Source organism: Trichosurus vulpecula, chromosome 6 (genome assembly GCF_011100635.1).
Source record: "Trichosurus vulpecula isolate mTriVul1 chromosome 6, mTriVul1.pri, whole genome shotgun sequence".
In the NCBI taxonomy this organism is placed as follows: Eukaryota; Metazoa; Chordata; class Mammalia; order Diprotodontia; family Phalangeridae; genus Trichosurus; species Trichosurus vulpecula.
The window spans coordinates 127,259,397-127,331,485 of NC_050578.1; the positions used below are offsets into that span (position 1 = coordinate 127,259,397).

The 72,089-nt window shown below is 36.7% G+C and overlaps 1 pseudogene; it reads right to left on the bottom strand.

Moving 5' to 3' along the window:
- Positions 1–23,091: 23,091 nt before the first annotated feature.
- On the bottom strand, positions 23,092–23,710 carry LOC118854747 (annotated as a pseudogene).
- Positions 23,711–72,089: the final 48,379 nt, after the last annotated feature.

Sequence of the window (72,089 nt, forward strand, 5' to 3'; positions counted from 1 at the left end):
AATGCAGAGAATCCTCTATTTCATCGAATATCCATTTCCCCCGAAGGACTATGCTTAGTTTTTTATGTGTAGGTGATTCTGGGTTGTAATCCTAGCTTCTTAACCCTCTGAAATATCATATTCCAAGCCCTCTGATGCTTTAATTTAGAAGCTGCTAAATCTTGTGTTATCCTGATTTTGGTGCCATAATACTTGTCTTGTTTCTGGCTACTTGCAACATTTTCTCCTTGAAATGGAAAATCTAGAATTTGTTTATAATATTCCTGGCAGTTTTCATGTCTGGATCTCTTTCAGGAGGTGATCAGTGGATTATGTCTATTTCCACTTTACCCTCTGTTTCTAGAATGTCAGGTGAGATTTCCTTGATAATTTCTTGAAAGATGATATCCAGGCTCTTTTTTTTTCTTGATCATGGCCTTCAGGTAGTCCAACATTTTTTAAAAATTATCTCTCCTGGATCAATTTTCCCAGTCAGTGGTTTTTTCCAATGAGATATTTCACATTGTCTTCTATTTTTTCAGTCTTTTTACTTTGTTTCATTTCTTGATTTCTCATAAACTCATTAGATTTTGTTTGTTCAATTCTAATATTTTTATAATTAAGATTTTTTACTTTTAGTTTACAACACTCAGTTCCTCATGATCCTGAGTTCCAGATTTTCTTCCCCCCCTCCCTCCCCAAGATGGCATGGAATCCAATATATCTTCTACATATAACTTCGCATTGAACTTATTTACACAATAGTCAAGTTGTGAAGAAGAATTATGACCAACAGAATGAATCAGGAGAAAGAAGAAACAAAACCAAAAAAAAAAACCCAAAAACAAACAAAAGAGAAAAAAAGGGAAAAAACAGGAGAGCAAACAGTGTGCCTCAATCTCCATTCATACGTCATAGTTCTTTCTCTGGATGTAGATACCTCTCTCCGTCATGAGTCCTTTGGAGTTGTCTTTGCACCTTGTATTGCTGAGAAGAACAAAGTCTAACAGGGTTAGTCATCACGGGATCTATATATCTCTGGTTGTGTATAATGTTCTGGTTCTTCTCCACTCATTCAGCATTATATGGTGTAGGTTTTTCCATGGTATTATAAAGTCCGTATCACCCCATTTCTTATTGCACAATAGTATTTTATTACCTTCATATGCCACAACTTTTTCAGCCATTCCCCAATTGATGGGTGTCCCCTTGATTTCCAATTCTTTGCTACTACCAAAAAAAGCTGCTATAAATATTTTTGTACATATGGGTCCTTTTCCCACTTGTGTGATCTCTTTGGGATACAACCCTATAAGTGGTATTGCTGGGTCAAAGGGTATGAACATTTTTATAGCCCTTTGGGTATAGTTCCAAATTGTTCTCCAAAATGGCTAGATCAGTTCACAACTCCACCTCCATGTAACAGTGTTCCAATTTTTCCACATCCTCTCCAGCATTTATCAATTTCCTGTTTTGTCATTTTAGCCAATCTGACAGGATAGATGTGGTACCTAAGAGTTGCTTTGATTTGCATTTCTCTAATCAGTAGTGATTTCGAGCATTTTTTATATGCCTACAGATATCTTTAATTTCTTCCTCTGAAAATTGCCTGTTCATATCCTTTGATCATTTCTCAATTGGGGAATGACTTGTATTCCTATAAATTTGACTGGGTTCCCTGTATATTTTAGTGATAAGGCCTTTATCAGACACTAGTTTTAAGGATTTTCTCCCAATTTTCTGCTTCCCTCCTAATCTATGTTGCATTGGCTTTTTTATACAAAAACATTTCAACTTAACATAATCCAAATGATCCATCTTGCATTTTTTAATGCTCTCTAATAAGTAAGGGAGAGTGAAAGCAATTTACTGCTTACTTTGTGATCTTGTTTCCCAAAAGTCAGATTTACTTCTTTATAGAGGTGGAAAGTCCGTAGACATGAAACATTGCCTATATTTTCATACTTTTCAGACTGATTTATTGGTTTTGCTATTTTTTTCTCTTTTTCATTTCCCTTCCAAAGTACTTTATATGTGATGATTCTATGGGGGGATACTGGAAAACTATTTTCTTTTTAAAATTATTTTTTTTAATTTAAAACTATTTTTTAAAAACTATACAAATGAGTTTTGGTGATGATGATGATGATGATGATGATGATAATGATGATGATATGATGATGTGCTATTTGGCTATATATCATCTTATAATTGTTCATTTCATTATCATGTATTTCTTAATAGTGGCTTGAAGAAAATAGTGTCCTAAATGGTTAGATTTTCCAAGAGTCAAGCAAAGTGACATGATCATAGGACTTATTGCATGATGATGAAGATGATGATGATGATAGCAGGAGAAGAAAGAGGGCTAGGTAAAAAAAAAAAGTATGTGTTACCATATGTGCATATGTGTGTGATATACACATATATGTGTATAATATATACACATCACACATATATGAATGAGATTTGGGGAGATTAGAATGAGAGGGTGGAGTTTGGGCAGTACGTATAAAGAAAAGAGTAGGATACTTTGAACGAGGAAGAACTGGTTTCAAATCCCACCCTTGACACTTAGAAACTGTGACCTTAGGCAAGTTATTCTTTCTCTCATCCTCTGTTCTGTGTTTCCCCTAAAATGTGAAAAATAACAACCGTACTTACCTTAGTCAATTGCGATGATCTCACATAATAATGTATGCAAAAACACTATAAACCATAGTGCTATATAAATACCAATTATTGTTTTTTTAAGGAGTGACAAATCATTACTATAATCAAAGGCCCACTTTGTGAGTAGTAGTATTTATTTGAAATTGTGTTAGTAAGGGTATTCTGGCGGGCGGAGCCAAGATGGCAGCTGGAAAGCAGGGACTTGCATGAGCTCCCTGCCAGGTCCCTTTAAAAGCCTATAAAAATGGCTATGAACAAATTCTAGAACTGCAGAACCCACAAAATAGCAGACGGAAGCAGGGATCCAGCCCAGGACAGCCTGGATGGTCGCTGGATGAGGTCTGTCGCCTACGGAGCATGGGGGAGCAGAGCTCAGCATGGGCAGTGGCAGGACCATCCAGACCAGGAGCTGGGCGGAACAGGCCCTAACACCCTGAATCAGTGAGCTGTGCCAGTTACCAGAGTTCTTAGCCCGCAAACACCAAAGACAACAGAGAAGGTTAGTGGGAAAAGCTGTGGGGGACAGTGAAAAGAGTTAGCGGTTCAGCCACCACCCCGGGGACAGTGGGGGTGGTGCAGCTACAGGACTACAGCTGCAGTTACTTCCAGCCCCAGGCCCACCTGGTGGGAGGAATTAAGTGCCAGATCAGAGCAGGAGTGCAGAGCCTGCTTAAGATTTGCGTCAGGTCCGGGTTGGCGGTTCTTGGGGAAGAAGGAGTGCTGGTGTGGCAGAGCTGGCTATATAGAAAGAGCTCTGAAATCAACAGCACATCCCCTCAAGCTTGGAACAAAGTACCTTTACTCTACAAGCAGTCATACCCCAACAAAAAACTCAGGGGTCAAGTAAGTTGGCTGGGAACATGGCCAGGCAGTGAAAACAGACTCAGATTCAGTCTCAGACTTTGGAAACTTTCTTTGGTGACAAAGAAGACCAAAGCATACAGCCAGAAGAAGTTAACAAAGTCAAAGAGCCTACATCAAAAGCCTCCAAGAAAAACATGAACTGGTCTCAGGCCATGGAAGTGCTCAAAAATGATTTGCAAAAGAAAGTTAGAGAAGTAGAGGAAAAATTGGGAAGAGAAATGAGAAGGATGTGAGAAAACCATGAAAAACAAGTCAATGACTTGCTAAAGAAGACCCCCAAAAATACTGAAAAAATTATTGAAGAAAACAACACTTTAAAAAATGGACTAACTCAAATGGCAAAAGAGCTCTAAAAAGCCAATGAGGAGAAGAATGCTTTGAAAGGCAGAATTAGCCAAATGGAAAAGGAGGTCCAAAAGACCACTGGAGAAAATACTACCTTAAAAATTAGATTGGAGCAAGTTGAAGCTAGTGACTTTATGAGAAATCAAGATATTATAAAAGAGAACCAAAGGAATGAAAAACTGGAAGACAATGTGAAATATCTCATGGGAAAAACCACTGACCTGGAAAATAGATCCAGGAGAGATAATTTAAAAATTATTAGACTACCTGGAAGCCATGATCATAAAAAGAGCCTAGATAACATCTTTCAAGAAATTATCAAGGAGAACTGCCCTGATATTCTAGACCCAGGTGGTAAAATAGAAATTGAAAGAATCCACAGGTCGCCTCCTCAAAAAGATCCCAAAAAGAAAACTCCTAGGAATATTGTCGCCAAATTCCAGAGCTCCCAGGTCAAGGAGAAAATACTGCAAGCAGCCAGAAAGAAACAATTTGAGTATTGTGGAAAAACAATCAGGATAACACAGGACCTAACAGTTTCCACATTAAGGGACCAAAGGGCTTGGAATATGATATTCCAGAGGTCAGTGGAGCTAGGATTAAAATCAAGAATCACCTACCCAGCAAAACTGAGTATCATGCTCCAAGGCAAATGATTGATTTTCAACAAAATAGAGGACTTTCAAGCTTTTTCAGTGAAAAGACCAGAGCTGAATAGAAAATTTGACTTTCAAACACAAGAATCAAGAGAAGCATGAAAAAGTAAACAAGAAAGAGAAATTTTAAGGGACTTACTAAAGTTGAACTGTTTTGTTTACATTCCTACATGGAAAGATGATCTGTATGATTCATGAGACCTCAATATCATAGTACCTGAAAGGAATAACGCATGTATATATATATATATATATGTGTGTGTGTGTGTGTGTGTGTGTGTGTGTGTGTGTATGTATATATATATACGTGTGTGTCTATGTATGTATATATGTAGGGGTGTGTGTGTATGTGTATATATATGCATATGTATATATATAGATAGATAGATAGAGGGCACAGGGTGAGTTGAATATGAAGGGATGATATCTAAAAAAAAAATCAAATTAAGAGATAAGAGAGGAATATATTGAGAGAGGGAGAAAGGGAGAGACAGAATGGGGTAAATTATCTCACATAAAAGTGGCAAGAAAAAGAAAAAGTGGTTCTGTAGGAAGGGAAGAGGGGGCAGGTGAGGAGGAATGAGTAAATCTTGCTCTCATTGGATTTGACCTGAGGAGGGAATACCATACACACTCAATTTGGTATCTTACCCCACAGGAAAGAAGGAGGACGAAGATTAAAAAGGGGGGATGATAGAATGGTGGGCAGACAGGGAGAGGAGGTAATCAAAAACAAACATGTTTGAAAAGGGACAGGGTCAAGGGAGAAAATTCAAAAAAGCAGGATAGGTTAGGAAGGAGCAAAACAGAGTTAATCTTTCACAACATGAGTATTGTGGAAGGGTTTTACATAATGATATGCATGTGGCCTATGTTGAATTGCTTGCCTTCTTAGGGAGGGTGGGTGGGGAGGGAAGAGGGGAGAGAATTTGGAACTCAAAGTTTTAAAAACAGAAAGATAAATATTATAGATAAATTATAATAATATAATATATATTATAACAGTATGAGAGGATGCATAACATATTTTATAGAATATCAACACTGGAATCAGAAAGACCCGGTTCAAGACCATCTGCCTTATACTATCTATGTGTTCATGGATGACTAACTCTATCTCTCAATGTCCCAGGCCACTCTCTCAAATGCATCAATGGAGGGTTACATTGTAAACTCCTCCTAGGCTGAATAGTTTCATTTACATCTCTGTATGCCCACTGCCTATTATAATCCCTGGTGCATAAAGGAAATGAAAAAAAAAAAAACCAAAGCTGGTTGATTTATTGAATAGTTAATGGAATTTCCAAACTGAGATTTCCTATAAAATATGGACCAAAAACAATTTTTGATCAAAAAGAAAAGAAAAAAGGAGAGAGAGTGAAATACCTATAGAAAAAGAAAATATCTAAAGAAAACAAATATAAATAACAGCCCCACACCACATATATCTGCATGTATTTCTCTCTCTCTCTCTCTCTCTCTCTCTCTCTCTCTCTCTCTCTCTCTCTTTCTCTCTCTCTGTCTCAATGCTATTTAAATCTAATTACCAAGCTTGAACTTGGAGAAGATTTAGGCAAATTCTCCTCCATTCCTTTAATGTTAAGAGACTTGATTATGCATAAGAATTGTGGTACAGACAGTCAAATGAAGTTGGTTTATTTGGCTGGACTTTGTTTTTCTTTCCATATCTTAATTACAAGGGAGAGTTCGCTACATTGAGGAGAAGGAATAGAAACATTTAGAAGTGAATGTGATCTGAAAACCGAATGGATCAATCAGATGCACAGACCTGGCTCCAGCAAACTCGGAGCAGGGCTCACGGTGATTGAATCAATGGCAGCAGTGGTGGTTCTGGACCTCTTAGTCCACAGATGTGAAAGCCAACTTGGAAGATAAACAGAAAGGGTCCATTGCACCTAAGGGAGAGGGGAACACAGTCCAGCCCAGGCTGCACCGGCACAGCCACAACCCCAGGAAACCAGCAGCAGGCTTTGGGAGTGACTGAATCAGCAGCAACAGCAGCAGCTGCTTCTGAAGCTCAGCCCACAGACCACAGACAGTAATGGAGTTGAACAACTGGTCAGAAGATTACAAGGATCTTTTTGCTAGCACGGAGACAGGACTGTGTTGCTTTGCCCACAGTCTGATCTGGGTACAGGTCCTGAGTAGGAGTTCCCTGGCAAGAAGGATCACTAGCATAGCACAGCATGGGGCCACAGTTGAGGAGGAACCCTCCTCACAGTTCCAGGGCAGAAAACAGTGCTTGTGGTCACTCACAGACCACGGCACAGGTCTGAATAGCAAACATCTCTCCTTATATCATACCACCTTGGAAGAATTGAAAACTTACAGGTCCTTAGAACTGTCTCTAAAAATAGCTGCACAAAACCCATGAAGCTTGGACAGTGCACCCTCCACCCTCAAAGCAGAGCTGTACTTTAACAAAAAGTTAAAAGTCAAGTAATAGCCTGGGAAAATGAATAAACAATGGGAAAAGAAAAAAAAAACAACTCTGACTATGGAAATTTATTATGGTGACAAGGAAGATCAAAACACATACTCAGAAGAAGACAACAAAGTCAAAGCTCCTACATTCAAAGTCTCCAAGAAAAATATGAATTGGTCTCAGGTCATGGGAGAGTTCAAACCAGATTTTGAAATTTAAGTGAGAGAAGTAAAGGAAAACTAGGCCAAATGGCAAAGAGATCTAAAAAGCCAATGAAGAAAAAAAATGCCTTAAAAAGCAGAATAGGCCAAATGGAAAAGGAGGTCCAAAAGCTCACTAAAGAAAATAATTCCTTAAAAATTAGAATGGAGCAAAGGAAAGCTAGCAACTTTTTTTTTGGAGGGAGAAGGCAAGGCAATCGGGATTAAGTAGCTTGCCCAAGGTCACACAGGTAATAAGTGTGTCAAGTGCCTGAGGCTGGATTTGAACTCAGGTCCTCCTGACTCCAGGGCACGTGCTCTACTCACTGCACCACTTAGTTGCCCTCAGAAGCTAATAACTTTATGAGAAATCAAGAAACAATGAAACAAAACCAAAATATTGGGAAAAATAGAAGACTGTGTAAAATATCTCATTGGGAAAAGAAATGACCTAGAAAATAGATCCATGAGAGAGAATTTAAAAATTACTGGACTACCTAAAAGCCATGATCAGAAAAAGAGCCTAGCCATTATCTTTCAAGAAGTTATCAAGGTAAACTATCCTTATATTCTAGAAACTAAGGGTAAAATAGAAATTGAAAGATTCTACTGCCCACCTCCTGAAAGAGATCCCAACATGAAAATTGCCAGAATAATATAGCCAAATTCTAGCATTCCCATCTCAAGGAGAAAATATTGCAAGCAGCCAGAAAGAAACAATTCAAATACCGTGGAACCACAGTCAGGATAACACAAGATTTAGCAGCTTCTACATTATAGTATCAAAGGCCTTGGATTAGACTATTTCAGAGGGCAAAGGAGCTAGGATCACAAGCAAGAGTCACCTACCAGCAAAATTGAATATAATACTTCAGGGGAAAAAATGGATATTCAATGAAATAGAGGACTCTCAAGCATTCTTGTTGAAAAGGCCAGAGATAAATTGAAAGCATGACTTTCAAATATAAGACTTAAGAGATACATAAAAAGGTAAAAAAGAAAGGTAAATCATAGAGGAGTTAATGAGGTTGAATTCTTTACACTACTACATTAGAAAATAATACTTGTAACTCATAAGAATTTTTTTTTCATTACTCAGGCAGTTAGAAGGAGTATATATAGATAGAGGGCCCAGGTGTGAGTTGAATATGAAGGGGTAATGGCTAAAAAAATAAAATTAAAGGGAGAGAGCAGAATGTACTGGGGGAAAGAGAAAGGGAGAGATAGAATTGGGTAAATTACTTCACATAAAAAATGCAAGAAAAAGCTTTTACAGTGGAGAGGAAGTGAGGGGAAGCAGAGGGGAGAGTGAGTGAACCTTACTGTCATCCGAATTGGCTCAAAGAGGGAGTAACATACACATACAATTGACTATAGAAATCTATCTTACCCTACAGGAAAGTATGAGGGAAAGGAGATAAGAGAAGAGAGAGGAATGATAGAAGGGAGGGTAGATTAGGAGAAGGGGGTAGTAAGAAACAAAACATTTTTGAAGAGGAATAGCATGAAAGGAGAGAGGTGAAGGAATAAGGTGGGAATAGGATGAAGGGAAGTACAATGAGCAATATTACCTGTGAAAAAAAATTTGAAGCAAGTTTCTCTGATAAAGTCCTCTTTTGTCAAACATATAGAGAACTGAGTCAAATTTATAAAAAATAAGGTCCATTCCCCAACTGATAAATGATCAAAAGATATGATCAGTTTTCAGATGAAGTAAACAAAGCTGCCTATAGCCATATTAAAAAAAGTATTCTAACTCACTATTTATTGGAGAAGTGCAAATTAAAACAATTCTGAGGTACTACTTTATTCCTATTAGATTGGTTAACAGGTCTGAAAAGGTAAATGATAAATGTTGGAGGGCTGTGGGCAAAATGAGGCATTAATGCACTGTTGGTGGAATTGTGAACTGATTCAACCATTCTGTAAAGCAATTTGGAACTATGCCCAAAGGGATATAAAACCAGGCATAGCCTTTGACCTATAAATACCACAAATAGGTTTGTATCCCAAAAGAGATTAAAAAAAGGAAAAGTACTGATACATACAAAAACATTTATAGCAGCCCTTTTCTGTGGGCAAAGAACTGGAAACTGAGGGGATGCCCATCAATGAGGGAATGGCTAAACAAGTTGTGGTATGTAATTATAATGCAATATCATTTACTATAAGAAATGATGAGTAGGGTGCTCTCAGAAAAATCTGGACAGATTTGCATGGGCTGATGAAAGTGAAATACACTGTGTACAAAGTAACAGCAAGAGTAACAGCTATGAATGACTTAGATATTTTTAGTAATATAACGATCCAATAGAACTCTAAGGGACTTGATGAAAAATCCTATCCATCCCAAGAGAAAGAACTGATGGTGTCTGAATTCAGATTGAAGAATACCTTTTTAAACTTTATTCTTCTTGAGTTTTTTGTCTGTTTTTTTCCACAATGTGACTATTATGGATATGTATATATATATATATATATATATATATATATATATATATATATGTGTGTGTGTGTGTGTGTGTGTGTGTATGTATATATGTATATATGTGTGTGTATGCATATATATATATATGTATATATATAACCTATTTCAAATTGCTTGCCTTCTCAAAGGGATGGTGGGCATGGGAAGGGAGGAAGGGAGGGAATTTGGAACTCAGAGTTTTAAAAACCAATGTTAAAAATTGCTTTTACATGCAATTGGGGAAAATAAAATACTAAATTTTTAAAAAGAGAAATTAACATTTTTATATTTCTTAAATTCTTGAAAGTGAGGTAAATGAGTCCCTAAAATATCATGATTATTTTAGGTATGTGTAACTTAGCAGTGTGCAACCTGTACTTTTTATATTTTCAGAAAAATACCACTTTACAAGTCCTTTCTAAGCCAAGGAATTCATATAATTATTCAATTAAGAAATTGATAAAAATATTAGAATGTTTTTGTTATTGAGATTTTTTATTAGCTTATTCTTTGTTTGCTGGTAATTCTCTATATTTAGTATCTGATGAGTTTTAATGTTCATAAAATGATAGAAAGTACCTATACAATCATCAAAAATGGATTAAAGTATGTTCAGGATAGTTAATTTTATAGTTGTGCATTGTAATTATTGTATCGTAATTATTTAGCACATGGTGACGTATGTATGGAATATATGACAGTTATCTGAGAACCAGAAATATTTAATTAGCAAGAATATCCCATTCTTTATTTGCTATTGCTAGGTGGCCACAATCACTGCCACCAGCATACCTGAGAGAATTTGGAAGAGATTGGAAGGTTTTGTTAAGCAGTCAACTGTTGCTGACCTAAAACAGACCATTCCTTGTGCCCAATTTCTCAGGAAACAGCACACAGTATATGATATGAGCCTATAGCCTAAGATTCCTCCTAAAATCACCCTGATGAGGACCTGATGTGGATGGAGAATTGAAGCAATACAAATATTAAAGTTTGGGGTCATGGCCCATTCAGGAACCTTTTACTGTTGCGTTATCAAAACAGACAACTCTTTGGCACTTCCTGTATTCTTGCTTCCTAATCATGCATAGACTCCCTATCCCTGAATGCTGAATCCTACTCCTATTATTCAGTCCCTTGAATCTTTATTTTCTCAAGACATCCTATTCTAACTTGGTCAGACATTTTGTCTTCTCATCCTCCCAACTCATACCTCACCTTGGTCTCAAGCACAGATTTTTCTTTCCCCTCAGTTTAATCAGTGGAACTTGGTTACCATGCTATAGTCAGAATACAAAATTTTTCCAGGGATACGCAAAACAAGGACAACTCCAAAGAAAGCACTCAGAATTAACATATCCCTAGGGTTACATGTGCAAGAGATGATCTCTCAAAAAGTGGAGCCTCAAGGGGTTAATAATTTCTTGGGCCCCGTTCTGTGAAAATATATTCCCCCATATAAAAACAACACCTGCAGCTAGCTAACTTTGCAAAAACATGTTTCTCAGCACATGTGGTATCGTACTCGACCCTCCCCCAGTCACCTGGATCCTATTTTTGAGCACGACATAGAAACAAATTATTGAAAGACTCCCCCATCCCTTGTCTGCGGTTTTCTTCCATCACCCTCTGCACCTTATTCCTTTATACAGCAAACAAACAGCAAAGCCTCTGTTGTTGAGTAGATTTTCATGAAACACATTGTGCACCCTGAAGCCCAGCCAATGGGATGAATTGGGGGGGGGTGTTGCATTAGGGATAAAAGGCTGAGGGTGAGGCTCCCACCTCTTACTCCCTGTTAGTCGCTGCTCTGAGTGAGGAGGGACTGTACCCTTTCTCGCAAGAAAGTAATATACCCCTTTCTGCTTTCAAGTTATCCAAGTCTTTGTCTTGATATTTTTGAGTAGTGGTCTTTGTCCCACACACATGCCTCACCATACAGGGTGAGCTTTCCATCTTTTACCTTTGGCTCCTTGGGCCCCTCCCTCCAATCATTGGACAGTGAAGACTTCTTTTCCCAGAAGCTCCATTTAAGGCAGGAATCCAGTTCCACTATCACTTCATTTCCCCCTCCTTTGAACTTCTCCATCAAGACTCATTAACAGGTCCCTTAACTCCCATCCCCATTGTTTTGCTGCTTTCTTTTCTATGCTGCCTTTCCCTATGTGACAGTAAACTCCTTGAGGGCAGAGACTGGCTTTTACATTTCTTTGTATCTGCAGTGTTAGCACAGTGCTTAGTTCATAGTGAGCCCTATATAAATGTTTGTTTACTGACTATATCTCTCTTCCCTTCCCTCCCCCCGCACCAAACAGTGAGATCTAAAACAGAACCAAAAACCCTGCCACCTGTTTTTCATCTTCCCCCTGCAGGGTGCATTGAATGAGACAATAACTGTTGCAGTCCTGTGGGGACTGACTTATCAGATCCTGCTTTGTGCACAGAGTTCACCTTCCAATGTTTCCTTACTGAGGTAAACATTATATCCAGTTACCAATTCTCCAGATGTCATTTATGGTTAAAAAAAAATCACCTCATATCGACTTTTCTGGCTACACAGCTTAATTCCAAGTTACTTCCTACTAGTGTCTCGCCACTTAGTACTTATGAAAGTTCAACTGGGTGGTGCTTAGGATAGACTTGGAGTTGAGGACGCCAGGGTTCAAATGCAGATGCTATTCTGCCTTGGCACAGGAAGTTTTCTCCTCAGGAGTTTCCTATACCTATCAAATCACAGATGTAGTTCCATCCAGTTTATATGTGTATACCTATGCATCTATCTTCTATTCTCTATCAGCCATCTATCCATCTATCTGTCTGTCTGTCTGTCTGCGTCTGTTTGTCTTCTACCTACATTTCTTTCTCTTACTCTGTCTCTGTCTCCTTGTACTCTATGTCTATTTGTCTATCTGCCAATGTATATCTACGTATCTAGCTAGCTAGCTGCCTGTCTAACTCTCTCTGTCTTTTTCCTCTATTTTTAAGTATATAATGATCACACAAAAAGTTTAGGTCAGAGCTTCTTAAACTTTTTCCACTCACGACCCCTTTTTCCCATTTTGGCAATGTTAGTTGGTGTTGTGTGGTCTGAGAGCATGCTCAGTGCAAAGTGGCCATGCTCTTTGTTTAGAACCAAGGCTGCAGTGCAGTTCCTTGATGCAACATGGACAAGTTCTGCCAGAAATACCTTGGATTTATTACACATTTGATTTTGAATGAATTTTTGGTGCTTACCCATTTAGGAATATTTTACTGTTACCAAATTCTTCATGCCCCCACATGGGGTCATGACCCACAGTTTAAGAAGTGCAGCTTTAGGTGATAAAAAAAGTAATAGTCACACCACAGGTTATAAACAACTTTATTATCTCTCTCAAATTTGATGCCTCCATTTTTCCAAAAAATATTTTATTTTCCTTCTTTGAATTCCTATCGTTTACTCTTTAGTTCCTTAATGATGAATTCTAAATCCAAGGTAACCATCTAGAAGCAGATTTTATGGGATAAGTCACTTGTGATAGTAGTCAGCTATTCTCATGCACCAATTTTTTTTAATTTTTTTTAGATTTTGGTAGATAATAAAATTATTGTACAGTACTAATGTCACTTTATTCCTATAAAAAAGATCACATGGTATCCAATAGGAGCCATTAATGGCAATATTAGAAAATTACAATTTATGAGGCAGCTAGGTGGTGCAGTGAGTAGAGCACCGGCCCTGGAGTCAGGACGACCTCAGTTTAAATCTGACCTCAGAAACTTGACACACTTACTAGTTGTGTGACCTTGGGCAAGTCACTTAACCCCAATTGCCCTGCCTACCCCTCTAAAAAAAGAAAGAAAAAGAAAATTACAATTTACAAGAACAGATTCCCTCTCTTACAATAGCCTGAAATGGAAGGAGTGCTGGATTTGGAGTTAATCAAATACATCAACTCACCGGATATCCGTTATTTGCTGTCTGTTTGATACTGGGGAAAGTACTTCATTCCAGAATATCAGCATTTTAATTGATCTTAAAGATTATCTGGAAAACAAGAATCCACTTCGTGACATCTTCCCAGAGGAGTTACTCAATCTTGAAGAGCTTCAGTGAGGAGCAAACCACAGCCTCCTGAAGCAGCCCTAATTCCTATTGCCAACTGAAAAAACAGGTCTTGCAACCAAGCCTAAATCTGGTCCTGGAATGTCAATAAATTTCTCCTAGTTCTGTTTTTTTGAGACCAAGTGAATTAAATTTCATATCTAATTATCTTCCCAATTATCAGTTTCATCATTTCTTTGGGCCATAGTTTTTCCATCTGGAAAATCAGAGGATTAAACTAAATTGTCCTATAATTAAAAAAAAAAATTACCCCTAAGCCTTTCTTCCCTCTGGGCCTAGATTCGTATCTATTCCTTTCCAGAGTATAAGTGCCACAAGGTCAAAGCTATGCTTTACTCACTTTATAGCACCTTCAAGATATCATTTTGCACACTTTTTCATGGGCAATATATAAAAAAGCTTATGACTTAAAACAATGATTGTAGTTGGAAATCAAAATAAATTAAAATCTAAAAATAAATGCAGTCATACATATAGGCAGTCAGAGAAATTGATGGAGGAGGAGAGAAAAAGGAAGCCAAGAATATAGTTTACATTTATGCTTTCATATTTACAGAAAAATTCTTTAAGGATATTTATTCTAAAAGCATTTGTGTTCAACATTCATTCATGCTAAAAATAACTTAAGAAAACATAGGCATAGAAGGAACATTTTTAACATTTTAATGATAAAAAGTATTTATCTAAAACAATAAGCTAGCATTATTTGAAATGGGGACCTACTAAAGCTATCCCAAAAAATACCTGTATAAAGAAAGGATGTACCCTCTCTCAAATACTATTTCTCATAGTTCTACAAAATGTGTGTCATAGCAGTATGATAAAAGAAAATAAACCCTGGTAAGGAGAAAATAAAATCAGCCCTACTTGGAGACATAATGCTTCACTTAGAAAGCCCCTAAATAACTCCCAAATGCATAAAAGCCCTTGGGAACCAATCTACCAAGAAACACTTAAGATGTACATAAATACAATTATAAAAATTATCTGTGTGATCTTAGGGAAAGTATTTCACCACAGAATTGTCCAACATTTAATCCAAGGGGTAAAGAGGCTATCTAGTGAATAAAAATACCATCTACAAAATCCTTCCAAAGGGATTATTTATGAAAGCCTGAATTAAATAACTGGAAAGATATTTATTGACCATGGCTAAGCTTTGCCAATAAAATACAAATGTTGCTCTTACTAAAATTAATTTACATATTTAGTATTATACTAGTAAAACTCTCAGAGCATTGCTTTATAAAGCTAGGCAATCAATCAAAAATAATCTTTTATTGTGTTTATTATATGTTAGATGATGAACATAATTATATGAAAGTGAGATAATTGCTGTCCTAAAAGAATTTACATTCCATTAGGGAATATAACATGTTTACTGATAAGTAAATGTACATATCCATTTTCTTGTGTGTGTGTGTATTTATACACACACACACACACACACACACACACACACACACAATGAATGCACAATAATTTGGGAAGGACCACCCTAACAGGTAGAAGAATCAGGACGGATCTCTTAAAGTAGATTTTGAACGGCAGCTTGAACAGAAATAGGTACTGTAAGGTTTTACGAGGGAGAGGTGATTTATGAGCATGTGTGAGGCATGAAACAGAACTCCTAAGGGAGTTCTTAGAGGGACTTATACTTAGAGGGAGTAATACTCTCACTTCTCCTTCTTAGAACCTCTATTTCCAGGCTTGGAACATTCCTATTGAAGGTAGAATATCATGACAAGTGAACAACAAGTGAGTGAGTATGACATCTAGCATAGAGTGCATTATGAAGAGTGATGTATGGTCAATCTAGAAAGTTAGCCTGGGATCATATTATGAAAAGAATTAAATAACAATGAGCAATTTGCATTTAAATCTCTAAGGCAATAGTAGCCACTGAAGTTTCTTGAGCAGAAGGGTGACACATTCAAGCTTTAACCTTAGGAATATCAATTTCACAACCATGGGCAGGGTAGATTGGAGAAAGGAGAGATCGCATATGGAAAAATCAGTTTGGGAGGTGATTGGAATAGTCTAGGCCAGATGCTTTGAGAGCTTGGAACTGGACTGTTTTGGAGGTAAGTATAGAGAAGGAGATGAAAGTAGGAGGAGGTGGTGAGGAGATAGACCTGATAAGAGTTGGCAGCTGACTGAATATGGTGGGGAGGGGGACTGAGTCCTCATTCACCATAATCGAAGGTAGAAGATGAGTCCGACTGTGACCCTGGGTGACAAGAACAATAGTAGTGTCATTAACAGAAACAGGGAAGTCAGAAGGTGGGGTAGGTTTAACGAAAATAATTATGAATTCTCTAACAACCAAATACATTTAGAGGAATAGAAGATTCAGTTTCTTAAATTCTGATGTAAAATCTGTGAGGGTAGGGATTACTTGGCATGAGAGAAATATTCAAAAATATGATGAACTGAATAGAAAGTTCTGATGGTATGTTGACCTTTATATTCTTGAACATTTGGAAACGAAGGTTTGGAGAAACTTCTAGAGGACCTCATTTTCTACAACAGTAAATAACACTATAACAAGCTAAAAATCCTACCTCGATTTAAGGGAAAACTACAGCCACAACAGCAACTTCATAAAGCCCTTGGCATTGTATGAGACTTCTAACATATGGCTCATTTACATGAGGAGCATCTTGGCAAAACATGTCTAAATACCCAAGCCTCAAAGAGGAAAAGAAAACAAACAATACCTACCTCCCCACATTCCCACAACCCTCCCACCCCCACCCACCAAGATGAATAACACCAATGTAGATATCTGTGATTGATTACTCATATCATGGACTTCAGTCAAGTTTTTTCATGGTAAAAATCTAGCTCAAAGGTATTTTTTTTCTGGAGGAGGAGGGTGTCATTTGGAGGATTTTTGCTTTTCTTTCTTTTTTAAACAGCTTCATTTCTTTGGGTAAGGCCATTAGTAAATTATGATTAGCATTTATCCTTGGGTGAATGATCATGAAAAGAAACTTGCTGGATGCTTTCAGAATGTAAATGAACTAAAATTTAATCTTAACTTTTCCCCCTTACACCTTGCAGAAATTCCTTAAATCATACAGAATATTTGGAAGAGACAGCACTTTTCACAGACATAAAAAAATAATCTTTAATAAAAAAGCCTAGTATATTCGCAAAGCCAAATGACTGCTAACATAATAAAAATGTGAAGCCTTTGATGAATGTGATGGGCAATATAACAATTATTTTCCCATTGTGTTGTCTTGAACTATCTGTTCTGTAGGGAGTATTCTTCCTTCTTTCCTTTGCCTTTTGGAATCTTGACCTTCTTTCAGGCATTAACTCAAGTGCTAGTAGTAGGTACCTTAGGCATTATTAGATTCTCTGCAGATTTACTACTCTCTCCACCCTGAACCCAACAAAATGTGCTTTCTATTGCAATGTCACTTAATCTCTGTCTACCTCAGATTTCTAAAATATAAAATGTAATAATAATAACACCTACCCCAAGGGATTTTTATGAAGATAAAATAATATTTGTAAAGTGCTATGCACAAAGATGTATACCACACAACTAAGAGATAACCACAGAAGTACAATCCATTACTACCTTTTAAGGAAGTGTATTCCACTTTTGAATAACTCTCTGAGGCACCTAGGTGATTTAGTGGACAGAGTCTGGGCCTAGAGTTAGGAAGAGTTGAGATAAAATTCAGCCTCAGTTAATTAATAGCTATGTGACTTTGGGCTAGTCATTCAACTTCTATTTTGTCAGTTTCTTTCACTATAAAATGGAAATGATAATAGCACCTACTTGCTAGTTTTTTGGCGGGGCTGGGCAATTGGGGTTAAGTGACTTGCCGAAGGTCACACAACTAGTACATGTGTCAAGTGTCTGAAACTGGATTTGAACTCAGGTCCTCCTGACTCCAGGGCTGGTGCTCTACTCACCACGCTGCCTAGCTGCCCCATACTTCCTAGACTGATTGTGAGGATCAAATAAGATAATATTTATAACGTGCTTGGCACAGTGCCTGACATACAGTGGGCACCTTTGACTTCTCTTACCTGCCCTTTCCCCTTTCCCTCTCATTATTAGGAAATGTACCCTTTCATCAGGCCCAAATTTTCTTCTTTTCTATTCTCCTCTACTTGTATTAGTTCTGCCCTCTTGATTCCAATCCCAACTATGCCACTAACTACCTTTGTGTAACTTTATGGGCACCAGTTTCCTCATCTGAAAAGGTTACCCAAAATCATCTCTAAGTTTGTTTGTAGCTGTAGATATGTGATCCTAGGAGTCCCTGAGCATTTTTCCCATGTTACTGTGAGTTCTAGTATTTCATAATTTCTTATAATCCTGGTTTTAGTAGTTTAAGTTTAAAATTTTTCTTAGGAAGTTTAACATATTGTCACCTATGAGCCAAAAAGCAAACATCTGGAATAATTGGTACCAGGGGGTTTAATTGAGAAGCTTTCTTCCTACTGCAGGACATGCTATAAAATAAATGAAGAACAATTCCTGTGTTACATATTAGGATAGTGCTCATAAATCAGTTTATAAATATTGCAGCACTTAAATTACTGGAAGAAATAACAAATGGAATATTACAGAGTTGATTATATGTAAGGAATTATCTTTCATGCATCCTAAATAGCAATGCCATTTATAATTCCTGAATACTTGAAGAAGGTTTTTTTTTCCCTCAGGATTGTTGCTTTTTTTTTTCCTATTTAAAAGAATGTTGTATTATAGTTTGGAGTGGATATGTTCATTTTTAAGTTATTAAAGAATAAATATGGAAAATTACAGCTGGATGGGATCAGAGCCTTTCTCTTATTTTACAAATGAGAAATTATGATCTAGTCTATTGCATTACAGATGCTTGAACTAAATGTCATCTGAGGTACCTTCAAATTCTAGGCTTCTGTGTTTTTAAACTTGGTCTAAGACAGTATATCCTTACTAATGGCTCCCCTAATACAATAACAGTAAAAGTTATAATGTGGCTGGCTTCGTAACGTACAGTAACAGGGCTTCTGAGAGATGAGAAAAAATAGATATTCAAATTAGGTGCATATTACATTTTTGGCCTATATTTTCACAACTCATATGAAATGTTAACTGTTTTGGGAAGAAAAGATAATTTTCTCTAGGCACTGAGGTAGTACAAAACTGTTTGTGGGGCATCCTTATCACCTCAGAATAGAAATCAGATGTTGAAAATTGTGATTTACTGAGAACAGGAATATTTTTTTCTAGTATTAGGTTGGGGGTGAGAATTCTTTTTTTACAATTAATTTATATTTTTCAAGTACATGCAAACAAAATTTTATTTTTTTAATTTGATTTCCAAATTCTGTCCCTTCCTTTCTTCCTCCCTCCCTCCTCTCTTTCCTCCTTGAAAAGGCAAGACATTTGACACAGGTTATACGTATGCAATCATGCAAAAGCTTTTCATATGCCATATTACAACAGAAAGCACAGACCAAAAAAAAAAAAAAGAAAAGGTTTTTTTTTAATATGTTTCAATTTGTATTCAGATACCATCAGTTCTTTCTCTAGAGGTAGTTAACATTTTTTTTTATCATAAGTCCTTTGGGATTGTCATGAATCACTGTATTGCTGAGAATAGCTGTCATTCACATTTATTCATTGCACAATATTGCTGTTACTTTATATGGTGTTCTCTTGGTTCTGTTCAGTTCAGTTTTTATTAGTTCGTGTAATTTTTCCCGTGTTTTTTTTTTTCCTGAAAGCATCTTGCTTATCATTTCTTATAGCACAACAATATTTCATCACAATCATGTACAATAATTTGTTCAGCCATTTTCCAATTGATGAATATCCCTTCAATTTCCAATTCTTTGCCACCACTAAAAGAGCTGTTATAAATATCTTGTTTACATATAAGTCCTTTTTTACCCTTTTTTTAAAAAATATTTTTAGGACATAGACTTAGTAGTATTGCTTCATTAAAGGGCATGCAGATTTTTATAACACTTTGGGCATTGTTTCAAATTGTTCTCCAGAGTAGTTGGATTAGTTCACTGTGCTACCAACAATGAATTAGCATCCCAACTTTTCTACATCCCCTCCAACATTTGCTATTGTCCTTTTCTGTCTGATAGGTGCAAGGTGGTACCTCAGAGTTATTTTATTTTGCATTCCTCTAATCAATAGTGATTTTGAGCATTTTTCATACGGCTATGAATAGCTTTAATTTCTTTGTCTGAAAATCGCTTGTTCATATCCTTTGACCACTTATCAATTGGGAAATGACTAATAGTCTTATAAATTTGAATCAGTTCTCTATATAGTTGGGAAATTGCCATTTATAAGAGAAATTTGTTGTAAAATGTTTTCCTGGTTTTCTGTTTTCCTTCTACTCTTGGCTGCATTGGTTTTGTTTGTGCAAAAACTTTTCGATTTGATTTAATCAAAATTATCCATTTTAAATTCCATAATTCTCTGAATCACTTATTTGATCATAAGTAATTTCTCTATTCAAAAATATGACAGGCAAAATATCCCACACTTCCCTAATTTTCTTAAATTACCACTTGTTATGTTTAAATTATGTACCCATGTTGACCTTATCATGGTCTGTCATATGAATTTTGCTCTAAACCTAATTTCCACCAAACTATGAGTTACAAATGATCATATTCCCACATAGTTATGTAAACATTTTAACTTTGCTGACTTCTTTATGATTTCTCTTTATGTTTACCTTTTTTATGCTTTTCTTGTATCTTACATTTGAAGGTCACATTTCTATTCAGCCCTGGTCTCTATTTTATTAAATGCTCACTTTTTTCACTGAAGAATTTTACTCATTATTGATGGATGATTTATTATTGGTTGTAATCCTAGCTGTTTCACTTTCTAGAATATCATATCCCAAGTCCTCCATTCCTCTAATGTAGAAGGTGCTAAATCTTGTGTAATCCTGACTGTGACTCCACTATATTTGAATTGTTTCTTTCTGCCTGCTTGTGACATTTCCTCCTTGACCTGGGAGTTCTGGAATTTGGCTATCGTATTCCTGGCAGTTTTCACTTTGGTTATCTGGGAATTATTTTAATTTACTCTCTGGTATTAGAATATTAAGGAAGTTTTCTTTAATAGCATTTTAAAATATAATGTCTAGGCTCTTTTTTTGATCATGGCTTTCAGGTAATCCAATAATTCTTAAGTTATTTCTCCTCAATATTTTTTCCAGGCCACTTGTTTTTCAGTGAGATATTTCACATTTTCTTATGTGTATACATATACATATATTATATATATATTTTTTTCATTTTGACTTTATCTGACTGTTTCTTGGTGCCTCATGAAGTCATCAGCCAACACTTACCATTCTATTTTTAAACAATTATTTTCTTCAGTAAGATTTTGTACCTTTTCCCCCATTTAGTCAATTATGTTTTTTAAAGAAATTCTTTTCTTTAAAATTGTGTTTTGTCTCGTTTATCATTAGGCCAATTCTCCTTTTTAAGATGAGATTTTCTCCAATATTTTTTGTGCCTCTTTAACCAAGTTGTTGACTCTTTTTTTCATAATTTTCTTGCATCACTATCGTTTATTTTCCCAAGTTTCCTGTACATCTCTACTTTTGCTTTCTAATTTTTTTGAGATCTTCCAGTAATTTATTTTACACTTGTATCTAATTCTCATTTTTATTTTGTGCTTTTCTTATAGTTGCTTTGACATCTTTGTCTTCTTATAGGTTTGTGTCTTGGTCTTCCTTGTCACCATGGTAACTTGCTATGGTAAGGTTCTTTGTTGTTGTTGTTTGCTTATTTTTCCATCATATTTCTTGACTTTTGACTTTATGTTGAAGTTGGTTTCTGCTTTCTGAGTGGAGAGGGTATTGTTCTGAGCTTCAGGTCTGTTTTGCTGATCTTTTCAAAGCTAGCTTTGGGGGTTTTCTGTGTTTGCAAGGTATTATGCTCTAAGGAGAGGTCTGCTTACTTTTATTCTCGTCTGCGCTTGTCTTTTTACAGTAAGAGACTTTATTACCCTGTAGCCACCAGCACTAGCCCTCCTCCTTGCCAGGTTTTTGGTTTCCTGAAGATACAATTGTTAATGTTTCTCATAGTCTTGGAATTGAGACCATGGCCCCTACTCCCTACCTGCCACACAACTAGAGGCAGGAATTAAATCTAGATCTTCCAGGCCCTGGATAGCTTCCTATTCTATGCATTATGCCATGCCACCTCTCATTTTTGTAATTACTAAATTAAACTAGGTCTGGATCCTGCTGTTTTACAGGGAGTTAAAGTCCCAGATGAAAGAACCTACTTTTAATTACATTTTAAATATATTTTAAATAGATTTTACAACTATGGCAACAATAAATATTTATTAAATGCCTCTTTTGTGCAAAATTCTGTGCTAGACACTTGGAAGCTGGAAAACAGTGTATGCTGTATTAACAAAGTTTATATAAAGAATGTGCTGCCTTTAGAAGGCTCACATTCTACACTAGAATGGGGATTAGATTCCAACATAGCTATATCATAAAATATACTATGAGTGATGCAACAGAGAGTTATGAAATACACCTGTAGATTTAGAGCTGGAATGACCGTTACAGATCACCTAGTCCAAACCTTTCCTTTTATAGATGAAGAAACTAAGGTTCAATGAAGTTAAATGAGTTGCCTTTTTGATTGAGATCGTCAAACTCTAAATATTGTACTCTTTTAACTACACCACATTGCTTTGCAAGATCTAAGAATGACCACATAGATGAAAGGATATATGTGCCGTTTTTGAACCTCTCAAATAAATGAACAATATGAAACATTCTGCAAAGTTCAAAGCACTGTTTATTTTTAATGATTATGTTCAATATATACAACTATATTTTAAAATTTCATTAAATTTTATTTTTAAGCATTTATCCCCTCTACTACTGGGAAAAAAGAATTAAAAAAATCATTGTACCAAATAAGCATAATTAAGCAATAAAAATGCTTGCATTGTCCGTGTCTAAAAGTATAAGTCTAATTGTGTATGTTTAGTCTATCATCTGTCAGGGGATGCAGTAACAGTACTTATCATTAGTACAATGGAACCAAGCATGATCAGAATTCTTTTTTTTTTTTCTGGAGACAGCTTTCAAATATTTTATTCACTCTTTTGGATGTACTATAAATAAGTGTTTCCACTGTGGAAAAGAATGCTATGAGCACAGTACATATGACTGGAAATGGGTTTGCTGAAGACATCTTTGAAATGCTAAAAGCTTAGAAAGCAACATGGAGGCTGGAATTAATTTCTTTATATAAAGTCCTTTGTTTGAAAAATGAAACAAAAACAAAGAAAATAAAAGGAAAGAAGGCAAAGCCCACGAGATGATTTATAGCAGTAACACGTTCTGGTCCTTGGTCTCTTTCTCAGACGCCTCGGCTCTCAGGCTCTTGGCTGCCTTTCTCTTTCTCCTCCTTGACCGACAGCTCCGAGAACTTCTCCACCATTTTGTCAGTGCTTTCTTTGCCTGCTCCTGCTCTCTTTTCCCTTACTTGTATCTCATTCCTGCATTCTTCAAATTTTGCCTTAAACTTCTGGGCATTCTCTGCATTTGGGAATCGAACGGCCAGCAGTTCAGGCTTGGGACTTTGATTAGCAAAGTCAGCATGTGTGTTCCAGACCCAGGCCTTGTCACTGCCTGCGATGGGCTTCATCAGCTCCATCAAAGGTATTATGTAGGGATTTGCACAGAGCTTCAGGGTTTTGTCCCTTCTTATGAGGAGGGGAATCGTCCCTTTCTCCTTGTGTTTCAGCAGCTTCACGTCACCTGTGCCTCACTGTTTCCATTCTGGAAGGTCATTCTCAGATGTAAAGCTGAACAGCTTGGCCTGCATCTTAAAGAGCTCCTCTTCATCTGCAAGGGTCTTAATCTCTTGATCAGGAAGAGACACGATGGGGTCAAATTGGGAATCATATCTCCAGTCGTCTACATCCTTTGTGGAGGCGTCGTACTCCCCGGGGTGAGGGGGCGGGCGGGAGTGGGGGGGGCGACGGAACGGCGGTGCGACCGCAGTCGGTCCGGACTGGTCCGGTCTGGTCCGTACCTCCTCTCCTGTGATCAGATTTCTCAAGTCTTTAAAAGTTGTTTGCATTTGAAATATTGTTTATTCATAGTATAAAGTAGGAAGAAGTATAGTATAAGGGGAAAATCACTGGATTTGTCATCAGACAACTGGACTTTGAATCCAGACTATTACTGTCTGCCTCTGTCATCTTGGCCCATTCTTTTAACCTCTGTGGGTACTGGTTTCCTCATTTGTAGAATAAGCGGTTTGTCTGGATGACCTCTAATGTACCTTTCTGCTCTAAATCCTACGAAATGATGACGATAGATATTATCTTTGACAGAGGAGGATTGAATGTGCCCTGAAAGAAGGTGAGAAGAAAATGGGAAGGGGCATGGAGCATTTACAAGTCTATTAAACCCAATTGTTAGTGCTCTCTATGTCCCTGTCACTGAAATTACTTCACATCTACTTCATATATATTCTGTGCTTATTTATCTCTATGCTAGAGACAGCATAGCATAGTGAAGAGACAGCCAGCCTTAAATCTAGGAAGACCTGGATTCAGCTTTTCCCTTGGACAGCGGAACAGGGGAATCTGCACCTCACCCCATGTACTCAGTGAAATCATAGTTTCTATCGGGGTGGCTAGTGGTACAGTGGATAGAGCACTGAGTCTGGAGTAATGAAGACTTGAGCTCAAATATGACCTCACACCCTTACTGGCTATGTGACCTTGGTGGAGTCATTTTACCTCTCTTTGCCTCAGTTTCCTCTACTTTAAAATAGGGATAATAACAGCACCTACCTTGCTTAGTCAAATTCCTGATACATAGCAGATGCTACGCAAATGTTTATTTCATATCCCTGAGCTCTATACATATTGTTCCCCTTCTCACCACCAGAATATACAAGAATTACTTTGTTTTTGTTATTGTGTCCCTAGTGCCTAACAGTGCCTACCACATTGGGCTAAACTTTTGAACAGAAATGCTTTGTTTGACAGGCAGGGGAGGAGGGGGACCTTCCTCCAGTACAGATTGGCAACAGTTTTTTTTTTTTTAATTTATGATCTTAGTTGGTTTAGAGACTTAGAGATTAAATGACTTGCTCAACTAATATTTGTCAGAGGTAGGTCTTTAACCAAGGTCTTTCTGACTCCCAGTAAACCTTTCTCTCTATTATGCAGCACTTCCATTCACCTGGTAAATCATAAGCACTTAAATGTTTGTGAAATTATCTTGAAAATGTATAGGTAACTGTGTAAGTCTTTCATAGGCCCTCCTTTGTCCTTTATTAATTACAAAACATATAGATGGAGTGAAGGGCTCCCTTTATTGTAGCTTCCTGCCCTGTCCTTGGGCAAGGACGCAGTTATCATTGTACAAAGAATCTTAAGGAACACTCAACAGATTTGCACTTGACTCTTTTCTGGAATGAGCACAATAAAAATTGTATTTTGTGGAGTGCTAACAATTACACCCAACATTCTCATTTAGGACCACGTAGCTGTTTGAATACCATAATGGCTGTACTGGCTTTTGGACATATCAGTCAGTTACTGAATATCCCAAAGGTCATGTCTTGTCTCTGCTCATTGGATTTGGATTCCAGAATGTATGAGCCCCAAGAGAGTCCAAAATAAACAGAAGAACTAATTGATTGATTATGTGGAAGAAATGGGAAAAATCTCCATCTGTGAAAAGAGCCAAATCATCCCAATGGGTCTCTCATTTTCCATTAACAAATAGACTTGGGAATAGAGTAGGGAAGAAAAGCAACCAGCTAATGAATGAACACTCAAGAGCCAGTCTTAGTTTTGTCACTGAGTTCATCTTGGGATTGATAGAAAAAAAATTCACAAAGATGCTTATTGAAGTAAAAGAATGTTCTCCAATTCTGACTTGGAGAATTGCAGTCTTCACAGAGATAAGGCATGGAGAACATTGGTTTCAAGGGGGACAGAATAGCTTTTATACTAACAAAGATCTGCAAATATGAGTAAATATATGCACCTGATAGCACAGCAGCTATGTGAGGCTCTTTTCATTCCCATTCTCTGTATCCCTCTGAATAGAGATATTACATTGTCCATTGCAGTGTTAATTGAATTTGATGTTCTCTGGAAAGTTCTCAGCTAGTGTGTTGCCCTTGGATTGAAGGCTCCCTACTAAGTAATATGCTGTCGTCACAATTTCTAGGCCTTCTATTCTTCAATCTGAGATTTCAAAACCTATAGAATTTGTTGTAGACACCAGGGTTATAAAATCTCACTGTCTGCCCTGTTTTCTTTATTCTATTCATTGGATTCTTTGCCGGGTACCAGAATCCAAATTGGGGCAAGGACATCTCCTCTGTCAATTCCTCTTGGAGAAATTATCATGTTTCAAATTGCCTCCAGAAGGGCAACACTGAACAGAAAGGCAAGTTCATGAATGACTGATTAGTATGGAAGCAGGAACTCTGCGGAGATTACATTGTACTTCTAACCAGATCAGAAAATGTGTGCTAAATTATTGTTATGGTAATTATCCTCCACTGAATTTGTCTTAGTGTTAAAAAGTAATAATAAAAATCTTGAATAGGTAGAATAATTACACTTAACTGCTGTAATTAATAAGTTAATTTTAGAAAAAGGATTCCTATCAGAAATGAATAACTAGTAAAATTTAAATTCCTTTGCCAACACTTTCAAAAACTTTTTAGCAAATCATGGAAAAAACATAGTTTTCAGGTTTTTACTTTATATCTAGTTCATCAGTTTGATTGGCATTTTCTTTCTGATTTTTATTCTTATCCCTGCACTTAATGGTTGCAAAATAAATTTAAACAGAAAATGACAGTAATTTTAATACTAGAAAATATATTTAATTCCCTGGGGAAAATATAAAGGGTAATTCCAAAAAGCACTTACAAAATGCAATTTGAAATGCATTTACAAAGTGCCTACTACATATAAAGCACAATTAGTCCTGAGAATGATGAAAGATACAATTTTCTACCCTCAAGAAACTTATCATCTATTAGCAGGTATAAGATATGTACACAGATAAATATAGTATAGAGGTTCCTTTAGAATGTAATGTCTTTGAGAGCAGTGACTATCTTCCTTATTCATATTTGTATCCCTGATGCTTGGTGTGGTCCCTGTCATATAAAAAGGGCTAAATAAATAATTGCTTTTTCATTCATTCCTTTGTTTATTCATTCATTTTGAAAAATGTCCGATCATTTTGATTATGAATTATTTTGTTCATTGTACTTCTATTCTCAGCACCTGGCATAGCGCCTGGCACATAGCAGGTTATTAATAAATGCCTGTTGATTGATCGATTGATCATGGGCAGATTAGACTCTTTCTCCCAGAGAGTAAAGGCTCGTGGAGATGAAATACCTGGAGTGTCTGATGACTCTCTAAATGGAATTATTGAGTGCCAAGGAATTTGGCCAAGCCCTGTGTGCATCCGTATTTGGCTTACTAATGATTCATACATTCAAATGCTCTCAAGGTCATCTGAACCCTAGAGTGACTAATTAGTAAAATCCACCAGAGGCAGCTGCCCCACTGAGTATAAAAAATGTGATTGCCAAGCTTCAGGCGTCACTCAGATCAGTCTGCAGTCCTAGCAGAGCTGACCACCTCTTAGAAGATATAGTGTCCTAGACCTGAATGGCTATGTCAAAAACTGTCACAAGCCCTTATGGTACTCTGTTTCGGTAGTAATAAATTGATGCATGGTCATACCCTTCCTACTTCTGGCTACTTACTACAAAAACTACTAATAGAACCATGACTAGTTTATGGAAATACCATTGACAATATCCCAATAAATGTCCTTTCAATTTATTCTTAATAACATAGCTATGGGAACTTCCTTCACCTGATATCAACTTGTTTGACTTTTAGATAGTTATATATCTCCTAGAGAAGTTTATCCATACTTCAATGAGCAATTTGCCTTACTGCCACTGCTACAGATTTCTCCTAGTACTGCCTTCTACAACAAAGAAGAATTAGTCTAATCTTTCTTTGATGTGGTGGCCAATCCCCAAGTGCCCCCCATCAGTATGATCTCTGCCTTTTGTCTTAAGAGACAGAGACACAATTATAATTTTTTATGTTAGAATATATTTGTTAAAAGCTGCATTTCCCTTATGTAGATAAAACAAAGAAAAAGAAAAGAATTCTCAGAATCATCCTTAGAGCTCAATGAGTACAGTAGACTACATCTAGCCCCCCCTCATCATTTATTTTGCATATGATGAAACTGAGATATATGGAGAAGTAGTGACTTGCCCAAGGTCACACAGGAAACCAGATGGCAGAATTAGGATTTGAATCCAGGTCTTCTTACTCCAAGTCCAGCTTCCTACCCCCTTCCCAATTTGACATATTTTCATCCCACTGTTGGTCTTGTTCTTTAAGAACAGAGATGAGAAGAATACAAGAGTGCAAAAATGATCCTAGACAGGTGTTATACACAGGTTTATCTGTCATTTGAAAGTAATTCTCCACCAGTAATTTTCCTCTTTCTTATTTATAGACAGAAAAAAGGTAGTCATGGTAATTCTGGAAATGGAATGGGAAAAAAAAGGAAAAGAATATAATGAGGATAAAAGAGAGCAGCTAATACACTCACAGCAGTGTCTCTTCATTTCATGTAAAGCCATTTCTTTTATGCAATCACATTCTCCACTAGAAGTGTCTTGGCAGTAAACAAGGAGAAGAAAAGCAACTCAGGCCTGAGCAGGAAGATTTCATTTAGCTTCTAATCCCAATGATTGGTTGCATTAGTTATGTGGTGACCTACTTCTCTCCTGTTCTGCATTTCCACCCTCTGGTACAAATTGTGGTGAGTGAAAATACATGTTAAACACAGTCTTCCACAAATCATATCTTTGACAGCAAAAAACAAAATCAATGGACCCTACTGGGATGCATATCATTGAATGGAATCTTTTAACCCAGAAGAGTAGGGCCAGATTTACATCGTAAAATGTGGCGGGATGGGGGTGGGAGGGGGGAAGGTGGTTAGACTGAATGACCTCTCAAACTCAAAAATTATGATTCAGTTGAATATTACATATAACCACAGATTTAGACCTGGGACCTCAGAGGTCACTGCATCAAACCACTTTATTTTTCAAATGAGAAAATGGAGGCTAAGAGAGGAAAATGTAACTTGACAAAGTTTCCATAAGTGGTAAATGGTAGAGCCAGCAAATGGACCTAACGTGGAGAACCTACCTCTGTGCCATTTGGGCATCTTTCTTGTCTCTCTGACCCTGTCACCTTTCATTTCTGTCACCTCATTCCTGCTGTCCCACGGTATCACTGTTTTCCCTCTCATGCCCCAATCCCACCTCAATTCAAGAAGGAGGGAAGAAAAGGGAGAGTGAGAGTAAGGCATCATCTGGCAATTCTAATTTCAGTGACTTTCAATTTTCTCTCTAAGCCTATAAACACAAAGAGACATTTTTTTCTTCCATTTAAAAAAATTTTTTTTTAGGCTAGCAGCCTTGCCCATATTTAGCTGGGTCTATATCACACTACAGAATTTTAGAATAGTTGAAAGCAAAGCTGTCCCCTCAAGTGTAGGCATCTCTTTAGTTTCTGCTTCCCAAAGCTTTTTTTGGTTATTTTTCATGATTCCTGCCTTGTTAAGAATGTAGGGCTAAGGGTTATATATTTTTCAAAGCAACTTCACAAAAATAAGTTTAGCAATGCTTCTTAAAGAGTGAGGTGATTTGTGGTTCCAAGGATCTTTGATAAATCGTGTTATTGGTTGACCTGTAGAAAGCCAGTTTTGACTTCTGAACTCATATCCTGGAGAAGGTAAGCCAGATAGATGCTGCTCGAGAATGTTTTTTTTTTTTTTTTAACTTTGGTGGCAGTTATCAGTAGCATTGGGGTTGCTATTTTAAATGTGACTTCCATTACCTGGTTGACTAGGGGAAGAAAAGTTTTTCAGCTCTGAATCTCTGCTCTTTAACAGGAAATTGCAGACTAAAACACCCCCATCTCCACCCTAAGTCACACAGACTTTAATATCTTCTTAGATGACATTTCACCTAGAATTCTCTTTGTCCCACTTAGACAGTTGAATTGTCTTGAAGTCCCTAATGAATAAACTGAGAAAATTGGTGTAAAATGCTTTGCAAAATTTAAACCAGCATACAAATGCACTTATTTTTATTCTATTATTGTTGTTATCATTATTAATTATTATATTTTCACACTCAGATTCATAACACATTTCTAGGAGTCTAGGCGTCTGGTACTCAGATATAATTGGTACTTGGGATAAAATGACAAAAATAAAAGCCACTATCTGCAAAGAGTTTATACTCTACTGGAGTTGACAACTGGCATACACATAATTGTAATACCTTTTCTGGATGGGAGTAGGAATGGCCTGGACCCACAAAGACTACTGGGATTTGGAGCTCATGTTCATTTTCTGAGGTAAAGTAACATCCACGATTTTGGAACTGGAGTCAGACTGAGAAAGAGCCCAGCAAAGGAGAAGACTCTACAGGAGAGAGGGGTTCACCCTTCTTCCAGTAACACCACCCATTGTGGGATCTGGTTTGCCAGTTTAAACAGCATTGATAGTTTGTTGGTTTTGTTTTTGTTGTGGTTGTTTTCTTTTCCCTTTTTCCTAGGCTACAGGAAAAAGGACAAAAGATAAGGGGGGATGGAAGGGTGGGAGTGGCCAAAAAGGTATAGTATATCACCATAGATTGTGGCCAATTGGTAAAACAAACTAGTCTTAGTAATTTTGCCAAAACCCCCTATCTAGTTGGGTACAACTGGCACTTATGTCTTATTATGTTCCTTTATTCTATTGTATTGTATGGAACTAGTTACTCATCATAAACTCTTGTGGAAGGTTTCTCATTTGTATTATTTCCTTTTAGCCACTGGTAAGGGATATGATGGGTGTAGGGACAGCTCTGGAAGCAACATAGGGGTTTATGACCTTTTAGAGAAGACTTGGCATTTAGATTCCAAACTTGGAATTAAAATATGTCTCTCCCTTTAACTGTATATGTAGTCAAAAGCCATTCATTTTTGTAACTAATCTCCCAATGGCAGAATCAATATGAACTGGGCCTTTTCTGTATGACTCATCAGTATGATTCTGGTTGTTTAACTTGGATGCCTTACCCAAAAAGAACATCAGGTCCCAGAGGCTCCATGGAGATATCTAGATTTGTATACATACACATATGCAAGCATACATATATATATGCATGTTTATATTTGTGCCTGTTGTGTATATATACACAGAGAGGTAGATATATGTGTTTATACATATATGCATATATGCATACGTACATATATGCATCTATTGAGATGTCCTGATTAGTATGAATAATGGATCCTCTGATGTGTTTATATATATTCACATCTGTACTATTTGAAGTTATAATTATATGAAAAATGGTTATAAGTTCTAGTTCAATGTAAATATGCAGTGTGTATTCAAATAATGCAACCATGTCAGAGGATTTATTATTGATACTATAAAAGACCTAGCTCTGCATGTGTAGGTAGATAGACACCAGATGGGTAGATAGATAGATAGACATACAGACACACAGATAGACAGATACCTAGATAGAACATGGTGTCTGAGTTGAGTCTTGAAGAAATTTGTGTATACCAAGAGATGAAGTTAAGGGAAAATGGCACTCTAGGCATGGGGAGAGTCAGTGCAAAAGCCCAGAGTTGAGAGATAAGTTTCATGCATGAGGAACAGAAATAAATCCAGTTTTAATTGATTCTAAAATGCTATAGAATGTAGGGAAGGAGATAATCCCTAATAATGAATAGTGAATAATGAAGAATCAAAATATGACTTTTAATTAGTTTTATTTTCTAGCCCTTTGCAACATATGAGTATATTCTATACCATATATGTGTATATGTATATGTGTGTGTGTGTGTGTGTGTGTGTGTGTGTGTGTGTGTGTATGCCCTATTACACTATTCTAAGGAGGTATACAAGCTATCAGGACCAGGCTGTGGTTTCAGTCATACTATGTAAGTATAGAGTAAATACTGATGGTTCTTTAGAGTCCGGAAACAAAGTTGGAAAATAAGGTCTGAGAACAAGTATGGCAGGCCAAACAAAGAGTTCCTAGGTTCCAGAAAAAAAAAACAAAACAAATACAACAAAAACTTTTAGCAAGTGGGATAGTCTTCAGGCAGAGGAAGTCCTCATCTAAGGCTTTGCAGGTACTGCTTCTATCATGAAGATTCTGTCATTTATTTATTACTGGGAGTAAGGTAGTGGTGGGAATGAGAGGGTGGGGAAAGTACAATTGGCAGGCTAATACTTCTGTTCCTTCCTCTTTTATGAGTAGGAGCAGAGGTGGATCCTTCCAAGGCCTTTCTAATCTCCTTTATGGTAGGTGGTGTGGTGTGTGATCTCTCCTCCAGTAACCACCCATTTTCTCTACTTCCTTCCCTTTGGAATTTTAGACATCCATATCCTGTTATTAAAAAAATAGCCTAGGAGTGGTGGTGCCATTATAGAGGACACCACCTCCTCTGATATTTATATTAGAGGAAGTTAGTAATAAAACCCTAATAGTTCAGAGCACCCCGCCCTACACCCCCAACACACACACACACACTATTAGAAAAATTCCTAACATTCAGACAGAGATTTGGCTCTCTGCCCTAATTTAAATTTATGTTTCTTGCTATGTAATCCTGACCTCTTTACATTTGAGACAAAAAAATATTATACAGGAAATATTTAGGTAAATGAAGCTTCAAGAATATATTACAGTGCCTGTTACTGGTCAGCAATGGGGAGAGAGCTGGGAGAGATGTCAGGTTTTTGTTCTTTTCCAAATCCCCTTCAAGTTTCCCCTTAAGTAATCCCCTTCAGTCTTTAAGGTTCCCTTTTGCCTGTTGCCCACGATGCTGATTCTTTCTGGCTTAGTTTGTTAAGTCCTGGCTGAGGCTAAGAAAGCTGTCCTTCACTGCTGCTGCCAAGGCTCGGCTCCTGAAGTGCCCACTCCTTCCTCTAAGTCGTCACTCATAGACTTCAGGTGCCCCTTTAAGGACTCCCAGGTGCAACTGGAGGCCTTCTTTTGGCTTAGAAATAAGGACAGTTCCAAATCTTGCTCAGAAATAAAAGGAAACGCCTTTCCCACTGATTCACAAATAGCAGTCACACCTCAAACTCCTGATATACTTACAAGAATTAACGCTTATATAAAAAAAATTAAAAAAAAAAGAATTAATGCTTATAAAAGTTAGTAAAACAGAAAGCATTTTTACAAAAAAATAATTTTATAAGTGATATTTCTAAAGATTTGAGCATTCTACCCCCCTAACCAAGATATCTCAGTGGTTCCTCTATTGCCTTTAAGATAAAATGTAAACTCTTTAGTTTGGCATTTAAAACCCATCAGAGTGTGGCTCCTGCCTAACCTTCTACATTTCCACATTCATCTTCCTTATGTACTCTGCTCCAGTTAATCTGATCTATGTGCTGTTTTCCATATAGAGCAGGATGTCCCCCATGCCTAGAATACATTCTCTTCTCCGCTTTGCTCCTTGGATTCACTAGATTCCATACAGGTTCATCTCAGTTGCTACTTCAAGATTATTTTTCCTCATTCCCCCAGTTGCTGCCTTTACCCAAATCACTTTGCCTTTGTTTGGTGCTGTATATACTCTGCATTTATCAGTGAGTATGTTATATCCCCTAGTAAAACATAAGCTCCCCGAGGGCAACAATGGTTGCTTGGAATATGGGAGTCACCTTATAAATGTTTGTTTGCTTGGTAAATTGCCTGGATGATGATTAAGTTTCTCCAGGCAAACAAAACTATTTTTTTTTTTTGCCAAATGCATCTAAAATATAGTATCTTCCTTCTAATGCTAAACCAACAAATATAAAAATTGATGAAAAAAATGTATTCATATTTCATCTTGGGAAACCATGAACACACGTCCTAGGGTCAGGGGTGAGGAACTTGTAGCCTTGAGGCCACAGGTGGCCCTCTATGTCCTCAAGTGAAGCCGTTTAATGTGAAGTTTAGTTGCAGTCAAAGGGTCGAACTTGAGGACCTAGAGGGCCACACACTCTGCACCTTAATTTCCAGACATTAGTGCTGTTCCTTCAGGGCCAGATCAGTGGGGCCTAGAAATCCTTCCTAGAAGAAGACAGAGGATGGGGCAAAGGGGGAGGGCAGTGTGGTTGAATGGTGGAAATCACAAAGCCATAAAACTTCAGGGGTGTGAGGGTCTTCAGAAATCATGCAGTTCGGCCCATGTCTGAGTAAACATTCCTTTCACAACATCCCCAACAGGTGCTTCAGCTTAAAGTTCTCCAGTATGGGGAACTCACTATCTCCTAAACAAGAGCACTGATTTCCAAGGAATTATATCTGTATCCTCTGATCTAGGACCCTGCAAAACACTGGGCTTACACGAACACATCTGGATGATGTGAACCTGACCTCTGGGGGATGTTTTTCTATTTAGCACATTCTCATACTCTGAAAACTCTAGGGAAATCTCTCAAATTAAGCTTAGGTACAGCTCATGCCTGGCATCTGATAAGTGATCTAATAAATCTTTGTTGGTTTTTGATTGATTAATAAGTCTCCCACAATGTGGGTAACAGAAATTCCTTTTTCACAAGAAACACAAGTTAGGTATCAAGAATGGTATAACTTTTATTTCACCCACTACAGAAATGCATATGATGCAAAACACTGAAAGTATATGTGAAACACAGGAATCATAAAGCACTCAACTAGTTTGATAGTCTCATTAGCTTCCCCCTAGATGTTAAAATGGGAGACTCCTGAACATACAACCCATTTATCTCCAATCTGTACCATCCTGGTAATTTATAGCAGTATCACAGAGAGTCAGCAAGGTTCAGATTTCCTGACCCCTCATGGCATGGCTTTAGTCCTCTAGCTGCAGGATCTCTTCTCTCTTTGGTGATGTGCAATGTTAAGAAAGTGTTCTACCCCTAAGAAGCTGTTGTATAACAATTAAAAACTGATAAACTTCCAAACTTGGCAACAACTGAACCACTGTGTGTGGGGTACAAGACCCCTACCAATATGAAATAAAAATTCATGAAACAAAGAGGTGTCTCAAGGAGGAACAGAAAGTATTTTATTCAATTCTCTTGAGAAAGGGGCATCGCCTCCACTAGGACGACTAGCAGAAGGAGGCGAATCACAAAGGCAAAGCACCAATGTATATCCTATCACAAAAGAACTCCCACCCACCACTATCCCTCCTCTCCATTGTTTGGGAGGCAGGTTTACAATATAGGCGGGAAAAAAAGTACCAGGAAATGGAGTATAGCCAATCTGAAACGTATCTCCTTATTTAGTAACATGCTGCTGATGTGGCAAATAATATGGCTAAGGTAAAGAGAAGGAATGAGGAAAGAGGGAGGGGGCTTCCTGGAGCAAGGACTGAACAACCTGTATGTGGTCCTTTTTGTTTGGTAACAACTCTGTGCTAAGGGGGGGGGGGGCGGGGAGGCACTTATTGCCCCAGGCCCCAAATTCCTGAGAGTTAGGTAATCACATTCCTACAAGGTTAAATCCCAAGGTCTATTCCATCCTCTCACTGCCCCTGCTTATTCCAGAAATTAAAAAAGTAATTTTTATATTTTCTCTCTCTGTGCAGTCTTCACAAGAATTATCCCTCACTCAACTGTTACAACTCTATTCACAACTATCCCCACAAGTCTGGAAACTCCCTTTTTCATAAATGCTGGTCTCACACCTCCTCAGAAGAAAGAAAATGAGTAGTCAAAAGAGGACATCCAGGACCAAAATGTCCACAAGGTCCCACCTCAGGCTGACCTAGGAAAGCACAAGCAGCTCTCCAAGTCATTGTTTGTGTTTCCATATTCCCTATCTTCTTCTTTGACTTATCTCTAGGCCCTACTGATGGGATGATGGGATCTGGACCCTGAATTTTCCCATACTTTTCAGCAACCCAGTCCCTAGCATCTCTTCTGAGGCATCTGGCCCATCCCAGCCCCCCTAGATACTCAATATTCCTTTTAAGTGCTCTTTCCCTGTGGCTCTCTGACCACTAATGTCCTTTCTTTGTCTGCACCTGGATCACCCCAGGCTATTTACCAGGTCTTAATCCCATCTAGGCCTTTTCTCTCTCTTGCCCCTTGGCTACCCCAGGCTATTTACTACTCCTTAATTTCATCCAGATCTTCTCATTGTCTTGTATATAAGTACCAATTTCACCTCCATTAAATTGTTTAGATTCACTAGGAATCTAGTCCACTTTTACTGGTTTCGCAAATAAACCTCTGTACTTGGACTGAAAGAAGGCTTGAGTGGTCTGATTCTTGAGGCAGACCCCTCTACCCCTGTATTTCGGGGTACCCAGCAACCCAAAATGCAATACTACCAGTGACTAGAGGACTAACATGCTCTGGCAGTTAGGGAGCAGATACAGCCTGAAATATGTATGTGTTCATGGTCTCCTAAGCTGGAAACCTAACTATATTTTTCCATCAATTGCCATTCTTGTTTGTCTCCCTTTTCTGCTTCTGTGGTCAGGGGAGTATGAAGGAGGAGATATTCTGTCCCTTCTCAACCCTACCATGATGGACTCTCATCTTGAACACTAAGAGAAAGAAATCGAGTAAAAAGGGGAAAAAAAGATTAAAAAGAGAGAAGGGCCATTTCCCCACTCACTTCTATAGACCACAAAGGAGGCAATTTATCCGAACAAGAGTCCAGCCTCCTGAGCCTCAGCCATCTGCCTTCAATCACTAGGGACCATTCAGAGGAGTTAATTGTGTCTTCTCACATAAAAATGGGAGGAGTGGAACAAACATGTATGAAGTGTCTACTATGTGCCAGGTATGGTAAGTGCTTTACAAATGTCTCATTTGATCCTCAAAACAATCCTGGGAGGTAGGTACTGTTGTTATGTACATTTTAGAGTTGAGAAAACTGAGGCCTACAGAGGTTAAGTGACTTGCCCAGAATCACATAGGTAATAAACTTCTGAGGTTAGAATTGAGCTCAGATCTTCCTGACTCCAGGCCCAATAATCTACTCCCTTGCGCCACCTAGATGCCCTTCTATTTGGGCTCTTTTTGACGGTTACTCCGGGAGTTCTCCTTTCCTCTAAAGGTCCATATCCTACAACTTCATCAGGTTCATTATGGGGAATATCGGGGGTTGTAGAGGAAATGGAGAGAAGACATCAAATAGAGCAGATGCTGTCATGATCAAACCTCTTTACATATGAAAACTAAAACTATAAATTCCTCCTTTTGCTTGTAATACTGGTCCTTGGGAACAAGCAGAAATAAAACTAATTTTTCTTCTTAGGATAGTCTTTCAAATAATGAAGTTACACCCAGTGAGCATTTTCTTCCACAAGATAAATATGCTCGGAGGTAGATAAGGAGTAGGGATAGCAACTGAGGGGACTGGGGGTGGGGAGCTAAGAGAAAAGAGCCTCAGGAACAGCGAGACAGGAAAGGTGATAGATGGATCATATTTCTTTTATCATCTGTTTATTCACTTTTTTACATTGTCTCATTCAAACACATAATATACAGATTTTTAGAAATTAGGGAGAAGCCAGTTTGATAGATGTTTTAAATTTGTCTTTAGAAAGTGTTATAGTTTTTCCATGTTCTGTGCAGTAATTCTGTAAGTCTAATAAACCAAAGATAGAGTAAGGAAAAATTGAATGAAAAACAAGAATTTCTCTCATCAGTTTTCATACTATCCTCAAGGAGATGAGATGAGCATTTGGTAATAAGACCTTGGAACGAGAATACCACTGAACCTCATATCATGATGAAGATAATTCTGGATTCAATCTGAGCTTTCTAATAATCTATCTAGACAACAAAAACATCAGCTAAAATGATTCAATCTCAGAAGTTCTTTTTTATTTATTCTGATATTTTGAAGAGCTTTGTGTGAACAGAACAAATTAACAATTTAAAATATAGTTTGATTTTTGTCACTGGAAAGTTCATTAAACCCAAACTTAAATGCCAAAACTTAGCATTAATGACATTTTCCAGAGAAGGTCGTCTGTAAGCACAGTCTTGAAGAATGAATACTCTAAGAATAAACCGATTCATTTCTCCTTATTTGAGCATTGAAATGTAATCTACACTGACTGCCTTTTCCTCTACAGTCTGCAAAACAGCCTGAAAACAAGTTTTCTGGGATTATAGTTCACTGAGCATGATAACAGAGAAGATGATCCAAAGCTCAGTTACATGGAAATTTAGGTTCTAATGCTTGGAGAAAGAAGAACTCTAAGGAGGCTCCTGTATAAGTGTTTTCTTTTTTTTAAAAATTTCTGTTTGTTTTAATGTGATCCATACCTATAGCATTTAGTGATTACTTAGGAGCAGGAAAGTATACTTGATATATACTCAGACCCAGGCACAGAATACATTAATTCACAGCATCGTTGTAAAGAAAATATTTTGCTTGCTTTAAAGTGCTATGGAAGGTGAAATTGTTATTGCTTTCGATGAGGGTACAGTCTATGAGAACCCCCTTGAACCTGATGGGGTACAGTCTCTTGGAGCCCCCTAGAACTCTCCTTGAATCTTCCCACTAGATCTGGCCTTCCAGTAAGGCCATAAACCTTACATTATCAATAGGACCAAATCTCTACCTCTGCCCTTTATTGTCCAGTTCCTTCCCACCCTTAATCCCATTGTCTTGGTTCCTGGAGTCTGACCTCATCTGTCCCACCAAGCTCCTCCTTAGACTCCTCCTCAAGGCCCTCCCTAAGCCCTTCCTCTAGTCACCCCAGACCACCCCTCAACACCTCCCACAATCTTTCTGTACATAAGCTCCACCTTAGGCGCTCAGATTCAGTCTAGCTCAGTAGGTTGAATCTGGCCTGCTTGTGAAAACAGGCATCACAAAGGGTGGCATTTCTTAAGACAGCCCATTATGGAGAATCCTTAATAAACTTTGTCTTTTTCCTTGGCTGAGAAGGCTTGGTCAAAATCTTTCAACAGGACCCGGCATGTCAGTATTTTGGGGTCTAAGGCACCCCTAAAAAACCTATGGTTCCCTTACCACCATCATTCTTTTTAACCTTATCATTATTATAATTATTATTAACAACTTTACAGAATTCCTATGAGTTGGAAGTATTTTTATATTTAGAGCAAAATTGGGCATCCAATTCCCTCCTCTTATTGTTGTTGCTGTTCAGTAATATCTGACTCTTTGTGACCTCATTTGGGGTTTTCTTGACAAAGATACTGGAGTAATTTGTCAGTTCCTTCTTCACTTCATTTTACAGATGAGGAATTGAGGCAAAGAAGATTAAGATATTCACCTAGGGTCATACAGTTAGAAAGTAAGTGTCTGAGACCAGATTTAACTCACAAAGATGAGTTTTCCTGAGTCCAGGCCTGGCATCTCATCTACTGTGCCAACTAGATGCCTCACTTCCACTTATAGGCAGGCACTAAAGACATAAATGCAAAGAAAAGAAAAACTAAACTGTGCAGAAAAATAAAAAAAATAATTGGAGGAAAGTAAATTTAATAAACAAAAACAAAACTTCTAAAGAATGTGAAATGACAAAGAGAAAAGTGATTTTTAAAAGATGCATATGGAGGCATCTAGTTGCACAATGGTTAGAACACTCCATCTGAAGTCAAGACAAACTGAGATCAGATTACCAGTGTGACATACTGGGCAAGTCACTTAACCTCTGTCTTGCGCAGTCTCCTCATCTGTAAAATGGAGATTATAGTATCACCTACATCCCAGGGTTGTTGGGAGCATAAAAAACATTTGTAAAATGCTTTAAAAATGTTAAAGCACTATATAAATGCTATCATTGTCATTTTTATTAGCTATTATTTGGTGTATGCTTACTCTATTATATACTTTGAATAAGTGGGCTCCATGGCCTTGGCATGTTATTAGGAGTAAATCTGGTACTTAGGCTATATATACAAATACTTTTTAGAATGAAAAGCAGGTGGAATGATTTTTATGAAAAAAAATTTCATTTTATTCTTAAATAAATGGAGGAGAAATATTCTTTGTTGTAAGATCAGTGCATCAATTTAACCATTTTAAAATAATTTAATAATGTTAATGACAATAAATAAAGCTAAATATAAGGGAATTTAATAATTTCATAATTTTTTAAAAAAACTAATTTATTATAAATTAACTGAGAAACTGCAGAAAGTGATACAAGGATCACTAAGAGACAATAAGAGACAGAGGGCAGGGCAGAGAGCCATGAAGACTGGCATTCACTCCTGATACATACAACCCCTGACATATACTGTCTATGAGACCCTGAGTAAGTCATTTAACTTCTTAATGTTCCAAGCAACTCTCTAAAACTACAATTAATAACATTGTTGGCAGACATTTCCATGAGTACCTCACACTAATGAAATAATAGCTTAAGAACTTTTGATTTATAATAGTGGTGGGCAGTGGTGGTAGGGAACTTGAAGAAATGCTTTGCAACAAAGTCAAGGAGATGTGTGAGGAAATTTGTTGCCTTCTGCCTCCCTTCATACTCAGTTTCAGCATCAAGGTTAAAAATATAAGGCTATATATACAACTGGGAACACGTTTGCCCTAAGCAAGTGCAATGGGGGGGGGGGGAATTCATCCTACATATATCCATATGTATATATATGTAAAAATATATATATAATTCAAGACACATAAATTTGCTTTGTCTCATTACAGTCTTTTTATCAGGCAAACAGTTTTGTTTCCTTTTGTTTTTATTTTTGCTTTGTTCCATTTCTTTCTTTCCTGTTTTTTTTTTTTTGGAGGGGTTGCCTGTTGTGTCGATATAATGGTTTTAATTCCCAGATCAGGTGTAACCTGGAGAATTTATTTTCCCTAATCTTAAAATTGCTTTAATAAGGTGGGGGTCTAGGGAAGCATTTTGACATATTTAAGCTGCACCTTGAGTCCTTTTCATTTCTCTTTTATATCTTCTCTCTAGATGGACTCATTCTTTTCATATAATGCACCAACAATGTATAAAGTTAAATTTTTCTTCTAGCCCTTTCCAATTGTTCATGGTACTCTTGATATCTAAATTCTAGATGCATAGATCTTCTAATAATATCATATTTTATTTCTGATTAAATCTCAAGAACATGTTCCCTACAATTTCATTGTTACAGAATATCAAACTTTTTAGTTATTACTGCCCAAGCAAAGTGCTAGTTTTTTTCTAAATACCATCACTCAAACATGTCTAATTGATTTTTTAAAAAACTTTTCATGAAAATTATTTTTAACTTATGTATGTTTTGTTTTTTTCCTTTTCCCCTTTCTTTCAAAAATATGTTTTCTCTGCCTCCATAAATATTAACTTGGGGAAAGCTGAAAAAAGAAAAACACTCTGTCTGATGTATCTCCTTAATTACAGTTTCTAATCTCAATGAGAACTTTGACTGCTGAAATTCATCATGAAAACAGCTGAGGTAGACTGGTCAACCATACTGGAGTCAAGTTCAAGTTCATTCAACACATGTAGGCATAACCTTTTTCCTCTGATAAAGGAAGAAATGGTGATATGGAGGTGCAGAGGAATTAAGTGATTTATCAAGGTGTTACTAGAATTAGGGAGGTAGTACATTTGATATGTGAGGATAAAAAGAAAGCAGGTGTTGCCTATCTATCTATCTATTTATCTGTCTATCTATCTGCATGTATGTATATGTATATATGTGTGTTCACACACATATATACATATACATATGATACATACATCTGAAAGATATATATATATATATATATATATATATATATATAATATATAATATAGATAGACAGATGGAGATAGATAGATAGATATCAAACAAAATCAGAGACATCCAAACTCCCTGGGATGAAATTCCTGAGTAGTCCCAAATACTGTGGACTAATTGTGTTGAAAGGAAAGAGAAAACACAACAGCAGCAGCAGCAGTAGCAGCAGCAGCAAAAGGAAGCCAGGAATGTCATTATAGTAGCTCTAGGAGGTCTGTTTATATAAGTGTCCACTTTTGATGGTGTGTCCCCCAGAAAAGTCTTGTAAATTGGGCTGTCACCTGCCTTTCTATGAAAGGATGAGCAGCTGTGATTCTTGTTACATGGTCAGTAATAGCCTTATCTTCTGAGGCTTCTCTATTCTAAGTCCTGTGCTTGTATCAGAGATCACAGAACCCTGACTCCAAAGTCATATGACCTGTGATTAATTTACTAAAGTTGTATCTACATGACATCAAGTAAAGTCAATATTTACTATTTATTGAGCTAATTTGATTGTCAGGTCCGTAGTATGATTTGGCTATTTATTTTCATCTTTTTTTTTGGTTAAGATAAATTTAATTATCAGCACCCAGAACTGTGTGTGGTTCACAGTGGCACTCAATAACTGTATGCTGACATATGATCAGTAAAATCACTTTGTACATAGATATACAGTCTTAATGAATTACATGTCTGCAAAGGCATAGGGAATTGAGGAAGTAGTAAAAAGTACTAAGCTGATTTATGCTATTAAATATTTTGTTAATTTATTTCAATTCAGTAAAGGTTTGCAAATCACCTACTGTGTGCTTTGCTTAGCAATGGGGATACAGATGTGAAAAAAAGACAGTTGCTGCCTTCTAGGAGGTGATATTTTCTTTATTTTTATTTCATATAGCAATGTTAAATTATAAACCACTAGGCCATTAGACCTGGGAGGCTTTAGGGATGATTCTAGTTCAGCCCTTTCATTTCACAAAAGAGGAAACTAAGATCCAGAGGCATCAAGTGGATCACTCCATTCCACAAGGAGATTAGTACTGGATCCAGGACTACAACTCTGTTCTTCCGGCTCCCAGTACAGCATTCTTTTAGACTGAACTTCATTGTCTCTCTTTTTCAAAAATCTACTTTATTGTTTTAATAAAGTGTTGTAACAAACAGGAGAATAGTAGCCTTATACTGACTAAATGACCATTATCGGTATGGCAGGTATGTAACCATCAATACTGTTATCAGGTGTTATTTCAATCAATTAATAAACATTTATTATTATTTTACTGTGTACTTTGTGTACACTGTTCTCAGCTCCTCTCCTCTCCACAACTCAAGAGGTAAAGTGCACCATCCTTAACTGTTTAAGTGCTTTCATAATTAAGTCTTTTGGTTCTCAGAAATGAACTTTCCCAGGCTCAAGGGATAAGATGTCAATTAATGCCCTGGTCAGAGTCATGAGTGTCTTGCATTATTTTTCCATTCAAATATTCTGCAGGGCACACAAATCATCAATACCAGAGAAGGCAGGGTTACTCAAAGTCGGGGTATTTTCCTCCATGTTGCCACATCTATATGAGAAGCAGAACCTGAGTTGAACCCCAGAGTATAGATGACTAGGGCCCAAGTCTTACTGTGTTAATATGATGGAGGTGGCACTTCCAGGCTAATGGTGACAGGCCATGATTCCAACCTTGTCCTATGCATCCTTCAATAAACAGCTCTCATGTAGTCTCTATTAGCACAAGGTATTTCAAGTAAAAGCCATTGCACAGGTAATAAAAGGTACAGTTTCCTTAGGTCCTAGATATATGATGTTAACAGTAGTATAATCAGTCTGGAATTTATTATCTTCATTATAATTTATGCACTAACCATAGGATCCTAGATTTATTGGTGAGAGGGATCTTAGTGCTAATCTAGTTCAAACTCCTAATTTTACAAATGAGGAAACTGAGGTCTATAAAGGTAAAGTAACACCCAATTGCATAAATATGTCACGGGTTCTTAAACTAGGGGTCATGGATAGATTTTACGGGTTCTGTGAATTTTGTGAGGAAAAATCATAAATTTATTTCAATATAATTTGTTTTCTTTGTGATCACATATTTTCTTTTATGCATTTAAAAACACTATTCTAAGAAGTCCCTAGGCTTTGCTAAATTTTCAGAGATCCAAGTAACACACACACACACACACACACACACACACACACACAACGTTAAGGATAATTTTCAACTTATTTGCCAAGATGAAAAATACAATTGAAACTACAGTACATTATGATTATTTTAGTAATGTTGATTTTTATGAGGATAAGTTGATCACATAGATAAAGATTCACACTTTAACTTCTAAAACTTAAACACTGATGTCTATAAATACATTCTGATCAAGACATTAAGACCTCCTTTCCTCTTCAGAGTTCACCAGCCCACAACCAACCCACATCCCCAAGTTTCTCTAAATGTAAGTTTTATTTTAAAGGATTTATTATGAGATGTAATTTTTCAATCTTGATTTGAATTGATGATTGCATTTTAACCGTTTTATTTTTGTAAACTGTTGCAAAATCCATGGCTCATTAGGTTATCCAGAGTGATGCAACACTGCAAAAACCAACAAATTCAGAAAAAAAACAAAAATAATATTAATTATTCAAAATAATTTAAGGTCTTGTAAGTGACCATACCCATCAAAACTTGAAGGGCATGAGTTGTCAAAGTCACTGATTTTTCTCTAAAGCAATTAAGGATATCCGCTATGAGCACATACAAATACATTTTTTAAATCCACTCAATAAATCAATCCTTCAGATCTTTCCTGCAGAGCAGGAGTTCACTTTGAGTAATTCATGGGTAAACGGGAGACTGAGCAGCTTTAACTAAAGCAAAGTTTGGGATCTTAACGGAGATGCTTTGTGTTCTGTTTAAATTGCAGCAATTGCTACAATAGCATCTATGGGTGTGGAGGGGGAAACAGAGTTGAGAAAGAAAATGAAACATTTCATTTGCTCCCCTAATCTGAAATTATTGATTTATCAAACACTGTAGATTAAATTTTTGCTTTTAAGTTTTTCAGGATTAAATTATTGGTATGGTTGGTTAACACATTGTCAGGATAAACACTAGAGCATCACCATTTTTTTTTTCTCCAAATGCTTTCCCATATGCTTTCTGATGAGCTGTGGCCAGGTATTTTAACAGATGGATTCAAGGGTTGAAGGGTCATATTCTCCCATGGTGTTACAGCACAACACATAAGATGGTTGGGCAAAAACAGAACAAAGGTTTTCATTTTAACCTGCAATTAAGCTGTAAAGACAGCTGTGACCTAATTAGAGGAGAATGCAAAATTCAGTGCTACTGCAGGCTATAATGTTGGCTAGATTACAAGCAAGGACCACTTCTTCCATTTATTTTATTGGCTCTCCTATGAATATCTCCTGGTCCCTGACACCCAATACCCAAACACAGAAAGAACTGGATTTAGCAATGGTTGCTTTGATGCAGGCACCAACAAAGGCGTTGTGGGATATGTTTCTCCATTGAGAGGACATGCTTCCAGTGCTCCTCCCTTTCTGTAAGGAAACTGCAGGTACCTTGCCTTAAGCTTTAACAGCAGGATACACCTGCTCAGATAGACTGTTTGTGGGACAGGTAACGGCACTTTGCTATCCCTACATCTAGACTGCCTTGGGCACTTTTATACTCACCTAATAGATTGGCCTCTGTACTAATGTGTTTCTCCCACCCCCCACCAATAGTGTATGCTATGCTCTTCCAATTTAATTAGCCCCAGGTGCAGTTTTCTGGGTACTCAGTCACCATACTGAATAATGATTTTTTACCACCAATATTGTCAAAGTCCCCATTCTGTTTTAGTCATTTTTTGTTGCATTTTTGTTTTTCTCCATTGTATAAAATGCCAGCAAGCCAAAAAAGAAAAAGAAAGAAAAGAAAGAAAAAGGGAGGAGGAAAGGAAAGAAAAATGGCAGTTGCAGGTGAGAACAATTGCTGAAGTAACTTTATACATTTAGGTAGTTTTACTATCACATATAGTGTCCCTTGACCCTGCTCGTATCTAGGTTTCCTGTAATTATCAAGGTCTACTTCCTACTTTCTTTAGAGTAATGATGATAATGATGATGTTAATTTTTTGAGTATTAATATTTTTTTTCTGGGAGACTAACACTAAATCCCTTTCTGAAAAAAAAAGTGAGGAGACTGAGATTGTGACAGTAATCATAGCAATCTACTACTACGACTACTACTGCTACAACCACTACTACCACCACTCTAAATTTTGAATGATGAAATAGACAATAATATATTTGAAATTTATCCTACCAATAATCTATAATGAAACACAGGGTCCATTTTCCTAAAGCAAGCTATAGAAAGATAAGTGCTTTCTCATCTTCAAGGGGCAGCTAGGTGACACATTGGATAGAGTGCTGGGCCTAGTATCAGGAAAAGCTATGTTCAAATCTAGCCCAAAACATTTATGAGCTATGTAACCCTAGAGAAGTCATATAACCTGTTTCCCTCAGTTTCCTCATCTGTAAAACGAACTGATGAAAGAAATGGCAAACCGCTCCATTATCTTTGCCAAGAAAATCCCAAATGGGTCATGAAGAGTCAGATATGGCTAAAAAACAACTGAACGTCTTGAAGGGAGGAGATAATATATACGTCTTCTCAAAGCACATGATAAAGAAAAAAAACTTACTGAAATATTTCTAAAACAAACACATCCTTTCAGGAAGTCATAGTAAATACAGTTTGCTAATTGGCATATACCATTGTATTTTTAAAATATTTAACTAAAATTTAAAGCCTTCAACAAATGACTGAATCATATGATATGTTTAGGAAACCAAAGGGCTTGTGATTGAAATTCAGAAATGAGTCATTACCACTAGTATTACTGAAAGATTTCACTCGTGAAGAGTAAAAAGTTTACTTCATGACTTGAAAACCCATCTTGGAAAGTTCTATTCTCTGGGTCAGTGAATAGTAAGGAAGAGACCAATCCAACTGACTAATTTTTGGTGAGAGCAAATTGCATGGGATAAACAAGCATGGATGGACTATTATCTATATCACAAATATCATTACATGATATTTATTCCAAAACCCACCCCTCTTCTGAACTTCCCTATTATTGTCAAGGGTACCACCATTTTAGTCACTCACATTCACACTATTAGTGTTATCTTTACAATCCTTTATCCCACATATCCAAGCAGCAGTCAAATCTCAATGTGTCAATACTCTAGTTCATAACCTCTCACTTCAACTAAAGCAATAGTCTCTTAATAGGTTTCCTTGGCTTAAGCCAATCCCCTCTCCATATCATATTCCATGCATTGCCAAACTGATTTTCCCGAAGTGAAGATCTGATAATGTCAGTCCTTTATTCAGAAACATGCAGGAGCTTTCTCTTGACTCTTGGATTAAGTATAATTTCAGCTTCCTCTTCCTTTTTTTTTTGATTGAGGATTCTATAAAGTACGTAAGTATTCTTCCATTAGTACATGGATATAATTTATAAATAAGTAAATCTGTACATATTGAGGAAGTGTTCAAAATTGTTTACTGATAGGGTTTGCACTCAATAAAATTTGGAGAAACCCCTATTCTAGAGGGAACCAACACAGAGGGAATTTCAACATTTTATGGAAATCTTAATGTGCTTGTGAGACCAGTTTCAGGATTTTGTTACAAATAGTAGACATCTAATGTTTCAGGCTTGATTTGAAAAGCATAGAAGAGCCCCTTCTGTAAAACATCTGATGTGGTGAATAGGGTCCGTAAGGCACTGGGCTTAGAGGAAATAAGTTTTGATGTGAGGAAGAAGGGGAAGGTTACAAAACAGACACAAGTCACTGCTCTGGAGGTCAGGTTTGAAGGGTACCTTGATGACATTATGATATCATGAAGAGTACCCTGTTTGGGATAGGACATGCCTATAAAATGTTGCTTAAGAAAAAGAGAATATAAAATAGGAGAAGGGAATATAAAATAGGAGATGAAGATTATGACTAATAATAATAATAATAATAATAATAATGATTCCTCATTGCACACATATCTATATTTCTGTTCTCTTTCCCTTATGACATATGTAATACATGGCTATATATATACATATATATGCATATATACATATGTATGTGAATGTATATACTGTTGTTCTTCAGGTAGTTAATTTCTATCTGAAGACTCACTGAAACAATAGTGCAGAAAAGCTAGGAGGGCCAGGGCAGAGGAAAGGTTTGAAATCCCAAATACGCACTATTGCTTGGGCAGTCCTTGGCAAAATCATGTAGTAGGAACAATGTCAATTTGCCATCGATGGTAAGCTAAAGGAGGTATTTCAACTCTCATCGCTTTTCGTAAAGAGCCCAGGTTCCCAGTCTATTTTCTAATATGTCTAACCTAGTGCCAGGAGTGAGAGGCCAAATGAAAACCTGCACATGTTCAAAGCTAAGGCTGCCTAGGGTATGATCCCATAAACAGTGTCTTTCTTCATCAAAGCATCTAAGAAGGCAATGAACTTTCACAGTACCATAGTGCCATAGGTACAGAGGTGGAGGAAGGCAGCTGCTCCATGACAAATGAAGTAGGTTATTGCTGATATGATCAAAGTTTGAAAAATATAAAGGGTTCTCTACAGGTGCTAATTTTACTACTTGAATGAAATTAATAATACTCTCCAGAAAACAGCAGGAGATCCTTAGATTCCACAAGTAATCAGCAAGAAAATTGATTGTGGTTTCATGAAGCATGAAATGTTTGTGTAATGTATGCAAAAGTGGTACTTTATTCTCTGCAGTGAACAATTCTCAGTCCTTATAATAGAAAAATATTTAATAGTTTGACAACTCTTGAGGCAGAGGTGTTTTTCCCCCTTTCTAAAGTTGCTCAAGTGGGACTAAATTGACTCACGACAAACTAATACTGACAACATATTGACTCAGCGAAAAATCCAAGAGGACCTTAGAACATGGGCCCAAGATCTCAGGGACCTACAAGAAAGTTAGGTCAATGCTCATTTTCCAGATAAAGAAACTAAGGCCTGGAAAAGATAAGTGACTTGCTTTAAATCCTAAACCATATTAAATAGGATAGCTAGTGTGTGAACCAAAGTCCTTTGAATTCAAATACATCCAAATTTATACATGTGTGTGTGTGTGTATGTGTGTCTGTGTGTAGTCAAAGGACAATTATATTAGCAAATCTGATAAATGTGCAGTGGTACCTTGGAGTTGTTTTAATTTGCATTTCTCTAAGCAATAATGATTTAGAGCTTTTTTTCATATGACTACAGATAGCTTTGATTTCTTCTCCTGAAAACTGCCTGTTCATATCCTCTAACCTGTTATCAATTGGGGAATAACTTATATTCTTATAAATTTGACTCAGTTCTAAAAAAAATGAGACCTTTATCAGAGATACTTTCTGCAAATTTCTTCCCCAGTTTTCTGCTTTCCTTCACATTTTAGTTGCATTGGTTTTGTTTCTCATGCAATAACTTTTTTTTAAACACTAATATGAAAATCTTTGAACATATATCTTTCTTGGTAGCACTTTAAAGACATATTCCCAATAATATAATTATGAGATCAGTAGGTTTTATTATTTTCATTGAATTAACATACTTTCTCTCCAAAAATATTCTACAATGTCACATTTATACAAGTAATTCATAGGTGTACCTGTTCATGGAATATCATTTTAAAAGCCACGATTAAGTCAAAATACTAAAAAGGGAATGTATGTGTGGGGAGAGAGTCTCTGTGATTTCATATCTCCCAAGTCAATAATAATAGGAATATGGAGTATGAACTGAGTCAAGCTTTTTTAATTTTTTTACATTTAACCATAGTTAATAGTGATTATATTAGTAATTATTAATGGATTATTTAAAATTCATTTAACATGCTTGATCTAATTTTCTCCCTCTATTAATCTTTGAATTATGTAATTCAAATATTCTTATCCTTATTTTTCTGGTTAAATAACTAAACTCAGAGAAGTTAAGTGATTTGCTTGGATCCTCATAGCATCCTCTGTGGTAGGTTCTACAATTATCACTATTCCTATTTTGTGGCTGTGGAAAGTGACAGAGAGGTTGAGTGTTTCTCCATATCAAGTAACTGTTAGAGTCAATAATAAAATCCAAGTTACCTGCTTCCAAGACCAATGTTCTTTCCCCTTCACTATGCTGCCTAGAGTTTCATGGGGGGAAAACTTGCTTTGCCTTTTGTCGCTATGGAGACTAATGTATTTATTATATATATTTAATGATCATAGTCTTCATCTCAAAATTTCCCTCTCATTCCATTGTTTTGTATTTATGCTCTAAATTCATTAGGGTTAATATCTTTTGACTTCAAGGAACAGAAGACTTCTGAGGCATATCATGATAGTGGCTGGCTGAAAACCACTGGGCAATTAGTTCTTTAGTATACACATATGTGTATGCTAACAGAGTTCCATAGATTGTTAGAGGCAGAAGAAATCTTGGAAATATGCCCTCTTTCCAAATAAGAAGAAATCCAACAAAACATTCAGGCATATAGAAAAGTGAGATGGGAAAATGGTGGAAAAAATTGATTCTTGTGTTTATTGTTTCACTCTGTTATCTCATTGATCTGGGCACTCTCTCCAATAATGCGAGTTCTATGGAACCCTCCCTACAAATCCTCCATAGGTGGTTGATCAAATATGCTATGGTCTTCTCTTGATCCTTTGATATTGCATGGAAACTAATGGAGTAGATGGTGTATATATACATTGACTAACCTTCAGTCTCATTAGAATACAATACCACATTTGTTTCTCCTGCAACCCTCTGATCACATCTTTTCTGCCATTTTTCTTGACCAATCCTTCCTACTCATATCCATTTTATGCCTTTGCTTTGCTCTTTGCTTGACAAGTATAATTCTTTAGTAACTCAGTGATACTATGATTTGCATCCATTGAGTAACACTAATAGAATATTCATGTTAAAACATAGGCCTCTGATTAAAATAGCAAGTTTTGGTTCACTAAAGGACCATGCAATTTAACAAAGGCATTTCCATCAGTTTTCCTCCTCTTATTCCATTCTGAGTCTAGCTCATTGTCTAGGCACAATGTATATCTAGGGCTTGGCTTTGTGGAAACTAATAGACTGTCCATCTAGGTGCATATCATGTGAATGAGAGGCATTTTTTGTACTTTGTTTTTGTTTATTTGTTTGTTCGTTTGGCTTAGTTTAGTTTTTGTTTTTCTTTTCCCATGTGGCTAGTTAGGCCAAATTCTTTTCAGTGCCTGTGGATGTCATTTGGAAGACTGAAATGTTCTGAGCCTTGGTGCAATTAGCATAAAGTCTTCTGCAAGTAGCACTATTAAGAATGACACAAAAGGAATAACATTTTCATTTAAGCTCTTCACTGGATGTTCTTCAAGGTAATGGCAAATACCTTGGGCAAGCGTGAAAATATTTTTTGTCTTTATTGAAATCAATAGCCTAAGGGTCATCAAACACAATATGAGTGTTATTACATCTTTTTTTTATTTTCTATGATTTTTGACATGAAAATTAGAGACATCTTGTTGAAGGAAATTCTTAAGACAACATTTTGCTCTGGTAAATCAAATACACTTTAAAGTCACACATATTGAGATATTGCATTCTCCATGCCTTTTAGTAAATTGTGCGATGGTAAAAATGTCTGTTGTAGAATCTCCTTTCTTAAAGGTGGCTATTTCCTTCTCATACTTTCATGAAGAGTGTGTGTAGATTATTATAATAATATTTTTTAGGATTGAAATGGTTCAATAGGAACTGATTTATTCTTAATCATATTTTGGGAAGACTAAAAGCATGATAAGAACATACTATGTTCCATGGCCCCAAGTCAAGTGATTCACATACAGTTGGAACTCAAGACATACATGTCAAATTAAGGAATGACTAGTTCGCTTCATTTGGTCAAAACAGTTGAGTAGACATCCCTATCTCTGTTAGAGTTTAAAGGCTATAATGTAAGTGTGATGACTATTTCAAAAAAATTAACCTATCAATTCGTTGTGACAGAATGAAGATATGTATGCATTCAAGGACTGGTAACTGAGTCCAGGATTTATGAGATACACAGAGGGCCACTTATATAATTCCTTATGTGGATGAGGGTAGGGAGTCTGATTCTAGGAGAAAAGGATGGCACTTAGTGGAAGTGTATAGAAGAAACTTTGAACATGTCTAGACCTTCTGTAACTGCTTCTGGTCTGCCAGCCACATGGTACGTCGGATCCTTTTTGGTTGGAAGGGGTCCTTTCAAGATTTTAAGTCAAGCAGAGTTTCTACCTCTTCTCTTTGTTTGACTCTTATTTTCCTATGACTTCTTCCTGACTGATGGGATCAGATGAGAATCAATAATGTTTAAACAATTGGTGGGAAGTCCTCAAAACCCTCTTCTTCCAAGGCTGACATGTGGCCCCTTGAATATGCGCCTTCGTTCTTTTCTTAGACATTTGTTCATTTTCAATGAAGGAAGTTGAAGGCTACCCTTGTAAGTTTTGAAATGTCAATCAATCAGTCAATAAATATTTATTAAGAACCTACTATGTATTAGGCACTGTGCCAAGCAAAGATACAAATGTAAAATATAAAAAGACAGCCTCTGCCCTCAAGGATCTTATAATCTAATGAAGGCATATGGAAAAGGAAGCTAAAATGAAGGGTGGAGGGAGAAAAGCTACCCACAAGCTCAGCCAAATGGAAAATGAAGAACTAGCTACCATGGGCACACTTCTAAAGTAGAGGTTTTGGGAAGAGTTCTCCACTATATCCTCTGTCCAAAGGAATCGCAAGAGCAGAGGTACTGGTCATGTGGTTTGAATGACGAATGTGCATTTGCCTAAAAGAATATTTTATAGAGAACTCATACAAGGCAAGCACTCACATGGAGGTCAGTAAAGGCTACACAAGGACACTGTCAAGGTCTCTATAAAGAAATTTGGAATATGATTGTGAGACATGAGAGACCCTGGCACAAGACTACCCAGCATGGCAGGCCCACATCAAAGAAGGTGCTGTGCTCTATGAGCAAAACAGAATTGCAGTAGCTCAAAAGACATATGAGATGCTGTTATATTAATGAAAGTGGGAAGATCTTTCTCATCCATTAATTGGCCCATGTGACCTGCCTGAATCACACGGAAGCCTGAGTTATATGAGCCTGTGGTGGGAGGAGCTTGCCAAACAGGTGGAGAAGGAAGGGGTGGAGGAAGGGGTAGAGCAGGAAGGATAGAGCAGGGAGTTGGAGTGAGTTAGAGCAAGGAGAGAGACAGTGGAAGTGAAAGCTTGGAGAGAGACAGAACAGGGAGCAGCAGCTAGAGTGAGTGAGAGAGGGAGTGATTTTGCTTAAGGGAGTCTGTTTGTGGGGAGGCCTGATGGAGGCAAGGCTTGGGGATGGCAATGCTCCCTGCATTGATAATATATATATATATATATATATATATATATATATATATATATATATATATATATATATATATATACATATATATTTCTTTGTTACTATGATAAATTTGGCTTTCTGATATTGAAATAAATGTTTTGGTTCTGTCTTCCATGAAGAGAGTCTGCTATATTTTGTGATTCAGAACTATGCTGGCATATTCATAGCAGCTGCTGTGGGTATCACATTGGCGCTACAGAGGCACAAATTTATACACTTCTCCACTCTAAATGTTCATGTGGACTATTTGAGCCTGACCTATCATAGAACCTTCTGAGCTTGTATTAGTCTGGTCAGCCATAATTGGACACATTGTACCTTGATGTCACCTTGGTCCTCCTGGAGAACTAAGGAAAACAACCAATGAATATGCCTATCATCTTTACTTCATTTTTACTAATTTAGCTCTCAATACCTTTATTTCCTAAACCAATCTTCTGTTTTCTTTCTCCCAAAATGCATGCGCAGGACTTATTATATGCTATTGCTCCAGGGACCAATTTTGTTTTAATTTTCACCCTGTAGAGACCTACCTACTTACTAAATTAATCTGATGATGCCAGTGGGAGAGCAGTTTGGCAACAAATCTATGAAATAAGGAACTACCTGTAGCTTGGTTCAGTGGAAAGAGCTTTGGATTTGGAATCAAGTGACCTAGATCAGATTCTGAGCCTTTACCACTTAATGACCTGTCCTGTGACTTTTTATGTATGACTTTCAACTCCCTGGTTTTCAGTTTAGTTAAAATGGGTCTATTGGACTAGGTAACCTATAAGGTCTCTTCTATCAATAAATGCAGTATGCTGCTTTGTATTATATCCAGGGCTGGTGTTGTCAGGTGTTTAGGTGCACAATAAGAAGCAGGCCTGATGACCTACCAGTGCACCAAAGCCAGCCAAGTTACTTCTTAGTAACCCTAGGACTTTCAAAATGATCTAAACCTTATTTAAAATGCAATACTAATGAATCTAAGAAATCAAAAATTAATTATTTCAAACCTACATCATTTGTAAAACAGAGACCAATTGTGCTTTTCTCCCACGACAGTTATTTCAGTGCCCACCCGGCTCTCACAGAATTAATTCACTCATTAGCGTTCAGAAAAATAAATGATGAACTTCTTCCCATTAGGTCATTTTAGCATTCATTGATTTAAGCTATTAATTGAATATGTTCTGCACTTTTTGGTTTAATTAAGTGGATAGAAAGTATCAACATACAACAGTTATTAATGTGAAGCTCTTTTGAATTATTGCTAAGGGTGACACTTTACAAAAGAAAAGTTTATAATGTGCTATTGATAAACGGAGTTTATTGCAATGTGAGGTAGTAATCTTCTGATACCTGTATACTTCAGTGGATTCCTGATCCCACTTATATAGGCACTATTCCTTCAGTTCAAAGAACGGCTCCTCTATACTTCCTATACCAATGAAGTTCTTGTTTCTGTCTTTCCATAAATTCTACAGAGAGGATCCATCCCCATCCACGTGAGCCTATCTCTGTTCCATTTAATGTTGCATACCTGAAAGATTTTCTTTTGCAGTCATTCACATATTTAGTAATGTCCTTTTGGTCACTTCTTGAATGCAATTCATTATTGCTCAAATTTGGGAGCCTAAGTGACAGAAGTACTCATTCACTATCATACAAAAATTAAAGACTCAGTTTTCTCACCTATAAAATGGGCACAATCATAGTCCCCTCCTACCTTATGAGGTAAGGAAAAAAGCTGATAAAGTATGCTAGGTATTTTGTATTTATTTAACACTTTAGCATTATAAGTCACCCTCACATAGAGTTAGTAATGTTGCTATACAAAAGGTGGTTAAAAGGAAAGTTAAAGCCAAAAGAGTTTATCACTAACCATTTTTTTTCATTTAGGAAGGCAAATGGTTAAAAGGTAGTCGTAAAGTAAAAAAAAAACTAATGGTACAAATGAACCTACATTTTCTAGCTTTTTTCTTTAAAGGTATTTGTTTATACCCCAAATAAATTATTTTTAAAACTACAGGTATAGATTTCCCTAGAGACCACATAACAGAACATAGAGAAGGCTTTAATTGGAATCAAGAAAATCTGGGCTTATATCTTGTTTTTCTACAATAGTGGTAGGATCATGGACAAATCACCTTATGTTTCTGAACCTTACTTGTAGTAACTACTTCAATCAGTTACTGTGAGACTCAAATGAGATTTTGTCAAATAATCATACAGGGTATCCAAAAAGTCATAGTGAAGTTTTAGGCTATTTAAACAAACAAAGCCCTTAAAATGCACTACAATTTGTGCTACACTCTGCATAAATGTATTTTTCTTTCCTTTGATGAAATTGAATCACTTTTTATTGACTCTGGTTTTTTCCCCTCACAGTAACCTTCATTTAGTATGAAAATTGTGATTTTTTTTCTTTTTTTTAATTTTAGACTTAAATACTAACGTTTAAATACACAATAAGAAAAGAAAAAGAAACATTATAAACTTAAATAGTAAAACTTAAATACAAAATTAGAAAAGAAAGAAAAATGCATGTCATTTGAAAAACAGAATGTAGGAGAGGATTCAAAATATACAGCAATAAATTTGCAGTCCTAGAAAGCTTATACGATGAATACTAAGTTGAGAGGTGTCCATCTTTGCTTCCTTGTAAGCTCCGTTTTGTTCTATTCTGTGCACTTTTTACTTTGTTATTTTTCCCCCTTCCCCCTCACAGGGAGGCTACAATTAAACACAGATATATTTATATATAGATACATACATACACATACATGCATATATAAACATATATCTTCCCTACCAAATTCTACTCCTGATCATTTTTTCCTCTACTATACCTCTACCTAACACTTCACCCTCCTATTACTTAACTTATCTCCTCTCCAAGGATCCCTCCCTTATCCTCCCATTCCCATTAATCTAAATACCCTTCTATACTCCCCCTTTAACCTATTCCTCACCTTCCCCTCTAGAGATCCCTCCCTAGAGATCTCTCCCCCTTAGCATTTTTTCTTATTCGATTTTTATACTCCTTTGTACTCTTTTTTATACTCTTAATTGTATATATATATATATATATATATATATATATATATATATATATATATATATATAGAGAGAGAGAGAGAGAGAGAGAGAGAGAGAGAGAGAGAGAGAGAGAGTTTCCTCTTGAACCCATTCCCAATGAAAGTAGGTTTTAAGAACTAACAGCCCTCCTGCCCCATCTAATTCCTCTGTGTTGGCTCTTCCTCTTGCATCTCACTTGTATAATTACTCTTTTAAGCTACTCCAGAACAGGTTTCTTTTTTAAAGGCCCATCATCCTCAAGTCTACCCTAACCATTCTTAAGAACTACCAAATTACCAATAACAATATTAGACATACGTCTTACATTTTACATACATAAAAAGTAAACAGTCTGTCCTTATTGAGTCCCTTGTAATTAGTCTTTGGTATGTGCCTTATATTTCTCTTCGGCTCTTGTATGTCAAATCTTCTATTAAGTTCATTTTTTTTAAACAAAGTCCTAAAAGTCTGACAGTTCATTAAATGTCCATTTTCTTTTTTTCATTCAGGATAATGCTTAGCTTCTCTGGGTATGATATTTTTGGCTGGAACCTCAGTTCCTTTGCTCTTTGATATATAGTATTCCAAGACCCACTGTCTTTCAGTGTCACTGCCATTTTCTTTGATTATTTCTTGTATTATTGTGTCAAGATTCTTATTTTGATCATAGATCTCAGGCAGTCTGTCCTGATGTGAAAATTAGGAAATTTTGTGACTGATTAAACATTCAGTTCCTTCTGAAATACAAAGTATACTCCAACCCTTCTGAATTCTCCTCCCTCTCTGTATGAATTCCTGCTGTGATTCAATTTAATTCAAGCATTTCTTGAGAAGCCAATATGGACCTATCATTTTTGGGTCCTAACATATGGAGGACACAAAAGGAGTATATGAAATTGCCCTTAAGAAGTTCATATTCATTGGGAGATGAGCCCTATACTGTAATACTCAAAATACTGAGTTGTTTCTATGATTTGATGGATTTGAGTATTACAAATATCAGTTGTGTGGTAGCTCAAGTGAGGTGCTACACTATGAGGATTTGTCAAATATATATTTGGAGAGCTCTATGTATTTGCAATGAATTACCAGGATTTAGGTTTTTGGACCACGATTAGAGATTGGCTTTCTAATGTACTTCCCTCATAAGCCAGATCGCTCTATTTTTGTAATGTTGCATGCTTAAGTATAGATATTTTTAGAAATGAGTCAAATATATAGGAATACAAGCCATTCCCCAATTGAGAAATGGTCAAAGGATATGAACAGATAGTTTTCAGAGGAAGAAATTAAAGCTATCTATAGGCATATGAAAAAATGCTCTGGATCACTACTGATTAGAGAAATGCAAATCAAAACAACTCTTAGACACCACATCTCTTCTGTCAGATTGGCTAAAATAACAAAACAGGAAAATGATAAATGCTGGAAAGGATGTGGGGAAATTGGAACATTGTTGCATTGCTGGTGGAGTTGTGAGCTGATTCAGCCATTTTGGAGAGCAGTTTGGAAATATGCCCAAAGGGCTATAGAAATGTTCATACCCTTTGACCCAGCAATACCACTTCTAGGGTTGTATCCCAAAGAAATCACACAAGCGGGAAAAGGACCCATATGTACAAGGATATTTATAGCGGCTCTTTTTATGGTAGCCAAGAATTGGAAATCAAAGCGATGTCCATCAATTGGGGAATGGCTGAACAAGCTGTGGTATATGAAGGTGATGGAATACTATTGTGCCATAAGAAATGGGGATGATGCAGACTTTGTAACAACCTGGAAAAACCTACACGACATAATGCTGAGTGAGTGGAGCAGAGCCAGGAGAACGTTGTGCACAGCCACAGATATATGGATTCCATGAGGACCAACCCTTACATACTTCGCTCCTCTCAGCAACCTAACATGCAAGGACAACTCCAGGGGACGCACGATGGAGAATGCTATCTCCATCCAGAGAAAGAACTGTGAAGTTTGAATACAGATTGAGGCGCACTACATGCTCGCCTTTTTTACTTCTCTTTTGTTTTTGGGTTTTTTTTTTGGTTCTGTTTCTTCTTTCTCATGATTCATTCCATTGGTCATAATTCTTCTCCACAACTTGACTAGTGTATAAATTAATTCAATGCGAAGTTATACATGGTAGTTATATGAGATTCCATGCCATCTTGGGAAGGGAGGGGGGAGGGAGGGGAGAAAATCTGGAACTCAAAATTATGTAGAACCATGTGTGGTAAACTAAAAATAAATAAATAAAAATTAAAAAAAAAGTATAGATATTTTGTTGCTATTTTCATCATGTGCCTGACATTTGATATGAGCTATGTAAATATTATATACCTAGAATACTAGTGCCTAGCAATGTACTTAAAGTACAATGTAGAGAATCATATCATGTAAATGTATGTATATATGTATAAATATATACACACATACACATACAATGCATATACCATCACAAATATGCACATATGTATATATATGTATATGTAGATATGTGTGTATATACACATATATTTATTTATATTTATGTATATGTGTGTATATGTGTATATACACTTTTCACCACATTTAGCCTTGCCTTGTCACGGCATCAGTCCAGCTCGCATATCTAAAAACTTTATGGTCTATAATCCTATAAAATGATGTTTAACTAATGTCCTTGATATCGCAAGCAATCAAACTAAAATAATTGAATTTGGATATACACTGTAGAACTATAGAATTTTTACATCAATAAGTGTATATTGGACAAACATTACTTTTCCAAGAAAGCAAAGTCTCATCTTTCCACAAAATATTCTATCGATGTTTCTATATGGCAGCAGGACATTGAATGCAACTGCCTTTAAAAAATTAAAAATGAGCATCAAATAAAGGACAATGGAAAGGCATAGTGAGTGTGAGTGGGCTGTACCATATAACCAATGAGGAATCCCAAAGATGAACAGAAATAAAAGATGCTATCAAGGAACTTCACTTTAGGAAGAGAAGATGGTTCACTGGTAAAAGCAAGGATGAAAGGCGGGCACCCTGAAGGAGAAAGCCTACAGGACCATAAATAGACTACATGCAAAGACTGTATTGGAAGACATAGAAGCCTCATTTGTTTGGCAAGCAAGGATGAAATGTTATCTGCATGGTTGGAAAGGACTCTCAAATCAAGGAGATAAAAGTTCCAGTTGAGTTTTTGATTTTCTAGGACTCTTTTTTTTTTTGTAGTTGTTTATTTTCATTTTTAGGATGAAATACAAATTCCTTTGCTTGCCATTTAAAGTTCTTCACAATCTAGTGCCAGTCTAGTTTTCTAAGCTTATTGCATGTTGTCCTCATTTCTGTCAAAGGATCATATTGTCATTCCCTGAACTCAGCATTTCATCTCCTACCTCCATAGTCTTACTCAGGCTGTCTCTCATGACTGTAACATCCTCACTCCTTAGTTTCATCTCTGGTTTCTTTAAGGCTCTCTTCAAGTCTGTCTCCTATGAGAAGTCTTTACCAAGCCTCTTATTTGATAGTTCTCACTTCCTCCTCAAATCACCATGCATATACTCATTAACATGTGTCACCCAGGTAGAATGCAATCTCTTTGAGTGCAGGTATTATTTTCATTCGGTCTTCTTATCTCCAACACCTGGCACACTGCCAGGAACATATTAGGAGCTTAATAAATTTGTATTTGACTGTATTTCAGCTAAACTGTTCAACCTCCATATATTTTCTTTTTCATTAATACTTGTATTGATCTCTTTATAGTGTGGCACAACTGAGCATTCTTCCTGGATATTCTTTTCTCCCTTGGCTTCAGAAGGACCATACTATATCAATTGTCTTCTGTGCTCCAAGTGCTCATCCCATCTTCTCTCTTAATTCCTCTTTTTCTTCCTGATCCCTGAAGGTGGCAGATGTTCCCCCAAAGATCTCTGACCCTGTCTGCTCTACCCCTCTGCATTTGCTCACCCAATTTGACACTCACTTGTATATATGACTCTGAAATCTATTTTTCTAGCTCTGAATTCTCTTCTGTACTACAATTGTCAATAGCAACAGCCTCCAAAGTATTAGTAAGGGCAACAAAGGACTGTGATCTCAAGGAATATTTGCTCAACCAATGAAAAGTTTGGAAGATATCCCATGACAGCCAGTTGTGCAACTTGTCTCCAAATCTACCTTTATCCATTAGGACCCCCTACTTTCTTTAAGCTCTTGATCGTCCCCTTTTTCTAGCAGGTGTTGACTCTCAAAATTAACAATAATAATAATAATAATAACATTTGTAGAGAGCTTTAAAGTTTGCAAAGTACTTTAAAATACTGTCTAATTTTATTCCCACATCAATCCTGGGAGCTAGATGCTATAATCATCCTTATGTTATACATGAGAAAGCTAAAGTCATCCGAGGTTAAGTGACTTGCCTAGTCACATGCCTAGTAATTGGTTAACATGCACCTTTCCTGTCTGGAGTAAGATCTGAATTCAGAGCATTCTCACCCAGATCCAGTACCCTGTCCACTATACTACCTAAACTAACCACTACCCCTTCACCTACAGTTGCTGCTGTGCAGATGGCTTTGAATGAGAAAATTTCATCTCCTTCTGCCCCTAGCATACCCAATTCCTCCTCCCTCTCAGACATCACTTTGTGATGGGAGATACCTCATGGTTCTGCTCTCCAGATAGTGAGTAAGATTCCTGCCTCCTTCCCACCCCTTTTGTTTTGTTCATTTTGTGTGGGAATGACTTGTACAGCATGAGCAGATGTGGATGGTTTGGGATCTGCACTGTAGGTCTCATTACATTACCTTTCTACCCAAATCCACCCCATTCAAAAATTTCATATTGCTACTAAGCATACCACCTTATTTCCATGCGCTAAAGGATACAGACTCAAATTCATCTTCTTATCTGCACTTTCCTTCACTACATATAACCAATCCATTTTCAAATTTTGCCATCCCTAGCTCTTCTTGAATCTGGGCCCTATTTCTGATCTTGTATAGGCAGCCATAGCTCCATAAGGGATGGAGCAGTCTCTTGTCTAAACTGTCTCTCTCCGATTGCCTAGCAGAGAAATCTGAACACAATAGATATTTAAAATTTTGTTGAATTGGATCTAATTTAGAAATCACTGAAGGTTGAAATTTTACTTGAATTAAATGAGTCAAAACAATTGTTGAAAAGAAATTGACAGTATCTGCAAAGATACATAGAATGATCTCAGTTATGGTAACTTAATCATGCTCTAAAAAGTTCAGAATCTCAGGTAATTCAAGTGTAGATGGATTAAAGCAAAGTGTTTTTCCTATCATTAAATAAATAATATTTTAGAAATCATAAGTAGTAAAAAAGAATTATCACAATAAAAAGGCCTACCTCTTAATTTTTTAAAAATTAACTATAATCTCGTTGAGGAAGATATAATTGTCACTGATATTTTGTGAAACTTTTCTATCCTCTCTATCCTTTCCTCCTTTTCATTATCACAGTATGCATGTATACAGCAGATATAAATGAGTATATACAGATGCATTTATACATATATACACATACATATGTATATTTGTTTATTTACAGACGTATATATGTATGGAGCTGAGGCTGGGTATCTGCTATGCCATACTGATAGAGATAGATACATACATGCATACATACATACATGCATATAACATGTACACACGTATGCTTATCTATCTATTTATAGTGAGACATACAAATAGGGACAGGGGTGGAGATGAGGACTAGACCGTGACTATAAGAAACTCTTTCTACCAATGCAGGTAAGTCCCATCTCTGGAACTTAGAGAATTGCCTAGCACACTGAAAGATAAAATGGCCTGCCCAGGATCACCCAATCACTAGATGACAAAGGCAGAACTTTAATCATCCACGTCTCCCTGGCTCTGAGGCTACCTATCTGCTATACCATGCTGACATACATACACACATGTAGAAGGCAGCTAGGAAGTGCAGTAGAAAAGAGAGCTGGGCCTGGAGTCAGGAAGACTCAGACCCTCACTAGTTGTGTGACCTTGGGCAAGTTACTTAAGCTTCATTTGCCTCAGTTTACTAAAATGTAAAATGAGGATATTAATAGACTACCTTACAGAATTGTTGTGAGGCTCAAATGAAATATTTGTAAGGTGCTTAGCATAGAGCTTGAAACATAGTAATAACTATATAAATACTGACTATTGTGATTATCATTAACATTACTATCATATGCAGGTACACATGCTTGTGCTTATCTGCATATGTATACAAAAGTATATTGTGCATATATACACAGGCATATGCATATATAATACAGACATAACTCTATACATGCACCCATATATATCTGTGTATACACACACCCAGGAAGACCTAAAATATTTAAGTTCTGCCTCTGATGGTGATCCTAGCACAGTTCCTCACATGGAATGTGAACTCAACTAGGCAGCCTTTTGCTGTAGTCTATGTGTGACCTTTGTTTTTTGCTGATGTTCGATGAAACAGTAACTCAAGAAGGATGTGTCCCACAGAACTTTTGAGTTCAGGAGATTTGGAAGTCCCATCAGCAGTCACATAGGAAGTCAGAGATGAATAGTGGCTTCCATCAGAATGTCATTGTCTGACGGCAGGTGAAACATCTCCCTTGATGAGAGGTCACCAAAAAGATCAAGCTTGACTGTTCGGACAGTAGCTGATGCCAAAGTAAAATAGCAAATTTCTGATATTTAATATACAAATGCTGTTATGTCCTGATAAGCCTTAAAATATTAGTTCTCCCTACCTACTCCATTGTGATTATACTGAATCAGTGTTAATTCTGTTAATATGCGTTGTGATTCTTCCATGGTTAACAAGCTTTCTCTTTTTTTAGGAATACACAACCTGTTCCACACCTGATTGTTATTGTATTACAGCCTCTATTCCTACTTTCCCTTTAGGGAAGGTCCCAGACTTGAACCGAGTAATAAAGCTTCCTCAAGGACATTAGAAGTCAGGTTCCATAGCAATGAACCCAATCAGGACCACATGTCTAAGTACAAGGTTAGGAATACTGTAGGTCATAAGTGCCTGAGAATCTCCTCCAAGAATTACTTCTATACTAGGCACTCCCACATATAAAGTACAAAATTACTTCTTCTGTATTACTTCATATCTCTCTGCCCCTGTAGAGGGAAAAGCCATCCCAAACCAAACCTATTCATGAATATGTTAGCTTCATTGAAGGGGTTCAATTCAAACAATTCAAATACAATGGAGGCTATTGAAAATGAGTCAACCTAAAGTGTCTACTCTCACAGAATATAAGTCCCACACAGGCAAGGACTGTTTCACTTTAATCTTACTCGTGCCTTCAGTGTCTGGCATCATATTTTACGCATAGTAAAGTATTAGTAAAGACTTGGTGAATTGAATTGAAATGTGTTAAAAGAAAGAAATGGGTTCTGCTCTACAAAAAAGATGTTGAGCAGGCTATCTGCAGAACTAAAATCGCAAATCTGGGCTGGTGTTGATGCTATTCACAAGACTATTAGGAGTCCTGAGTTTTCATTTTACAGAAATGCACACTCTTGTGTGCACAAGAGTGGCATAGCTCCCTGAACAATATATGAAAAAAAAAGCTGCTTTTCATGTATGCACAGGTGAAGCCAGAGGGCAGATTTTGAGCATAAGTAAATGCTGACCTTAACTGGACTAATTGATTCTCATCAGCAGCAGCAGCTGTGCTATCCTGTGGGAGGTGCCTGGCTCCCAGCACTTCTTTGTATCTGGCAACCCAAACAGTTGACGAAACCTAGCACTAGGGAGCAATTCATATATGTGATCTTCCCTGGAGAACTGGGAGTCCATAAACCTATGAACAGATGGCATAAAGACATGAATATAGCATTTTCATCACTAAGAGCTGAAATCTCACTCCAGAATTGCTCATGTTCTGTAAGAACAAATTTTCCCTATTATCTTTAGACCGATACTCCCAAACGTCAAAAGGAAGAGAAAAAAGGAGACAGAGCGTTGGATATGACAATGAGTGTTAGATCTGCCTTTAAAATACCCATTCATTCTGGGAGGGGGAAATGGGTCGTGGCAGAAAATGACTTCGCAAACCTGTGTGAGTGAACAAATTGGAATTTAAACTCCTTGAGAATGACTGGCGGCGGGTGCTGTCTGGATCAGAGAAGGTGGCAGAAGCTTTTTGACAAGCATCCTGGATCCAGATACAATAGTCAGACTGTGCCAATCAAAAAGGAATGTGTCTCAAGGACTGGCTGAGATGACATATTGTAACATGCACTTTGCTGACTTAGGTGTCATGTATCGCCAAGTACAGGATTGCATTGCCAAACATCACTGTCATACATAGTTACTATAGCATGGTCCTCTTGAGCTATACATACATATCAGAGATCTAGCCCCAGATATTGAAAACAAGGACAAGCACAAATGTCAGGGGTTATTAGCCAGTCACTCAGCATCAGTTAACCAAACATAAACACTGCTATTGCTCAGGAAAAGAAACTGTTTGGAAAGAGAGTGAAGAAGTCAACCGTAGGGAATAGATCACTAAGATTGGAAATACATTCATAGCAAATACTGACAATGTCTCTGGGAGAAATTTTAAAACCAAACCCCAAAACTGGTACTCAGTTTCTCCTCTAGTAGAATGTGTATATATGGGATATCTATGATAAAGAAAATCATTTAAATAGACCCCAAACTAAAGGGTAATTATGAAAGCTGGGGCCCCCATCTTCTTGAAAATTTGTTTATGTTCCTGCAACAATGAGAGAGGTAGAAGTAGAGTGTGGTGGGAACTCAATTCAATGAGCATTTATTAAGAGAAAGATGGGAAAGTATCTTAGACTTTGGGTCAGAAAGAGGTGGGTTTGAATTTTGCATGATATTTCCTTACTATGTGACCAGGGACAAATTCCTCTAGTCCTCTGATCCTTGGCTTCCTTATCTGTAAAATCAGAATAATAATACCTGGTTCACAAGGATTTTATGAGGCTCAAAAGAAATAATGTATCTAAAGCATTTTCTAGACTTTAACTCTCTCTCTCTCTTTCTCTCTCAAAATTATAACTATTATTTTTAAATGGATCAAAAATGTCTTTTTTTTACTTCAGGGTCCAGAATTTCCTCATAACAAGAACAAAAAGAATGACTATTTATATGATGTTCAAAGATTCCAAAATACCTTAGAGTCATTGGCACTTCTAACTTTGAAATTAGAAACTGATTAAAATAATTAGTTTTACAAACAAATCATACCTATTTTAAATGTAAGAGATGAGGAAAAGTAGTACACATTTTTATTGTCCTAATCACATAAACTCTGCCATCCTCAGTATCTTACTCATTATGTGTGTGTGTGTGTGTGTGTGTGTGTGTGTATTGTTGGAACAACCTCATAATTGTCCCCCCAATTTGAGACTACCTTCTCTCAGATCCTTCTAATCAGAGAATCTCAAAGTAGAAATGAAATGCAGAATTGCCCTTGAAATATCTCCTCTAGAACACATTCAGCAAATGGTCATCTAGCCTATACTTGAAGAGCTCCACAAATAAGGGGAACTTACTGCTTGCCCAAAGTCACTCAATCGACTTTGGGATGACTCTAATTGTTGAGGACAGTATTGTTTTGTTTTTGTTTTGTTTTCTTCCCCGATTTAGACCCTAAATTTGCCCTTTGCAACTCTTACCCTTTGTTCCTAGTTCTGGGAAGAAGCAAAACACATTCGTTTCCTCACACTGCTGTCCCATTAATTTTTAATAAATTACAGATTTTATCATCCAGTCTTTCCCCGAAAAGCCTTCAACGACTTTTTTATTTAGTACTATAGCTTTTACAGGCTTTTGGAATAGCTTTGTAATTCACCTCCCAAATAATTTATCCCCTCTGATTTGTCATAACTGTCAAAAAATCTGTGTTCAAATCCTACTATTGCTACTTATAAGATATTTGGCAAATCAATTCTATACAATTTCCTTATCTGTTAAATTAGGGTATTGAACTAGATACTAATTATAGCTGATATATTGTGTTTTAAAGTTTGCAAAGAGGTTTTTTTATATTATCTATTCATCTATCTAATAATCTCATTCTAAATTATTTCTAAGGTCCTAAATTATTTGGTGTTACTCCTCTACATTCATTTTCTATCCTAGTCACAGTCCTATAAAGATATTAAAACTCATTCACATTTCTCAACATTTGTTTTTTACTCCCTTAAGTCAGTCCCCTCTCTGTTTTTCTGAACAAAACATTACACATCGTTCAAAGTTCAACCTCATGCCCCAGCTTCACCAGAATATTTTCCTTGATTCATTCAGCCCTCAGAAAACTTCCCTTCTTCAAAATACTTACGGAAAGGGTTGTGGATTTGGGGTCATAGGACTTCTATATTTGCCCCAGTATGAGGGTTGAAAACATAGTAGTTGTTTCCTTAGTACTCAGTGGATTTCAACAATATCTATTAGACCTGATCTGGTCTCAGTGACAGAAAATCAGCTGTTACAAAACAATCTGAGTTGTGAAGAACATTTTTAATGCTCAGTTCTGGGCCCATTTGTGCTATATGGGTATTTTTTTAAAACTATTGGTCAGGATTAACCTCCCAAGAAAAATCTACTGGAGAATCATTGGTAACTCTCATTTTTAAGAACTCATACAGCTGTGATTTAGATGACACTGGCTCTTTTTCATGAAATTGTCTATCTACCTTCAGGCAAGACAGTTATGACAGAACCAATTGTAGGCTGGAGGCCAGGGTAGCCACAGGCATCTTGAAATAAAATGTATCTTTAGTGGTTTGTCACTGACAATGTAGAATTGTCCCTTGGTTGAGCAGGAAGCACATTTTGTTGAAATGTGAATGCCACACATTTTTTTTAATGATCACTTTTTTACAGTATAGTCCTTTCTCAGTATAATCTTCTGCCATTATTAAACTCTTCTCTAAACAAACAAGCCAACAAACAATAATACCAAAAATAACTAATCATAATTGAATGACAAAGCAACCACATTTAAGACCATACACTGTTTTCTGTACCCAACATCTCTTGGTTACCTCTACTATTCTCTGGAACCAGGATTGCTCATTAAAAATTAAATAAAATGCAGATGTCTTTTGGGGGGGGGTGTTAATTTATGTTTTTGAAGTCATGGTGTAAATATTTTAACAAATTTGTGTTGACTATTTTTTTCTCTTCTGCTTATTAGAGTTTTTATGTTTTTTCATGTTTCTCTAACTCCTTGTATTTACTATTTCTTATTGTACACTAATATTCCATTATATTTATGGAAGCCAATCCATTGAGTCTGGTCAATGGGAGACTATATTATTTCCACCTTTTTTGTGGTGCTACCAAATATTTATTCTTTTTATATATGAATGTTTAACTTCCTTGACTTATGTCCCTAGCAATGGGATCTCTGGGTCAAAGAGGAAACATTTTAGTATTTTTTAAAAAAATTTTAATGAAAATTTTGTGGTTTGTCTTCCATTAATATCAATGGGGGTATTGATGTATATGATAGGTGAAATGTAGAAATTTTATTCACATGCTATTTTTCCTGCATTATTATTCAACTCCAATTTTCTTCCTATGGGTGAAGAAAAATAGCAAAAATAGTAAGAGTTACAAATAGATGGAACATTTGAGGATAGCACTTCAGGTATATCCTATAATTTGAGGTTTACAGTAATCTTGAAAATTAGGTCTTACAGTTATTATAATCCTCTTCTGTAAGTAAGGAAACTGAGGCTCCAAGGTGCTAAGTCACGTATCTAACAAGATTCTGAGGTGTAATTTGAAGCCAGATATTCTTGGTTCTGAATTCAGGTCTATCCAATATACCACACTATCAGAACTGATGAAAGCTAGTGCTAAAATGATATCAGTGTGAGCAACAAACCGTGCACTTCAAAATCACAGAATCTCATATGTAGAAGGGATTCTCAGAGGCCATATAGCCCAATAAGTCTTAATGTTGGGTCTGTAATTTAAATATGTATATAATATTATAAATACATGTATATGTATATAATAGATATGTATATTTATATATACATACACAAATATGGATATACTATATACAAGATAGAGAGATAGATAGATGATAGATAGAATTGTTTCAATATAATACATTTCCTTTGTCATGATATGTATTTTATTTCATGCATTTAAAAGCATTAAGCTAAGAAAGGCTTCATGAACTGATTTAATCTCTCTGTCTTTCTCTGTCTCTGTGTCTCTCTCCATCAGTCTCTTTGTCTCTATCACCACAGACACACACACACACACACAGACACACAGACATACACACACATCATTCAGAGCCTTTGAGCTAGTCCAACATATAAAGGGACAAAAATCCTCTAAAAATTTAAAGATTCTAGAGTACTTATGGAAGCTGTGGAAAAGGAATTTTCAGAAGCACATCGGTAATGATAAAAGCGACTACTGGTCCATTTGTAGTGCTTTCCACAGAAAGAGGAAAACTTTGACGTTCAGAAATACTAAACATCATAGAAAGAAAGGAAGTCTTCAAGATAAAAGTACTTAAGATTAATTTAACATGCACAGGGTTTCCCAATTAAAACTTTCACATTAACACTGCATTTTAAACAGTTAGTCTTCTAATGAGACATCCCCAGCAATGAGAAGTGAATTGCAGGACTGACTATGGCCCTGAGGCCAGCATCTGGAAAAAGCTGCATTTGGGTAAATATGGGATTCATGCAACATTTTACATCATTTTGGGGAAAAAAAAGAGCTGGAGCGCCACCTTCTGACCATGAGGATTCCTAAACTGTGACATTCTCAAACTGTAAAGTCAAATAGAAAAATGAAACAGATGGGATTTTTTTTTTTTGCAAGCTTCCATGGAGAATTTTATTTTTAATGAAATAAAATAGACTATTATATGTCTGATTCTTTAATCTGATTTTTAAAAAATTATGGTCATTTCATTTAATTATTTGTTAGGACTTCTCTGCTGTGTATACTATTGTGGTTTCACTTTCCTTGGGTTCTTTCTCCAGTTACAAACATGTTAGGCATGAGCAAAAAAGAGAAGGGGGAAATGAAGGGGAAGACCCATCAGAAAGACAAATCACAAGGGCTGAATTATTGCTGCTTCTATCCACAGATTCATTTGGTGAATCAGGGATGATTTTTTTTCTTTTTTTTTCCCTCACTGTCTTCTCTTCCCTTACAGGAGAGATACTGTTTCTTCAAGACACTAGGGTACTTGCAGATTCCCACAAAGCAGATCAAGCCACTGCTACTGGAGTGACAACGAAGTTGAAAACTGTATTTTCAAACAAAATGCCATATATGTAATTCATTCTTTTTGCTTATTTAAGTAAATTGATGAGCTCCATAATAGCCTCATTTAAAAATGCACAGGTATGGGTGACCACCAGTCTCAGTAAGATACGGAACAAATACGGGTGAAAATGAGAACGGTTTTTCTAAGCAATGAGAAAAAGAAAAAAAATTCTAAAGTTAATGTTGTAAAGGAAACATTTTGTACACAAATGCCCAAGGAAAATGCTGATGCCTTGAACTGGATGGTTATTATTTTCATTAAAATTTCATGTCTAATAAGATAAAGCCAATGCTTTGATTTCTATACTCATTATAGAAAATAATTATTTTGAAATTAGTCAAAGCTCTTTAGGTATACATGGAAAAGAAATCTTATCTTTTCATAAGTTGCCACTGATTGATAATGTGAAAATAAGATTATCTTACCCAGCTGCTCTTAGTGGGTCACAGCATCAAAATATAGTAGTTGTAACTGTAGTTAAAGGTGTGAACATTGTCTTCAATTTTTTTTCCCTTTTCTATAAACAGATGGGTGCCGTTGATTCTCTCTCTCTCTCTCAATTTATAAGGGACCATAAAGACCTAGTGCACCTTAGGAGAAAGGAGAAAGACAACAAGAAACATAAAGTAAAAAAGAAGAAAAAATAAAGAAGAGAAAAAAGAGGAAGAAGATAAACATGAAGGAGAAGAAAAAGAAGGAGTTGGGGTAAAAGAGGAGTAGAAGGAGAAAAGGGAGAAGGAAATCCCTTCTGCAACTACAGAACTATTCTGAAATATCATTACTGGAGGGAGTATTTTATCTCCTTTAAGGAGACTCAGAAGCTTTTAATAACCTTCTGAAAATATTTCATAATTTGAATATTGATTGAGGCTCGCTATGCTAGAGTCGTACCATTCTGACTTCTTGTTCCAACTCTTGGGACTATGCCAATCTTCTCAACCCCATCTTTATAAAATGCAAAGACTAAAACTGTCCATAGGCCCTAGCATTGTTGAATAGAATGGAAGGATTACTTCCTAGATTTTGCCTGTAATACTCTTTTAAATATGCAAATAATATGCCTTTCTTACATAAAGAGGATTCTATTAAGCCAACACTGGTAGGATGCGAGCTTTAACATATTATTTTTTCTAATACTATTAGGATGAAATTCTAAACTTCAGTTTCCTTACATAGAAAACCCCCTTTAAAACACGTTTATGCATTTACATTTACATACAGACTTTTGGAGTTTAAAAATGCACTGTCAAAAATGCACAACACGTTCTCTTGCGGGGTGGGGAGGTAATAGTACCAATACAATATATTTTCCCCTTTTATTTATAGATTGTTTCTCTATGGTCCATACACAATTTACATACTGTAGAGATATAGAAACTCCCATCAGTAATTCAGACTAACTGCTCCTCCATTCCTTTTACTCTTCCGGAGTTGCCTAGGGTACTGAGAGGTTGTGACTTGCCCATGCTCACGTAGGTAGTATGTGTAGTAGATTAAAACCCAGATGGCCAACCCTCTCTCCACTAAACCATACTACCTTTTCACCATTGTATTTATCTACATAGCTTACTTTTTGCATACAAGAGCTTTTGTTTTCTTAGATTTTACATTGACCTTCAGTATGTTACAATGTCATCTTTCACATATGTATTAGGAGGGCAGAGTTTATAATCTCAAAGAGGATCATAAACATGTCTGAAACGTTCGGAACCGCCGGATATAAGAAACTCTCAAAGTAGAAGGCAGAAGAATCAAAACATTTATTTAGGCTCCACAGTAACCAACCCATGAACCAGCAACCCCATTTTGATATATTGATCAAAAGCTTCCAGGCCCAATAAGTACGCCTTGAAAGAGTAACCAGGAGGCTACAGAGAAGCATGATTGCGTAAAGCAAAATCATGTTTCCCCCTCTATGGTAATAAGATTACCCACTGGCCTGAAGTCTTTGTTCAGCTTTCTCCCGTAGGTCAGCTCTGCTACTGGCAGCTCCTGCTTCAGCTGTGTCTGTGGCTGTGGCTGTAACTGACGTAACTGTCGTAACTGCCTCTGTAACTGCCTCTGGCTCCAACTGTAGCTGTAACTGTCGCTGTAACTGTCGCTGGCTCCAACCGGAAAAGGAAAAGAGGATCTTCAAGCTGTCCTCTCCCCTCTTATAGAGTTTTTGACATCATCAAGCATCGCCTGAACGACCAGGGCCGATTGGTTCTTGACTTGGCCCCTCCCCCTAGCATAGCCGTTAACACCTCCCCTCAGCCAGCCCCATGACTCCTCACACAGGAAGTTCTGGTCCTGCCCCGGAAGAGCAAGCCACAGTGTCCAGAGGCTCAATGAGGTAAGCTGAGTCATTCAAAGAAAACAAAGGCCATTCTAGCTACACTCCACCCCTTGTTATAGGATACATAATCTAATCAGCCATGTATCCTAGAACATACATTGTGATCCAATTACAAAGGAAACTAAAACATATCATTCATTATAAAGCAAAACATATCATTTGGTGACATTCCTAAATATTGGTTTACGATTCAAATGTGATCCACCCCTAGGTCCCAGCAAGATAATCTCTTCAATCAATCATCCCCAAAATAATTATTA